The following is a 72,089-nucleotide window of genomic DNA, read 5'->3' as shown; positions in this document are numbered from 1 at the left end:
AATGGAAATATGAAATCTTGTGGTCTATTAAAAGTTATGAAATGATTATTTATGATAAACTAATGAACTCACCAACCTTTTGGTTGACACTTGAAAGCATGTTTATTCTCAGGTATGAAAGAAATCTTCCGCTGTGCATTTGATCATCTTAGAGATATTACTTGGAGTCAGTCATGACATATTTCAAAAGACATTGCATTCAAGTCGTTGAGTTCACCAAGATTATTATTAAGTTAATTATAGATAGATATATTATGAAATGGTATGCATGCCGTCAACTTTTGATGTAATGAAAGATTGTCTTTTCAAAAACGAATGCAATGTTTGTAAAATGTATCATATAGAGGTCAAGTACCTCGCAATGTAATCAACTGTTGTGAATCGTTTATAATCGATATGGACTTCGTCCGGATGGATTAGGATGGGTCTCTACATATAATCTGCGATTCCGAATGTAAACCAAGGTATTTACAGTTCATATTCTTAAAATTTGACTCAATCCAAGGAAGTGGCAAGTTGAACCAACAAAAATGGAGTTGTAATGAAGAAACTACGACTAAAACAAGATTGGGTATCCGAAGCTAGTTTAGCTACGAAAATATTTGGAGAAAAAGTAAATTAATCATATCTTTTCTAATTAATATGATATTTTATATATAATTACTTATGATTTGATTTTATATATTCCAGGACCACCGGTAAACAACACGAGAAGATTAATCATAAGACCTCATGATTGTACGCAACACGTCATTTGACAACACGGTACTTTATGTACGCAACACGTCATTTGACAACATGGTACCATGGGTGGAGATTAATTCTGATCAATACGAATACAATGGGGTCTTTATTTATTTTATTGAGAAACTAATTGTGGACCACTAACATCGGACTGCTAACTACGGACTAAGAAAATATTAAAAGTATTAAAAGTATATATATATATATATATATATATATATATATATATATATATATATATATATATATATATATATATATATATATATATATATATATATATATATATATATATATATATATATGTAACGATTACTTGAAAAGAAAATATGTTGATATATTATATATATGGTTAGGTTCGTGATATCTATCGGAGACCAAGTCGAGTTAAATACCTTCAAGGCAAAAGTAAGTATATAGTCCCACTTTTAAACTCTAAATATTTCGGGATGAGAATACATGCATTTTATGATTTACGTTATGGACACAAGTGATTGAAAATATATATTCTACGTTGAGTTGTACCACTGGCATACTTCCCTGTAACTTGGTAACTACTATTTACATGAGGTATTGTAAACGCGAATCCTGTTGATAGATCTATCGGGCCTGACAACCCCAACCGGACTGGACGACCAGTATTCAACGGTTGCACAGTACTTCGTTTCGGTGACTACACTTGGTACGGTGTAGTAAGATTTCATAATAAAGGGAATATGCGACGTTGATTAAATGTTAAGTATGGTTATCAAGTGCTCAACAACTTAGAATATTTTTATTAAAACATTTATATATGAAATCTTGTGGTCTATATTTATAATGCTGCCGGCATTAAACCTATATCTAACTAACTTTATGTTGACGTTTTAAGCATGTTTATTCTCAGGTGATAACTAAAAGCTTCCGCTGCAACATGTTGAATTTAAGCAAGATCTTGAGTATGCATATTTGTGTCAAAAATAAAACTGCATATCGGAGGATTTGTAATGTAAAATATGTTGGAAGTCGTATTGTTATTATCACATGTAAAGTTTGTAAGTCTAAGATTATTGCTAAACGATAATTATTATTAAGTTGTTTAAACCTTGTATTTGTAATAAAAGCTATGGTTTGTATTGTAAAAACGAATGCAGTTTTTGAAAAATGTCGCATATAGAGGTCAATACCTCGCGATGAAATCATATGTTATTGTATTCGTCCTTATGGTTAAGGTCGGGTTATGAGATGCGTAATTATATATAAAATATCATATTAATTAGAAAAGATATGATTAATTTACTTTATCTCCAAATATTTTCGTAGCTAAACTAGCTTCGGATACCTAATCTTGTTTTAGTCGTAGTTTCTTCATTACAACTCCGTTTTTGTTGGTTCAACTTGCCACTTCCTTGGATCGAGTCAAATTTTAAGAATATGAACTGAAAATACCTTAGTTTGTATTCGAAATCACAAGTTATAGGTCAAACTTTGGTAAAACTTATGAAAGTGATCATTTTCCATCATAAAAACAACATTTAATGATCATTTTTCTAAAAATACTTACACTTTGAGTTAAAAAATGAAATTTTTATGTGTTAACATATTCATAAGAAATATCATTTTTCCAGAACATGAACTTCCAATTCAAAGTTCAAGATGGTTTTTAATTATCCAACCCAAAACAACCCCCGGTTGCACTCCGACGACGTAGATTCAGTTTTTAAGGTGTTCTTTGTAAAACCAAGTTATATCTTGTTAAGTTAGCATATCATTATGATATATTACAGGTCTTGAAGTGTTTTAAAAGTTAAGTTAGAAGGATCTATTTAGTTTTCAAACAAGTTTGAAATCATTCAAACTATGTTCTTGTTGTTAAAATTTTACAACATAAAATAAGATAGTTATATAATTATGAATCGAACAAGATTATGCACAAGATTACTACCTCAAGTGACTTGGACAAAGTTACTGTAAGAGATAAGAAAAAATCTTGGAATCAAAGAGTGGTGGAGTTAGATCAAAAGGTTGGATGTATACTTTTTCAAATGGGTGGTTATTTTGATATGTTCTTGAAAGAGTTTTCTTATGGTGTTTAAGGCTTGTAATTGAAGCTAAATGATGGGAAAAATGCTTGGAGATGATCAAGTATGAAGTTAAGAGTATTTTGAGAGAGAAATGAGGGTGTAGGTATAAGAAAATGGAGTGAAGAAATGGTGTTCATTCGTAAAAACGTTTTTAGTTTATAAAGAAAGAAAAGGATTCCTAATTTTGTTTTCTTACTAATAATTCATGCTACTTGACAAATCCTAGTTACCTCATATCTAGGGCAGTAATAATATTGATTAGGATGTTGATTTGATGTGTATATACCAATAGTAAATACATATAGAAGCTGAGTATGATACGGGTACATATACCCTAGATATACGTATAGAAATCTTGAGGAAACGGAATGAGAATTCAAATATAGCTATCTTTTGTGAATATACTTATATTGTTTTATGTATTTAAGCCCTTAAAAAGTGATTAGATACATTATATATACGATACATGTATAAGCATTATAGGTTATAAGTATATATATAGGATCAAGATGGAAGTAACCAATCGGGGGAAGCGGGGGAAGCAAAAACTTTTTTTTTCGTTTTTTGAAAAAATTTTATTCACGAACATTATAGATTGGATGAAAATATGAACATTTAATAAAGACACTTTGTGATAAATGTTTTTATTTTGACTGAAAAACGCTCGAAGAACTAATATATAACAATTATCGTATTTTTCGAGCGTATGTTGAGGTTTTAGATATTAGGTTTTAGATATTAGGCTTTAGATATTATGGTTTATAGGGTTTAGATATTAGGGTTTAGAAATTTAGGATTTAGGGTTTAGATTTAGGATTTGTATTGAGTTTTTAACACGAACGGTTTAGAATGTAGGGTTTAGGGTTGGTGTTTTGGGTTTATTCCATAAACCCAAAACACCAAACTCTAAACCCTAAACCCTAAACCCTAAACCCTAAACCCTAAACCCTAAATCGTGCTAAATTTTACTTCACAAAACATGAAGAAAAAAAACGTTAACATTCTTCACGAACAATATTATCTTGAATGTTATTTTTGTCGATCGTTTTTCCGCCTAAATAATAACATTCATCACGAAGTGTCTTTTCTAAATGTTCATATTTTCGTGTGACCTTGATGCCTAAAAAAATTCCAAAAAAATGAATTTTTTTTTTTTTTGCTTCCCACCACTTCCCCCCGATTGGTTACTTCTTCATTGATCCTGCTCATATATATATATGTATATATATATATATATATATATATATATATATATATATATATATATATATATATATATATATATATATATATATATATATATATATATATTGTGTAATGTGTTGTGTGATACCGGTAGGGGCACTAGAAATATATTCTATTATACATATATCTATCTATACGTTATATAAAGCTCATGTCAATAATTCTACGTGTTAACTCTTGATTAATTTATGTCACGTGTCAACTACTTCTTTATTCATGCCACGTGTCATTCAATCAATTATTTCAATCTATTAATTGAATTATTTTTCATAGTCTAATTTAATACGGAGTATACAAATTTTATTATCTAAAATATTATATTATATTACTATATAATATTATATTGAAAAATAAATATTTTTTATATTTAACATTATAATATATATATATATATATATATATATATATATATATATATATATATATATATATATATATATATATATATATATATATATATATAAATGATATTTTATACAAAATAAAATTAATTTACAGTTTGCGCACAAATTTATAAATTACGTTAATATAATATTTATAAAATATTATACAAATATTATATAAACGCATGGGTTTATGTTTGTCAATTGAAGTTAAAATGATTATTTGATAATCCTTATAGATATATAGATGTATGTTTGCTTTGCTTCGCAGTGACGAATCTATGATGAAAGTTTAATGGTTCCCAAAAAAATTTTCAAGACTAATTATATTTGAAAGGTACTTTAGTGATTATTTACTTTCAAAAAGGTATAAATTTTAAAAATATATAGGGTCCTATAGTCAAATTTAGCGGTGTCATGTACAATTTGAAATATACATTGTATAAAAAAAATTTCCACTAGTGGAGTCATAGGACCCCCCACTCCCTAAGGTGTAGAGTCGCCCCTGCTGCTTCGTTTGAAATTTTGACATAATATAATTAGTTTGTATTAAAAACATATATAACATCACAAGGGGGTTTGCCGTTTTACTAAATTGTCGTTTAAATACCTTGGTCAAAAAAGCTAGGCAGCAAAATTCTAAATTTGGGCCTTGGCCCAATCTCCACTATACTAGTTGCATACTATTGAATGCGGTTTAAGTATATATGAAGGTTTTAGGTACGACACTATCAAATCAACTCTCGCATTTATTTGAATCTAACGGTTGGTACATTCTCATCCACCTTCACATTGATTAACTAAAGTGATACCTTTTGAAATTGCCATTGTTGTCTTTCTAGGTTGTTTCGTATGAGTTGGATATTATATTGTTTTGAATTTTGTTAAAGTATATGTATATGGTTATGGGAGATGATTAATATAAGTTCACTATAGTGAAGATTTTAAGTTAAGTCGAGTTACTCGTCGAGCTATTCAAGTTTGACTAGTTAAAAAGTTTGAAAAGTGCTCAAGTTCAAAATTGAAAATATCTGGAGTTCGAGCTTCTTACATCGAGCTTTATCAAGCCATTTGAATTTTAAACGAATCAAGCTCAATTATAGACGAGTTTGAGCTTGACTCGGCTCGTTTAAACCACTAAACTCGGTTGAACTAGTTACAAGGTATACATATTTTAGTTTAATGCTGGCTATCATAATTTTTTTTTTTACAATCTTTATATAAATTTAAATATAAATGTTTATTTATGTAATGATATGCGTACTTTCGCATTAAGCGCTCGTGCGTATCACATGTTTGCACACGCTTATTCATTAAGTCGAGCGCTAATTAACATTAGCTATCAATGGAGCGCATAACGCAACTTTGCTTTGCGCATTAGTTATAATCTTATCCCTATTTAGTTTCAATCATTTTCTATTTAAAACTCCGTCTATCATGGAAAGTAGTTAAGAAGAATTGAGATTTATTAGGATATCTAGGTCTAGAGTTTTACTAAAAGTTCAAACTCTAATCCCCTTCATTCGACATCACGTTTTGGATACTCAACTGCCGACTAATCTAAAACCATAATCGTAAATCTACAGTAACATGTATGTTCTTTGAACATAAACCCGACGAAATTCATTGGCCATCGTTACAGTCAATCCAACGATGGTGGAGTTATTTAACAACCATTTCTAAATCATCATCTAGAGTAGGGTTATTCACGATAACCGGAACGGTGAATTAAAACAATTAAGTCCTTAAACATTCATCCATTGCAATCAATGTGTATTCAATCCCTCGGGAAAATGTTCGATCAAATGGCGCCATCCGTAAGACCAAAATAGAACTGCATGTGGGTTTATAAATTATTAGGTTCTAACGACCAAACCTCATTTGCTCGTTTTCTTTGGTTTGGTGTGTAACAGGTTTATGATTAATAACAGCGCAGGAGGTCACAAGTCTGAATGTCTGATGCACAATAAAATAAATAGTAAAAAAAATAAAAAATTATCTGTTTGCATTCAATACAATAACATGCTACTGATTATAAGAATACAACCATAATCTTTATCAAGAAAACACAAAATTTATGACCTAAGAAAGAATTCGTAACAGCAAGTAACAAAATCAGCATAAGCATAACATAACAGTGATTCCCTGTGTTCTTCTTACTATCTCCCCGCCAGGAATAAATACATAAGTAATATATGAATATAACAGCAACAAGAACAAATACATAACTAACATATGAACATAAAAGCAACAAATGCGAACACTGATTTTTCTGATGCTATGATTCCCATTTTAGTCAAGCTTGACATTAGAATACAAAAGAGTGTCCCTTGTGATTGGCATATACAAAAGAAACCATACATGTAAACGGAAAAGAACTATATGAATATATGATTATGTCTAGTTATATATATAGTTACAAGACTTAGGGTGCGTTTGATAAAACTGAATGATTTAGTGATGAATGATTCAGAATCTGAATGGTCCAGAGACTCTGAATAAGCTTTGCTCTGAATGCAAATAAGTTGTTTGATAATCATTTAGAATGAACGATATGAACTGACTAAAACTACATTATTAACATGTGACATGAATAAAAAATTCAGTATACTTGTTAGTTCAGTGATCGGGATATGATTTGAGGAGAATATTATAGATAATTTAGGCTCTTAATGGTTAAGAGAGTGTTTGGTCTTTGAATGGTTCAGTGCTGAATTCTAAACTCATTCAGCACCATATGTCATTCATAGGTGAGAAACAAACGCACTGAATGTTGAATGGTTCAGCATTCAGTGCTGAACCATTCAATTAAGAAGTAAACAAACGCACCCTTAGATTTTGGTCATTAGAGAAAAAATTATTTGAAAATGAGTGAATGAATAAATACTGTAAAAAAATAATAATTTACCCCAATGAGAGTGGAAATTAGAAGAATTATGCCAGTAACCCATGCAAGGGTTCGTCTGGCGAGAAGCACTTCTGCAATCAAAATTACATCACGAGATCCCCCCTTCTCCGGTAACCGGTAACCAGCGACCAGATGGTCTTGTAGTGTACTTTACGTTTAGCATCATATCGGACTCTTTAGCAGGTGAACCATTAAAGACAACAACTCCAGTAATTTGACCTGAAAGATTAAAAAATTACTGCAACAAGATCTTGTGCGCCAGAATGGAAGGAATTCATATTTTTATTTTAATTATTAACATCTAACTTATATATAGAATTATTATAACAAACTTATATACTACAAAATGAGATTGCAAACTAAATTACCTAATTTGATTCAACAAGCTATTATCTAACAATATTACTACAACAAGCTTATATGCTAGAATAGTCTCTACAAACCAACTTAAACTACCTAATTTAATCAAACACAAACTACATAATTTGATTCAACATGCTTATATGCTAGAACAGTCTACTAAAAAATGAGGTATGTACAAACAGGGATGGAGCTTGAAGATTAACACGAGGGTGGCCGACTTAAATCAAGCAAAACATGTAGTGTCATAAATATGTACTAACTGTTGGTGCATGAATCCCAAAACGCTATTCAACGGAACCACGTTGCTCATAAATATGTACTAACTGTTGGTGCATGAATCCCCAGCCGTAGATTAACTTGTCGTTTAATACATTCGGTTATGTAATAACATTTACGTGTGACTATTGATTACGTTTGTGTTTGTGTGTGCTTTATTAATTAAACAATCAATATGTTAAATTGCATACACAGTCGATCGAGTGTATACACACACTCGACCGACTGTGTAGCACAGTCGACCTACTGAGGGACACACTCGACCGAGTGTGTCTGATATGTTATATATATATATGGGTTTCAACCTCCTGTGAGAGGTTACACATCCCAATTACCCTATTCGACAGGTTTTCGTCCCTACCGAACCCTAACACCATCTACCACCGAAATCATTCGTTTAGACGTCGATCTAATCTAGGTTTTGTCCTAGGTTTGACCAAATCGATCTCGACATGACCTGTATCTCCGTTTTACTCGATTCTAGTGTATTCCGCCTCTAGGATTGATAGCAAGCGACCTAAGTTCCGTCAATATTCGTCTACAAAGTGGTATCAGAGCTGGAGTCTCTGGTTTGCTTCATCAAAATCGTTTTTGGGTCAAAAAGTTTAGGTTTTTGGTGTTATTATGTCTTGATCGATTAATCCTCTTTTCTATGTTATAGTTTGTGTTTTCTTTATCAAAAGGTGTTTATGGAGTCATTGCAATTGTGTTCTATGTTTTTGTTTTGTGTTTTCCATTGAAAATCGATCGAAAAATTGATTTTTGTCTAGAAAACCCTAAAAGTCGGCCTGTATCTGTCAAGAACACACTCGGTCGTGTATGTCTTGACTATCGACCGTGTGTGTCTCTCAATCAATCGAGTGAGATAGTTGATCGACCGTGTGTGTTTTGATAAGTTGTGTTAGTTTCTCAAAGTTAATCGGCCGTGTGAGTATTGTCACTCGACCGTGTGAGTAAGACAATCGACGGTGTGAGTAAGATAATCGACCGTGTGAGTAAGACAATCGACCGTAGGAGTGAGACAGTCGGCCGTGTGAGTAGTAATACCAAAGTTTAAGTTTGTAACAAAGTGTTGCCCAATTTTTGTCAGACAATCGACCGTGTGACTTATACAATCGATCGTGTGTCTCAGACAATCGACCAAGTGTCTTTTAAATCAGAAACTTAATTTATCTTTAATTCTAACATAATCAATTAAAATGTCGGACACTAATGAACAAGTGGCTAATGAACTCAGTGCTTTAGTGATTTCACCAGGACTTCATAAATTAATACTTTCCGAGAATGAGTCTGGAACTTCCAATAAGGTTCCCAAGCTTGATAACCTAAAAGACTTTTTGGACTGGAAGGCGCGTTTTATGATATATTTGAATGGTATAGACTCTAGACTATGGGAGTTTATTGAAACTGAATTCGCGTGGCCAAATAGGGCGGACGGTGAACCTAAAGAGACCGCTCAGTTTAATCCTGCTGAGCGTAAACAGTATAATCTGGAATGTAAGTGTTATGCTCAACTTACTCAGGCACTGTCAAAGGAGATTTTCTCACAGTTCAGGAACAGAAATAAGACCTCTCATACCCTTTGGATTGCTCTTCAATCATCCACAGAGGGTACAGCTACTTACCGTGCCACTAAAGGTAAGGTTCTCAAAGAAGAATGGAGAGTGTTTGCTGCTCTTCCTTCCGAGACTCTTGGACAAACTTTGGAGAGATATCGTCTACTGGTTGCTGAAATGACAGATTATGGAATAGATTTATCTGATGATAAAGCTGTCAAAGTTTTGAAAGATGGTCTTCCTTAGAAGTGGGACAATGAAATTGAAAAGATTCAGAACAGGTACATTGCATCAGGTCGCACGTTAACCTTGACGACCTTTACATCCAAGTTGATGGAAAAGGATATTCAAGTTGAAGCAAAGAGGAAGAGACTTGGTACAGTAGCTGGTTCATCCATTATTGGGTCATCTTCGGGAGGTCATGCGCCTTTGCAAACAGCTTACATTTCCACCAATGCATCACAGACCTCGGCTCTAGTATCACATTCTGGTTATTTCAATGCCAAATCTCAAGCACATAAGTTAACTGCTAAACTGTTTGATTTCGACATTCTACAACAGACTCAATCACCTGTGATCAAGACAGAAATATCAAGAAAAGGCCTCTAGAACTGATTCAGGAGGATATAGCCTTAGCAGCTATCGTGGTTAACTCTTACAATGATATGATCAGTGGGCAGATAATTAACGGTCATCTGGAGAATGAAGACTATGATCAGATCGATGAGGATGAGATTGAGAGAAAGGACATCATGTATGCTATGGGCAGTGTGGTGAGACGTGCTAGAAAGTATTTGAAAAGAACAGGTCAGAGTACTTTGAGTTTGAACCGCAATACTAAGTTTGATTTTGATATGTCTAAAGTGAGATGCCATAACTGTGATGAGATGGGTCATTTCAAGAGGACATGTACATGACCACCTAAGCATGGTTTTCATAATCCTTTTCATAATACTTCAATTGAAGTGACTCCTGGACATGCTGGTCCAACAGTGAATAAGGAAGCAACTTCTAGTGGTCAATCCAAAGCTTTGACTACTACTTATGCTGATGAAGTGTGTGATTGGTCGATCTCAGTTGATACTGAGAAAGCTAACGTGGTTTTTGTTGGTAAGAGTGAAGCTAAGATAGAAGAAGAGAGGGTTATCAGAAGAAATGCTGGTTGTATAGGTAAAGATGATCCTGCTTTCACATGCTTCGTATGCAAATGTGACGCATGAATGAAAAGGGTAGAAGCGGTAATGAAGATGTGTCTTAGGAAGAGAACTAGCGATAAGTTGTATGATAAGTTTCGCAAAGCCAAGGACTTGTCTGATCTTGAATTCACTACCGACTCCTCAGATGATGATGAATCCTCAGGAATGAGTTGTCATACAGGTACCTGGTTTAGAAAAGAACTTTCACACTTGATCAAGGGTGATTTTGAAGGTACTGATGAAAAGGTAATCACGGTGACAAGTTCGGATAGTCCTGCAAAAGTTGAGTGCAAAGGAGGCTATGATGCTGATTATTCGGACAGTACAAGTTCAGAGTCAGAGTCAGAATCAGATGCAGATTCACAAGTTGATAGAAAAGATTACGCGTTCATGGCTAACACATCCAGCAATGAGAAGGTATATAACGATTCAGATTCTTTTTGTTTAAAATGCACTGACCTTGAACATAAAATAGCTAGACTTAAATGTGTGATCTCTAAACTTAATGAGATACCTGCTACTTGTGAAACTTGTCCGAAACTTAGACTTGAACTTAAGAATTTGGATATAGAAAATCAGACAAATAGAAAGAACTATGATGATGGTCTCTACTACCTTAATAAGAAGAAAGAGTATGTTGATGTTATTAAGTCCTTAGAGAATCAGGTAGGTCATTTGAAATCAACTATTAAAGATGATGAGAAAGTGATTCACCTGTATTTGAGCCAGATAGAAGCACTTACGGCAGAAAAAGATTCATACAAGTTAAAATATGAGTCAGAAAAGGCTAGGATTGATAATTGGCAAAGAATGTCATACATGACACAAACTTTGAAACATCCAAAAAATCAAGGGATAGGCTATAATCAGGTTGCACCACCGCTTTTGGGAGATTTTGTCAATAAGCCTGTTGAGAAGAGTAAGGATCTAATTGTAGAACCGAAGTACGGTAAGCATGAGAAAAATCCTTTTGAGCATAAAAATGAGACTGGTGAGAGTAAGAAGCCTTTAGATGTAATTTATGAGACGGAGTCCGACACTGATGTCGACACTGAAAAGGATGGGAAACCTTTTGTAGCTGTAACTAAGCCCATTACTATTTTGAAGAATCCAAAGAATGAGGCAAATAGGGGTGAGGGTTAGAAGACTGAGAAAAGGAGTGTTAGAATACTGAAACAATCTAGGAAGAAAAACACTCAGCTCACCCCTGTTAAGTTTGTTAAAGATAGTAGTACTTTGAATTCTCAGGTCGTTGATCCCAAAGCTGAACTTCCACCAAAAGGTGAGAGTTCAAATTCAGGAAGCGTGATGAAATATGTTCTGCCTAATCATCGACAGACTTTTAAACAGCAAGTCACGTCACCCCCTCCAGCTAGGCAACAGAATACACCCCCGAGGAGACAGTTTTCACCTTCTAGGCATCAATTGTTTAATGCTAATAATTTTGATAAGGTTAATTGTTTTAATTGTGGGATGTTGGGATACAGGGCTGTGAATTGTACACCCATTAGATAGACACCACATAAGAAAATTGATCTTAATCCTAATTCTAAACGTGTTTTTAACAGAAGGTCATTTTCACCTGTGTCTAATTCCTCTTCTGTTCCATCAAATGGAACCAAAGTTTTTCAAACAAATGATTATTACCGTAGACCATTATCGAAAAATGCTGTTTGGAAATGTAAAAGTGAAGTTAAAGGTGTCCAAAATTCTGAAGGTCCTTCCGGATCTAAGGGACAATGGGTGGAATTGCCAGTGGTTGGCGTTGATGGGAAACCCACTACCATTCGGGCATGGGTGGCCCTTTCTAACTAATCTCCTTATTTTAATGTGCATGTCGCCTACAATCCTCGCTGCAGTACATGGATTGTTGATAGTGGGGCGTCCAGGCACATGACAGGGAACTTGTCCTTACTTTCTAATGTGAAAATAGTGGATGGAGGACCAGTTTCTTTTGCAGGTATTGAAGGAGGTTTTATTACTGCGCAAGGGGTGATTGCCAATGAGAACATCAGCTTTGATAAAGTCAATTTTGTGGAGCAAATGTCAAACAATTTGCTTTCAGTTTCACAGGGTGCTGCAAAAAGTATACGATTGCTTTTGATGACAAATTGTGTTATATCTTGAGAAAAGAATTTGTAATTCCGGAAGACATGATTTTGATGACTGCTCCAAGGTGTAAGGATCTCTATATCCTTGATATGCGAAGGTCTCATGTTAAAGCAGCTACATGCCATCAGGCTTTTGTTTCCAATGCTACTGAACATGAGTCTATTACTTGGCACAAGCATATGGGTCATCTGAGTCTAAGGAAGATGAATAATCTAGTTCATAATGGACTAGTTGATGGTGTTAATCTTAAGAGTTTTCATATTCCTGAAGGGTGTCTTTCATGTAAGAAAGGGAAACAGACAAAGAAGTCTCATGCTACCAAGAAGCATCATTCTTTAATATTCCTTTAGAGTTGTTGCATATGAATCTCTCTAGTCCAGTTAATTGCAAGACTATCACTGGAGAGTCATATTGCTTGGTGCTTACGGATGAGTATTGTGACGACCCGGGAATTTCCGACTAAATTTAAACTTAATCTTTAAATGATTACGATACGATAAGCAAAATATGTAATGTTGAGTCTAGAAAAGTTTGAAACGATGTTTCATATATTCAATTGACCTTTGACTGCTCTCGACGATTCACGAATAAATAATTGTAAATAGATATGTGTGTATGTATATATAAATAATAATTTGAAATATAATTTGAAGTATTATATATTGTTGTTATTAAAAATTAATAAAATAAAAATAGGATATTATAATAATTATTATTTAAAATATATCTCTATATATAAATAAAATATATTAAAAATAAATATTAAATGATTGTAATACTCGTTTGATGTTTCGATTGATATTAAGCAAGTTAAAATCAAACTTATGTAATTTTAAAATAAAAGGTGATACGAAAATGAGTTATATAAGTTATAGGCTTATTAAAAGTATATTTAGGATCTAATTATTTAATTTTAACACTTTTTATATTTCACCCATAAATGAGAGGGACAGTTGATGTAATTTTTATTTAATAAATTAATGATCGAATTTTATACCATAATGACCAGAATAAATAATTATAGTTAATTTAAAAATTTAGAATTTTTCTGAACACTTTTATCCGTCACTAATTTATCAACGGACCACGATATAATACTCCGCGAATCGATAATAATTCGATTACCCGATGGCTTTACTATTATGACCATACTATTATTGATTGATGAAGTGTAGCGTTTTTCAATTCACACATGTAGTTATTAATTATTATTATAATATTATAATTATATTAGAATTTTATGATATACATATGGATTGCATTTGAGAAAGAATAACAAGACACCCACTTGTATTATTACTACTTTTATATTTGAGAAACAAACATAACACAAATCAAATTACTTCATGTATCACTTACTGCCATTGTGGTGTTTCTACTTATATTTTTTTTTATTCCCACATCATCATCATCAAACAACGAACACATTAAACCACCACCTTTGAACAACACTTTCATTAGACTATCACCTCACACCTCCGGTTCATCACCATCGATGGTTATTGTTGCTATAGACCGATCACCACCGACCACTCTTAACCTCCATCACCACAATCAACAATCACCATTGGTCATCATTTCCACCATCCCCATGAACACACAACACCACCTTTCACCACCCATTCGATTAACAACCGAAACCACCTACGTTCTCGTTCGAACCACCACCATAAAGAAATAATAAAGTGAAACCCATTTGTGTTGCAAGTTTATATTTGCTAAGTCTGTATTATGTCAAAACCGTTAACCTCCATCACAATCTCTCTCTCTCTCACCTCACACACACTCTCTCTCTCTCTCTCTCTCTCTCTCTCTCTCTCTCTCTCTCCTATTTCTGTATTCATTTCAAACCACCACCATCGCTATATGCTGCTGGTTTGCAGCTCACAAACATCCCAGGAAGCTACTAAAAGCTATCGTTTTATGGAAACCCATTGTTGAAGAAGATGAACAGTGACAAACGAAAAGGATGATAAAACGGTGAACCTGTTTCCTTTATTTTTTGTTGTTTTGTTCGAATTCCGATCGAAAGGGGGTTGCTAGGATTGTGTTTTGAGCTACGGTCTCCATTAAAATGATGATAATGAAACAACGATGAGAACAATGGTGTTGATGATACAAAATAAAGATGATGACACGGATGTTAAGAGAATGAAGAGGATGACTGTGGTGTTAATAAAGATGATAATATCCGCTGTAGAATGGTAAATGTTGAATTCATGTAATCACGATTATGTATGGTGATCATCGTGATGTATGATGTTGGGAGACATGGTGATGATAGATCTTATGATGATAAAGATACCGTCGTTTTTTTATTTCCTGTTGTGGGCCGATGCATAACACTCATCCACTTGAGTTTATTTAAGGTATATTTATATTATTATTATTATTATTATTATTATTATTATTATTATTATTATTATTATTATTATTATTATTATTATTATTATTATTATTATCATCATCATTATGAAAATGGTTATAACCTTAAGTGATAGGAACTATAGATATATGTTACAAATTTAACAAGAAGTTTATGCTAAAACTTGTTATTACTAACACTGTTATTATTATTATTCTTATATAATTAAAGTAAAGTATCATTATATTTAAAAATTATCAAAGTTATTAATTTTTATCAAAACTATCATTTGTTTATCAAAAATTAGTAAAGTCATTATCTTAATTATTATTAAAATTTACACTATTATTGTTATTATCATTACTGTCATTAGTATTATCATTCTTATCACGTTAGTATTATTACGAATAGATATTTTTATAAAAAAATACATTACAATAATATTAATATTACATATATCTATTTTTTTATTTAAAATGATATTAACTAAGCTATATATAAAATACATCAATTAATATATAAATATATAAATATATATATATATATATATATATATATATATATATATATATATATATATTGTTATTTATACATAAACCTTGATATAAATTAGAATTATCAATATGTTATAATGAATATTAGTGAAATAAAATATATAAAGTAAATATATTAAATGTATTTATATAACACATAATATAACAAGTATAATTATTAATAATAATATATATATACTTATTTGACTACGGTTATGTGTGTTAATATATAAGTAAATGATATAGGTTCGTGAATCCGAAGCCAACCCTATACTTGTTCAATGTCGTCCTATGTATTTTTACTACAAAATACTGTATGGTGAGTTCATTTGAATCCCTTTTACTCTTTACATTTTTGGGCTGAGAATACATGCAAATGCTTTATTAACTGTTTTACAATATTTATATGCGTGAGTTCATTTGATTCCATTTTACTCTTTACATTTTTGGGACTGAGAATACATGCGCTGTTTTTACAACTGCTTTATTAAATGCTTTTGAAATATATTTTGAACTGCGAATACATGAAATGCTTTTATAAATGTTTGACGAGATAGACACAAGCAAAATATTCCTCGAATGAATTACTTTGCAGACAGAAGTTCTGTGGATTATTATTAAATTATGTGGACTTGATAATGAAATGTCCCGTTCTTATTGATTAAAAACGTTCCATATTAATTGATTTCGTTGCTAGGTTTTTAACCTCTATATGAGACATTTTTCCAAAGACTGCATTCATTTTTAAAACAAACCATAACCTTTATTTCGTCAATAAAGGTTTAAAAGCTTTACGTAGATTATCAAATAATGATAATCTAAAATAATCCGTTTACACACGACCATTACATAATGGTTTACAATACAAATATGTTACATCAAAATATGTTTCTTGAATGGAGTTTTTATACAATATCAAACAAGCATGGACTCCAAATCTTGTCCTTATTTTAGTATGCAACAGCGGAAGCTCTTAGTATTCACCTGAGAATAAACATGCTTTAAACGTCAACAAAAATGTTGGTGAGTTATAGGTTTAACCTATATATATCAAATCGTAACAATAGACCACAAGATTTCATATTTCAATACACATCCCATACATAGAGATAAAAATCATTTATATGGTGAACACCTGGTAACCGACATTAACAAGATGTATATATAAGAATATCCCCATCATTCCGGGACACCCTTCGGATATGATATAAATTTCGAAGTACTAAAGCATCCGGTACTTTGGATGGGGTTTGTTAGGCCCAATAGATCTATCTTTAGGATTCGCGTCAATTAGGGTGTCTGTTCCCTAATTCTTAGATTACCAGACTTAATAAAAAGGGGCATATTCGATTTCGATAATTCAACCATAGAATGTAGTTTCACGTACTTGTGTCTATTTTGTAAATCATTTATAAAACCTGCATGTATTCTCATCCCAAAAATATTAGATTTTAAAAGTGGGACTATAACTCACTTTCACAGATTTTTTACTTCTTCGGGAAGTAAGACTTGGCCACTGGTTGATTCACGAACCTATAACAATATATACATATATATCAAAGTATGTTCAAAATATATTTACAACACTTTTAATATATTTTGATGTTTTAAGTTTATTAAGTCAGATGTCCTCGTTAGTAACCTACAACTAGTTGTCCACAGTTAGATGTACAGAAATAAATCGATAAATATTATCTTGAATCAATCCACGACCCAGTGTATACGTATCTCAGTATTGATCACAACTCAAACTATATATATTTTGGAATCAACCTCAACCCTGTATAGCTAACTCCAACATTCACATATAGAGTGTCTATGGTTGTTCCAAAATATATATAGATGTGTCGACATGATAGGTCGAAACATTGTATATGTGTCTATGGTATCTCAAGATTACATAATATACAATACAAGTTGATTAAGTTATGGTTGGAATAGATTTGTTACCAATTTTCACGTAGCTAAAATGAGAAAAATTATCCAATCTTCTTTTACCCATAACTTCTTCATTTTAAATCTGTTTTGAGTGAATCAAATTGCTATGGTTTCATATTGAACTCTATTTTATGAATCTAAATAGAAACAGTATAGGTTTATAGTCAAAAAATAAGTTACAAGTCATTTTTGTAAAGGTAGTCATTTCAGTCGAAAGAACGACGTCTAGATGACCATTTTAGAAAACATACTTCCACTTTGAGTTTAACCATAATTTTTGGATATAGTTTCATGTTCATAATAAAAATCATTTTCCCAGAATAACAACTTTTAAATCAAATTTTATCATAGTTTTTAATTAACTAACCCAAAACAGCCCGCGGTGTTACTACGACGGCGTAAATCCGGTTTTACGGTGTTTTTCGTGTTTCCAGGTTTTAAATCATTAAGTTAGTATATCATATAGATATAGAAAATGTGTTTAGTTGATTTTAAAAGTCAAGTTAGACGGATTAACTTTTATTTGCGAACAAGTTTAGAATTAACTAAACTATGTTCTAGTGATTACAAGTTTAAACCTTCGAATAATATAGCTTTATATGTATGAATCGAATGATGTTATGAACATCATTACTACCTCAATTTCCTTGGATAAACCTAATGGAAATGAGAAAAATAGATCTAGCTTCAAAGGATCCTTGGATGGCTTGAAAGTTCTTGAAGCAGAATCATGACACGAAAACAATTTCAAGTAAGATTTCCACTCGAAATAAGATTGTTATAGTTATAGAAATTGAATTAAAGTTTGAATATGATTATTACCTTGTATTAGAAAGATAACCTACTGTAAGTAATAAAGTTTTCTTGATCTTGGATGATACTTGGAATGGATTTAGAAAACTTGGAAGTAAACTTGCATTCTTGGAAGTATTCTTGATTTTATGAAACTAGAACTTTTAGAATTTATGAAGAACACTTAGAACTTGAAGATAGAACTTGAGAGAGATCAATTAGATGAAGAAAATTGAAGAATGAAAGTTTTTGTAGGTGTTTTTAGTCGTTGGTGTATGGATTAGATATAAAGGATATGTAATTTTGTTTTCATGTAAATAAGTCATGAATGATTACTCATATTTTTGTAATTTTATGGGATATTTCATGCTAGTTGCCAAATGATGGTTCCCAAATGTGTTAGGTGACTCAATGGGCTGCTAAGAGCTGATCATTGGAGTGTATATACCAATAGTACATACATCTAAAAGCTGTGTATTGTACGAGTACGAATACGGGTGCATACGAGTAGAATTGTTGATGAAACTGAACGAGGATGTAATTGTAAGCATTTTTGTTAAGTAGAAGTATTTTTATAAGTGTCTTGAAGTCTTTCAAAAGTGTATGAATACATATTAAAACACTACATGTTGTTTTGAAACGTTTAGGTTAACGATCTTGTTGAATGTTGTTAACCTATTGTTTATTATAACAAATGAGATGTTAAATTATTATATTATCATGATATTATGATATATAATATATCTTAGTATGATATATATACAGTTAAATATCGTTACAACGATAATCGTTACATATATGTCTCGTTTCGAAATCATTAAGTTAGTAGTCTTATTTTTACATATGTATTTCATTGTTAATACACTTAATAATATATTTACTTATCATTTAACATAATTAACCAAGTGTATCAATATCTTAATATGATTCATATGTACCTAGTAAGACTTTGTTATAACGATAATCGTTATATATATCGTTTTCGAGTTTCTTCAATTAATAGTCTCATTTTTTATGTATATAACTCATTGTTAAAATACCTAATGAGATACATACTTATAATAAAATCATGTTAACTATATATATAACCATATATATGTCATCGTATAGTTTTTACAAGTTTTAACGTTCGTGAATCACCGGTCAACTTGGGTGGTCAATTGTCTATATGAAACCTATTTCAATTAATCAAGTCTTAACAAGTTTGATTGTTTAACATGTTGGAAACACTTAATAATGTAAATAACAATTTCATTTAATATATATATAAACATGGAAAAGTTTGGGTCACTACAGTACCTACCCGTTAAATAAATTTCGTCCCGAAATTTTAAGCAGTTGGAGGTGTTGACGTATCTTCTGGAAATAAATGCGGGTATTTCTTCTTCATCTGATCTTCTCGTTCCCAGGTGAACTCGGGTCCTCTACGAGCATTCCAACGAACCTTAACAATTGGTATCTTGTTTTGCTTAAGTCTTTTAACCTCACGATCCATTATTTCGACGGGTTCTTCGATAAATTGAAGTTTTTCGTTGATTTGGATTTCATCTAACGGAATAGTGAGATCTTCTTTAGCAAAACATTTCTTCAAATTCGAGACGTGGAAAGTGTTATGTACAGCCGCGAGTTGTTGACGTAACTCAAGTCGGTAAGCTACTGGTCCGACATGATCAATAATCTTGAATGACCCAATATACCTTGGATTTAATTTCCCTCGTTTACCAAATCGAACAACGCCTTTCCAAGGTGCAGCTTTAAGCATGACCATCTCTCCAATTTCAAATTCTATATCTTTTCTTTTAATGTCAGCGTAGCTCTTTTGTCGACTTTGGGCGGTTTTCAACCGTTGTTGAATTTGGATGATCTTCTCGGTAGTTTCTTGTATTATCTCCGGACCCGTAATCTGTCTATCCCCCACTTCACTCCAACAAATCGGAGACCTGAACTTTCTACCATAAAGTGCTTCAAACATCTCAATGCTTGAATGGTAGCTGTTGTTGTAGGAAAATTCTTCTAACGGTAGATGTCGATCCCAACTGTTTCCGAAATCAATAACACATGCTCGTAGCATGTCTTCCAGCGTTTGTATCATCCTTTCGCTCTGCCCATCAGTTTGTGAATGATAGGCAGTACTCATGTCTAGACGAGTTCCTAATGCTTGCTGTAATGTCTGCCAGAATCTTGAAATAAATCTGCCATCCCTATTAGAGATAATAGAGATTGGTATTCCATGTCTGGAGACGACTTCCTTCAAATACAGTCGTGCTAACTTCTCCATCTTGTCATCTTCTCTTATTGGCAGGAAGTGTGCTGATTTGGTGAGACGATCAACTATTACCCAAATAGTATCAAAACCACTTGCAGTCCTTGGCAATTTAGTGATGAAATCCATGGTAATGTTTTCCCATTTCCATTCCGGGATTTCGGGTTGTTGCAGTAGACCTGATGGTTTCTGATGCTCCGCTTTGACCTTCGAACACGTCAAACATTCCCCTACGTATTTAGCAACATCGGCTTTCATACCTGGCCACCAAAAATGTTTCTTGAGATCCTTGTACATCTTCCCCGTTCCAGGATGTATTGAGTATCTAGTTTTAAGAGCTTCTCTAAGTACCATTTCTCTCATATCTCCAAATTTTGGTACCCAAATTCTTTCAGCCCTATACTGGGTTCCGTCTTCCCGAATATTAAGATGCTTCTCCGATCCTTTGGGTATTTCATCCTTTAAATTTCCCTTTTTTAAAACTCCTTGTTGCGCCTCCTTTATTTGAGTAGTAAGGTTATTGTGAATCATTATATTCATAGATTTTAGTCGAATGGGTTCTCTGTCCTTTCTGCTCAAGGCGTCGGCTACCACATTTGCCTTCCCCGGGTGGTAACGAATCTCAAAGTCGTAATCATTCAACAATTCAATCCACCTACGCTGCCTAATATTCAGTTGTTTCTGATTAAATATGTGTTGAAGACTTTTGTGGTCGGTATATATAATAATTTTGACCCCATATAAGTAGTGCCTCCAAGTCTTTAATGCAAAAACAACCGCGCCTAATTCTAAATCATGCGTCGTATAATTTTGCTCGTGAATCTTCAATTATCTAGACGCATAAGCAATCACCTTCGTCCGTTGCATTAATACACAACCGAGACCTTGCTTTGATGCGTCGCAATAAATCACAAAATCATCATTCCCTTCAGGCAATGACAATATAGGTGCCGTAATTAGCTTTTTCTTCAATAATTGAAACGCCTTCTCTTGTTCATTCTTCCATTCAAATTTCTTCCCTTTATGCGTTAATGCAGTCAAGGGTTTTGCTATTTTGGAGAAATCTTGGATGAATCTTCTGTAGTAACCAGCCAATCCTAAAAATTGACGTATATGCTTCAGAGTTTTTGGGGTTTTCCACTTTTCAACGGTTTCGATCTTTGTCAGGTCCACCTGGATACCTTCTTTGTTCACTATGTGACCGAGGAATTGAACTTCTTCCAACCAAAATGCACACTTTGAAAACTTAGCGTACAGTTTTTCTTTCCTCAATACTTCTAGCACTTTTCTCAAATGTTCTTCGTGCTCTTGATCATTCTTTGAGTAAATAAGTATGTCATCGGTGAAAATAATGACAAACTTGTCAAGATATGGCCTACACACTCGGTTCATAAGGTCCATGAACACAGCTGGTGCGTTAGTCAATCCAAACGGCATAACCATAAACTCGTAATGACCATAACGCGTCCTAAAAGCAGTTTTTGGAATATCATCCTCCTTTACTCGCATTTGATGATATCCAGAACGTAAATCGATCTTCGAATAAATCGACGAGCCTTATAGTTGATCAAATAAGTCGTCAATTCTCGGCAGTGGATAACGGTTTTTGATGGTAAGTTTGTTCAACGCTCTGTAGTCAATACACAACCTAAATGTACCATCCTTCTTCTTGACAAACAAAACAGGAGCTCCCCATGGTGATGTGCTTGGTCGAATGAAACCACGTTCTAATAGTTCTTGCAGTTGGCTTTGCAGTTCTTTCATCTTGCTGGGTGCGAGTCTATAAGGAGCACGAGCTATTGGTGCAGCTCCTGGTACAAGATCTATTTGAAATTCAACAGATCGATGTGGAGGTAGTCCCGGTAATTCTTTCGGAAATACATCGGGAAATTCTTTTGCGACGGGAACATCATTGATGCTCTTTTCTTCAGTTTGTACTTTCTCGACGTGTGTTAGAACAGCATAGAAACCTTTTCTTATTAGTTTTTGTGCCTTCAAATTACTAATAAGATGTAGCTTCATGTTGCCCTTTTCTCTGTACACCATTAAGGGTTCTCCTTCTTCTCGTACAATGCGAATTGCATTTTTATAACATACGATCTCTGCTTTCACCTTCTTCAGCCAGTCCATGCCAACAATTACATCAAAACTCCCTAACTCTACTGGTATCAAATCAATCTTAAATATTTCGCTACCCAGTTTAATTTCTCGATTCCGGCATATATTATCTGCTGAAATTAATTTACCGTTTGCTAATTCGAGTAAAAATTTACTATCCAATGGCGTCAATGGACAACTTAATTTAGCACAAAAATCTCTACTCATATAGCTTCTATCCGCACCCGAATCAAATAAAACGTAAGCAGATTTATTGTCAATAAGAAATGTACCCGTAACAAGCTCCGGGTCTTCCTGTGCCTCTGCCGCATTAATATTGAAAACTCTTCTGCGGCCTTGTCCATTCGTGTTCTCCTGGTTTGGGAAATTTCTAATAATGTGGCCCGGTTTTCCACATTTATAACAAAATACATTGGCATAACTTGCTCCGACACTACTTGCTCCGCCATTACTCGTTTCGACACCATTTGTTCCTTTCGTTCTGTTAACCCCTGGTCCGTAGACCTCACACTTCGCCGCGCTATGACCATTTCTTTTACACTTGTTGCAAAATTTGGTGCAGAACCCCGAGTGATACTTTTCACACCTTTGGCATAGCTGCTTCTGATTGTTGTTGTTACGGTTATTATTGTTGTTGGGATGATTGTTGTAGTTGCTGTTGTTGTTGTTGTTGTTGTTGTTGTTGGGCCGTTTATTGTAGTTGTGATTGATGTTGCGATTGTTGGGATAATTGTTGCGATTATTGTTGTAATTGCTGTTGTTGTTGTATTGGTGATTCTTATCACCGTTTTCCTCCCACTTTCTTTTGACTTGCTTCACATTGGCCACTTCAGCCATCTGTTCTTTAATTCTTTCCTCAATCTGGTTCACTAGTTTATGAGCCATTCTACATGCCTGTTGTATGGAGGCGGGCTCGTGTGAACTTATATCTTCTTGGATTCTTTCCGGTAATCCTTTCACAAACGCGTCGATCTTCTTTTCCTCATCTTCGAACGCTCCCGGACACAATAGGCATAATTCTGTGAATCGTCTTTCATACGTGGTAATATCAAATCCTTGGGTTCGTAACCCTCTAAGTTCTGTCTTGAGCTTATTGACCTCGGTTCTGGGACGGTACTTCTCGTTCATCAAGTGCTTGAATGCTGACCACGGTAGTGCGTACGCATCATCTTATCGCACTTGCTCTAGATAGGTATTCCACCATGTTAACGCAGAACCTGTGAAGGTATACGTAGCGTACTTTACTTTGTCCTCTTCAGTACACTTACTTATGGCAAACACCGATTCGACCTTCTCGGTCCACCGTTTCAATCCGATCGGTCCTTCGGTTCCATCAAATTCCAAAGGTTTGCAGGCAGTGAATTCTTTGTAGGTACATCCTACACGATTTCCTGTACTGCTAGATCCAAGGTTATTGTTGGTATGTAGCGCAGCCTGTACTGCAGCTATGTTCGAAGCTAGAAAAGTACGGAATTCCTCCTCATTCATATTCACGGTGTGTCGAGTAGTCGGTGCCATTTCCTTCAAAATAGTCATATGGAACAAGTTAATCATACAGAATATTAAGAGTAGTTAATAGTATTTCGTAGCATAATATGAACTCATTTATAAAAGCTTTTTCTTCATATTAGCGTTTTATAGTTTTCATTCGGGTAGTACCTACCCGTTAAGTTCATACTTAGTAGCTATTATACAATTCAACTACTATAATTCTATATGAAAAACTGATTATAATAATATTTCGCGTTCAAACTTTGACACAATATTTTACAAACTTACAATACTGCTTATTTTACATATAGCATAAAATATAGCACACAATAACTTTGATACAAGATAGTTGTGAAGATAATTCTAGCTAGTACGCAAGTCGTTCAGCAAAGGCAATAAAGACACGTAATTCATACGTCCAGAAACAAGTCATGCATTCTGGTTTTACTAGGACTACTTCCCATCCTTGGTCTTGTGGAACATAACCATTATGGCCATTGATAAGACAGCGTGTTGTAACGTCGTCAAAGGGACGAGGGTTACGTAATGACCAACAGTCTCGTAATAACCTAAAAACCTCATTTCTTACCCCAATTACCGACTCCGTCACTTGTGGGAACGTTTTGTTTAATAGTTGTAGCCCGATGTTCTTTTTCTCACTTTGGTGAGAAGCGAACATTACTAACCCGTAAGCATAGCATGCTTCTTTATGTTGCATGTTAGCTGCTTTTTCTAAATCATGAAGTCCTATGTTCGGATACATTGAGTCAAAATAATTTCTTAACCAGTTGCGTAAAATAGCACTTGGGTTCCCCGCAATATATGCGTCAAAGTAAACACATCGTAACTTATGGGTTTCCCAATGTGATATCCCCCATCTTTCAAATGAAAGTCTCTTATAAACCAAGGCATTCTTGGAACGTTCTTCGAATGTCTTACAAACTGATTTTGCCGTAAATAGTTGTGCCGAAGAATTCTGACCGACTCTAGACAAGATTTCATCAATCATGTCTCCGGGTAGGTCTTCTAAAATATTGGGTTGTCTATCCATTTTGTGTTTTTATACTGTAAAATAGATAAGAGTTAGATTCATAAAAGATACATATTAATACAAGCAGTTTTTACATGTATCATAAAGCATAAGCACACTATATTACATATATTACACCGCACGAATACAATTATCTTATTCCGACTCACTCGTTTCTTCTTCTTCGAACTTGGTTCTTTTTGCCAAGTTTCTAGGGATATATGATGTTCCCCTAATACGAGCCATCGTTTTCCACATTGGTTTAGAAAAACCTGGTGGTTTAGAGGTTCCCGGGTCAATGTTACAACTTAAGGACTTCGGGGGTTGACGATACATATAAAGTTCATCGGGGTTGGAATTAGATTTCTCTATTTTTATGCCCTTTCCCTTATTATTTTCTTTTGCCTTTTTAAATTCAGTTGGGGGTAATTTCTATAACATCATCGGAATTCTCGTCGAAATCCGATTCATCGGAGAATTGGTAATCCTCCCAATATTTTGCTTCCTTGGCGGAAACACCATTGACCATAATTAACCTTGGTCGGTTGGTTGAGGATTTTCTTTTACTTAACCGTTTTATTATTTCCCCCACCGGTTCTATTTCCTCCTCCGGTTCCTCCTCTTCCGGTTCTGATTCTTCTTCCGGTTCTGATTCTTCTTCCGGTTCTTCTTCGGGAACTTGTGAATCAGTCCAATATATATTCGACTCTTCATTATTATTAGGTGAGTCAATGGGACTTGTTCTAGAGGTAGACATCTATCACACAATATCAAACATGTTAAGAGATTAATATATCACATAATATATACATGTTAAAAATATATAGTTTCCAACAAAAATGTTAAGCAATCATTTTTAAAGAAAATACGGTCGAAGTCCAGACTCACTAATGCATCCTAACAAACTCGATAAGACACACTAATGCAAATTTTCTGGTTCTCTAAGACCAACGCTCGGATACCAACTGAAATGTCCCGTTCTTATTGATTAAAAATGTTCCATATTAATTGATTTCGTTGCGAGGTTTTTGACCTCTATATGAGACGTTTTTCCAAAGACTGCATTCATTTTTAAAACAAACATAACCTTTATTTCGTCAATAAAGGTTTGAAAGCTTTACGTAGATTATCAAATAATGATAATCTAAAATATCCTGTTTACACACGACCATTACATAATGGTTTACAATACAAATATGTTACATCAAAATACGTTTCTTGAATGCAGTTTTTATACAATATCAAACAAGCATGGACTCCAAATCTTGTCCTTATTTTAGTATGCAATAGCGGAAGCTCTTAGTATTCACTTGAGAATAAACATGCTTTAAACGTCAACAAAAATGTTGGTGAGTTATAGGTTTAACCTATATATATCAAATCGTAACAATAGACCACAAGATTTCATATTTCAATACACATCCCATACATAGAGATAAAAATCATTCATATGGTGAACACCTGGTAACCGACATTAACAAGATGCATATATAAGAATATCCCCATCATTCCGGGACACCCTTCGGATATGATATAAATTTCGAAGTACTAAAGCATCCGGTACTTTGGATGGGGTTTGTTAGGCCCAATAGATCTATCTTTAGGATTCACGTCAATTAGGGTGTCTGTTCCCTAATTCTTAGATTACCAGACTTAATAAAAAGGGGCATATTCGATTTCGATAATTCAACCATAGAATGTAGTTTCACGTACTTGTGTTTATTTTGTAAATCATTTATAAAACCTGCATGTATTCTCATCCCAAAAATATTAGATTTTAAAAGTGGGACTATAACTCACTTTCACAGATTTTTTACTTCTTCGGGAAGTAAGACTTGGCCACTGGTTGATTCACGAACCTATAACAATATATACATATATATCAAAGTATGTTCAAAATATATTTACAACACTTTTAATATATTTTGATGTTTTAAGTTTATTAAGTCAGCTGTCCTCGTTAGTAACCTACAACTAGTTGTCCACAGTTAAATGTACAGAAATAAATCGATAAATATTATCTTGAATCAATCCATGACCCAGTGTATACGGATCTCAGTATTGATCACAACTCAAACTATATATATTTTGGAATCAACCTCAACCCTGTATAGCTAACTCCAACATTCACATATAGAGTGTCTATGGTTGTTCCGAAATATATATAGTTGTGTCGACATGATAGGTCGAAACATTGTATATGTGTCTATGGTATCTCAAGATTACATAATATACAATACAAGTTGATTAAGTTATGGTTGGAATAGATTTGTTACCAATTTTCACGTAGCTAAAATGAGAAAAATTATCCAATCTTGTTTTACCCATACCTTCTTCATTTTAAATCCGTTTTAAGTGAATCAAATTGCTATGGTTTCATATTGAACTCTATTTTATGAATCTAAACAGAAACAGTATAGGTTTATATTCAGAAAAATAAGTTACAAGTCATTTTTGGAAAGGTAGTCATTTCAGTCGAAAGAACGACGTCTAGATGACCATTTTAGAAAACATACTTCCAATTTGAGTTTAACCATAATTTTTGGACATAGTTTCATGTTCATAATAAAAATCATTTTCTCAGAATAACAACTTTTAAATCAAAGTTTATCATAGTTTTTAATTAACTAACCCAAAACAGCCCGCGGTGTTACTACGACGGCGTAAATCCGGTTTTACGGTGTTTTTCGTGTTTCCAGGTTTTAAATCATTAAGTTAGCATATAATATAGATATAGAACATGTGTTTAGTTGATTTTAAAAGTCAAGTTAGAAGGATTAACTTTTATTTGCGAACAAGTTTAGAATTAACTAAACTATGTTCTAGTGATTACAAGTTTAAACCTTCGAATAAGATAGCTTTATATGTATGAATCGAATGATGTTATGAACATCATTACTACCTAAAGTTCCTTGGATAAACCTACTGGAAATGAGAAAAATAGATCTAGCTTCAAAGGATCCTTGGATGGCTTGAAAGTTCTTGAAGCAGAATCATGACACGAAAACAATTTCAAGTAAGATTTCCACTCGAAATAAGATTGTTATAGTTATAGAAATTCAATTAAAGTTTGAATATGATTATTACCTTGTATTAGAAAGATAACCTACTGTAAGTAACAAAGGTTTCTTGATCTTGGATGATTACTTGGAATGGATTTAGAAAACTTGGAAGTAAACTTGCAATCTTGGAAGTATTCTTGATTTTATGAAACTAGAACTTTTGGAATTTATGAAGAACACTTAGAAATTGAAGATAGAACTTGAGAGAGATCAATTAGATGAAGAAAATTGAAGAATGAAAGTGTTTGTAGGTGTTTTTGGTCGTTGGTGTATGGATTAGATATAAAGGATATGTAATTTTGTTTTCATGTAAATAAGTCATGAATGATTACTCATATTTTTGTAATTTTATGAGATATTTCATGCTAGTTTCCAAATGATGGTTCCCACATGTGTTAGGTGACTCAAATGGGATGCTAAGAGCTGATCATTAGAGTGTATATACCAATAGTACATACATCTAAAAGCTGTGTATTGTACGAGTACGAATACGGGTGCATACGAGTAGAATTGTTGATGAAACTGAACGAGGATGTAATTGTAAGCATTTTTGTTAAGTAGAAGTATTTTTATAAGTGTCTTGAAGTCTTTCAAAAGTGTATGAATACATATTAAAACACTACATGTATATACATTTTAACTGAGTCGTTAAGTCATCGTTAGTCGTTACATGTAAATGTTGTTTTGAAACCTTTAGGTTAACGATCTTGTTGAATGTTGTTAACCCGTTGTTTATTATAACAAATGAGATGTTAAATTATTATATTATCATGATATTATGATATATAATATATCTTAGTATGATATATATACAGTTAAATATCGTTACAATGATAATCGTTACATATATGTCTCGTTTCGAAATCATTAAGTTAGTAGTCTTATTTTTACATATGTATTTCATTGTTAATACACTTAATAATATATTTACTTATCATTTAACATAATTAACCAAGTGTATCAATATCTTAATATGATTCATATGTACCTAGTAAGACGTTGTTATAACGATAATCGTTATATATATCGTTTTCGAGTTTCTTCAATTAATAGTCTCATTTTTTATTTATATAACTCATTATTAAAATACCTAATGAGATACATACTTATAATAAAATCATGTAAACTATATATATAACCATATATATGTCATCGTATAGTTTTTACAAGTTTTAACGTTCGTGAATCACCGGTCAACTTGGGTGGTCAATTGTCTATATGAAACCTATTTCAATTAATCAAGTCTTAACAAGTTTGATTGCTTAACATGTTGGAAAAACTTAATCATGTAAATAACAATTTCATTTAATATATATATATAAACATGGAAAAGTTCGGGTCACAACAGATAATTGCCACTAATTGTTGTGAATATTATTCCCCTGATTATTATTGCTTGGTAACCAAAGAATTAGAATCGGGTATGGCCCTAATTCACGCGAATCCTAAAGGTAACTACCGGGTTTAACACCCCCACCCAGAATGTTCACTAGACGAAAGGGCTAGTGGGCGTGGTGTTTAGTACTTCGAAGTTTATATGATTATTATACAGACGAGATGTTCTATTTTGGGGATATTATTTATGCGCATTATATGTTAAGGTAGGTTACCAAGCCAAGCTATGAAAGCAATGAAAAGTGAATGTTATGTATCGAGAGAATAATTTTATACACAGGTTATGTGTATGTTATTTTTGTGCACAAGATATGTGTACGGTTACTAAGATTATGAAAGACGATTTCGTACACGAGAATGGTGTACTGTATTTAAAAGATATCACATGTACATTACAGGTGGGTATAGAATTCGGGCCCATTTGTACCATGTAGGATTTAAACCTTGTGGTGTATCAAAATGATGAATTTTATTGTTTTATGATAAACCTATGAACTCACCAACCTTTTGGTTGACACTTGAAAGCATGTTTATTCTCAGGTATGAAAGAAATCTTTGGCTGTGCATTTGCTCATATTAGAGATATTACTTGGAGTCATTCATGACATATTTCAAAAGACGTTGCATTCGAGTCATCGAGTTCATCAAGATTATTATTAAGTCAATTATAGTTGGAGGTATTATGAAATAGTATGCTTGCCGTCAACTTTTGATGTAAAGAAAGTTTGTCTTTTAAAAACGAATGCAATGTTTGTAAAATGTATCATATAGAGGTCAAGTACCTCGCGATGTAATCAACTATTGTGAATCGTTTATATTGTATATGAACGGGGCATTTCAGTTGGTATCAGAGTGGTGGTCTTAGTGAACCAGGTCTTGCATTAGTGTGTCTAACTGATAGTTGTTAGGATGCATTAGTGAGTCTGGACTTCGACCGTGTCTGCATGTCAAAAGTTTTGCTTATCATTTAGTGTCGAAAATCACTTGCTTATCATTCTTAGTCTAGACACGTCTTACTGCATTTAGTGCATCGATAGTGTATAGACAAAAATTCATATCTTAGCGTATATGATAATTCATATCTTAGCGTATCTGTTACTGTAGACTTTGCCTGACAGCTTCCGTAGATTCCTCCGTAACTTATGGGATTTTAGTATTATATATGCATATGTAAATTATGTATTGCAGGATACTAATCTACATCCTATAATTTAATTCATATAGAAAATCCTCCATCTGATTGTACGAGATGGATCCCTCAACCAGTTCGAATTCCTCGAATTCCGACAGCTATTCCGATATGGAATTTCACCTAAGCTCCGAAAGCAGTGTCACCAGAATGAATCAACCAATCATCCATCCCCAATTCATCTGATGGGTTTGTAGTCGACTTAATCAATGGAGACGCGCAGAAGGCGATCCCTTCCACTAAACGAATTCACCTCTTGATGAAGAACCTGAAGCACTTACCGGCGAACCTGTTCGTAACACCATTTTCACCCTCATTTCCTCAATATCTCGCCATGACTATATCATAACTCAGATTCTAAACCTTATTCGTTCACCTGTTCTTACAGACAATCATCCCGGAGTAATAAGTCAACGAACTATGTGCCCGAGTTGTAGCCTTGAAAAATATGGTGCAAAACGTACCAGCTTCAGCAACATCAACGGCACCAACAGTACCATCAACATCAATACCAGTACCACCAACAACCCAAGTTCAACATCTCACACCTCAACATCTCATTATGTACCTCGAGCATAATCATCAATCTGTGAATCGTTCTACATCATTTATATTCGTTCTTCATGGCGATTATGTAATCTTTAATGTTTTAGAGATTATGTATTCTTGTTCTAATGGTAAAGCAAATGAGATTAATATCATATTAACTCATTAAATCCATGATTACATCTGAAGAAAATATATATGTATATATGTTTTCATAAAGATTGTAATTAAAATTCTTTTGTACAAACCGTTAATGGTGAAAATATTTTAACGGGTAGGTATACCCGAGGAATATTTAGATTTCACATTAATAAGTTATATTGTACATTCTTCGAATCTGATTCAACAGTCGTTTACTATCCTAATTACATTCACCGATGTACGAATCCGTTCACCACAGAACAACCATTTTCATTCAATTTCATATTTGGATTTTGATTTATCAGAATCCAACAAGTGGCATAATAAATAAAACATTGGACAAAATAAAATTTGTTAGAAACAAACAAATTAACTATGAGAAATTTTGTTAAGAATCCACGCTAACTGTTCCTAGCTAACTGTTAATTCCGTATTACCTTTTATTTATAGCAATTTATTTATCGCAATTTATTTATCGCATTTTATTTATCGCAATTTTAATTCTCGCAATTTTATTTATCGTCATTTAATTTTTGTTATTTATTTTACTCACTTTAAATATCGGGACACGTATACAAGGTTTTGACATATCATATCGACGCATCTATATATATTATTTGGAATAACCATAGATACTCTATATGCAGTAATGCTGGAGTTAGCTATACAGGGTTGAGGTTGATTCTACAATAATATATATAGTTTGAGTTGTGATCGAGTATGAGACATGTACACGGGTCACGATACGTATTAATTAATTCGAATATTATATATGAATTATTGAATTGTTAACTGTGGACTATCGACTGTGGACTAATGACATTGGACAATTAAAATGAATTAAAATATAGATTATAACATATGAAACTAAACATCTCTTCAAGTTTGCCACTTGATTTCATCTTAAACCTCACTTGTATCTTGACGATTACAATCTGCGTTCACACCTTTCATAATTCTTGAAAACACCTTAATCGAAAGGATGAACAAACTGTACTTCATCTACGAAAGAAAAGATTGATATATATAGTTATGCACTTGAAAACACTCGGAACCTGAGTAAACGTTTAACACATATATGTGCTAATTCCTTTAGTGTTATTATTACCCAAAATAACTTGGTGATTCCTTTCAAAGTAGCAAATTTTGTCACAGCTCCAGCAAGACAACTTTGACTTTTCGTTCGAAACAACCTTATTATAACCTTGATATATATGTGTGCTCTTTTATAGTTACCAGGAAATCTTTTATATTCCACCATATTACCATCAGCGTTTAATCATCTAAAAACACGATTCTCCTGAAACCACCTCGGATTGATAACCGATGATTCAGATATCGTAGCGTTAAATGCAGAGGAAACAGAAAAATTGTAGATGGTCTAAACGGCCAAAAGTTTGATGATAAAGAAAGGAGTGTTAGGAACGTTCGATAGAAAATTTGGTACTGAAAAACAGATTGAGCAAACCATGAAGGAGACCAAGACCAAATACAAGGGCCATACCATATATTAAAAGAAACCAGGTAATTCTGGATCCGATGAAACCTTCAACGAATATCTTGCTCCGTACTCATGTTAAAATCTTGCGGACAATTTTTCTTCATCAACCATCGAACTTAGAAATTCCAAAATATCATCATAAATATCTTCGATATTTCTGAAGATATTTTCATAAATATTCTCATCCGAAATTATTTATCTCTTCGTGCTATCTATATTACATCATAAAGGAAACTACTTTAGTTTCTAAATTTCTTCAAAATTTGAGTTTGAATTATGAATGTTTTTGAAGTAGTGTTGGGAATTGAAGCATAAGTTAGTATAATATAATGACACTTGATCAACGTGATTATATTACAGTAAGTCATGCTAAGTTTCTAATGGGATATGATGATTCACAGATCATAACGTTATCATGTGCCATGATACATAACTCTTGCATTCTGCTTAACTACTGAACATATCAAGAAAGTATATTCTTGATAGTTCTATTCTCAGTGATTCTGATAATTTGACAAATCAAATCGTGCTAATATGTTCTTTCTTGTTTAGAACATTAAGTTCATTCGAAACTCCATACTTACAAATTCTGGACCATTACTCGCTTTACTAGAGGTCGAGAAGAGAATAAAAAGACAAAAAGCTCCAAAATATAAGAGAAAATATAAAGCCCAAAAACAACACCGAGGTTACAAACCGTGGATATTAATACGGATAGCAATATAAAGACACGGTAGAATTAAGAATAGTATCATCCCAAGGTAATAGTAGAAGTAAACAGATTTTTCTGGTGGAAGATTGAAAAGAAGGATGACAGAAATGATAATTAGGAAAAATATCAAGGATTAGAATGGGATTAAGCATTTTCACAATCTTTTGGATGTATGAAACTAAGAAAAAAGGTATAGGAATGGTGAGAATAATGGAATGGAAGAGTTTAATTTATAATGGAAATCTCAGACAGAGTAATCGAGGCAGATTAGCGTATTTAATTATAGAGATCTTAATTTTCTTAATCGGCGAAGAATCAAATCTTTTAGATTTCGAAGATTTTCTTTAAAACCCTTGAATTCCAGAATTCAACCATGACTACGTCAAAAGTTATGACGAATCTCTATTTAATCATTTCATTCTTTGGTGATAGCTTCATATGTACTCTACACATAATCGAATTGTTTTATTCATATTACTCAACGATGATAAAACCCTATTTATTAACTCATATTCGTCATGAAAACATTCTTAGTGTTAGCCATGATGACCTCACTCAAATTTCGGGACGAAATTTCTTTAACGGGTAGGTACTGTGACGACCCGGGAATTTCCGACTAAATTTAAACTTAATCTTTAAATGATTATGATACGATAAGCAAAATATGTAATGTTAAGTCTAGAAAAGTTTGAAACGATGTTTCATATATTCAATTGACCTTTGACTGCTCTCGACGATTCACGAACAAATAATTGTAAATAGATATGTGTGTATGTATATATAAATAATAATTCGAAATATAATTTGAAGTATTATATATTGTTGTTATTAAAAATTAATAAAATAAAAATAGGATATTATAATAATTATTATTTAAAATATATCTCTATATATAAATAAAATATATTAAAAATAAATATTAAATGATTGTAATACTCGTTTGATGTTTCAATTGATATTAAGCAAGTTAAAATCAAACTTATGTAATTTTAAAATAAAAGGTGATACGAAAATGAGTTATATAAGTTATAGGCTTATTAAAAGTATATTTAGGATCTAATTATTTAATTTTAACACTTTTTATATTTCACCCATAAATGAGAGGGACAGTTGATGTAATTTTTATTTAATAAATTAATGATCGAATTTTATACCATAATGACCAGAATAAATAATTATAGTTAATTTAAAAATTTAGAATTTTTCTGAATACTTTTATCCGTCACTAATTTATCAACGGACCACGATATAATACTCCTCGAATCGATAATAATTCAATTACCCGATGGCTTTACTATTATGACCATACTATTATTGATTGATGAAGTGTAGCGTTTTTCAATTCACATATGTAGTTATTATTTATTATTATAATATTATAATTATATTAGAATTTTATGATATAGATATGGATTGCATTTGAGAAAGAATAACAAGATACCCACTTGTATTATTACTACTTTTATATTTGAGAAACAAACATAACACAAATCAAATTACTTCATGTATCAGTTACTGCCATTGTGGTGTTTCTACTTATATTTTTTTTTATTCCCACATCATCATCATCAAACAACGAACACATTAAACCACCACCTTTGAATAACACTTTCATTAGACTATCACCTCACACCTCCGGTTCATCACCATCGATGGTTATTGTTGCTATAGACCGATCACCACTGACCACTCTTAACCACCATCACCACAATCAACAATCACCATTGGTTATCACTTCCACCGTCCCCATGAACACACAACACCACCTTTCACCACCCATTCGATTAACAACCGAAACCACCTGCGTTCTCGTTCGAACCACCACCATGAAGAAATAATAAAGTGAAACCCATTTGTGTTGCAAGTTTATATTTGCTAAGTCTGTATTCTGTCAAAACCGTTAACCTCCATCACAATCTCTCTCTCTCTCTCACCTCCTCTCTCTCTCTCTCTCTCCCTCTCCTATTTCTGTTATTATTATTATTCTTATATAATTAAAGTAAAGTATCATTATATTTAAAAATTATCAAAGTTATTAATTTTTATCAAAACTATCATTTTTTTTATTTTATCAAAAATTAGTAAAGTCATTATCTTAATTATTATTAAAATTTACACTATTATTGTTATTATCATTACTGTCATTAGTATTATCATTCTTATCACGTTAGTATTATTACGAATAGATATTTTTATAAAAAAAATACATTACAATAATATTAATATTACATATATCTATATTTTTTTTATTTAAAATGATATTAACTAAGCTATATATAAAATACATCAATTAATATATAAATATATATATATATATATAGATTGTTATTTATACATAAACCTTGAGATAAATTAGAATTATCAATATGTTATAATGAATATTAGTGAAATAAAATATATAAAGTAAATATATTAAATGTATTTATATAACAAATAATATAACAAGTATAATTGTTAATAATATATATATATATACTTATTTGACTACGATTATGTGTGTTAATATATAAGTAAATGATATAGGTTAGTGAATCCGAAGCCAACCCTATACTTGTTCAATGTCGTCCTATGTATTTTTACTACAAAATACAGTATGGTGAGTTCATTTGAGTCCCTTTTACTCTTTACATTTTTGGGCTGAGAATACATGCAAATGCTTTATTAACTGTTTTACAATATTTATATGCGTGAGTTCATTTGATTCCCTTTTACTCTTTACATTTTTGGGACTGAGAATACATGCGTTGTTTTTACAACTGCTTTATTAAATGCTTTTGAAATATATTTTGAACTGCGAATACATGAAATGCTTTTATAAATGTTTGACGAGATAGACACAAGCAAAACATTCCTCGAATGAATTACTTTGCAGACAGAAGTTCTGTGGATTATTATTGAATTATGTGGACTTGATAATTGCCACTAATTGTTGTGAATATTTTTCCCCTGATTATTATTGCTTGGTAACCTAAGAATTAGAATCGGGTATGGCCCTAATTCACGCGAATCCTAAAGGTAGCTACCGGGTTTAACACCCCTACCCAGAATGTTCACTAGATGAAAGGGCTAGTGGGCGTGGTGTTTAGTACTTCGAAGTTTATATGATTATTATACAGACGAGATGTTCTATTTTGGGGATATTATTTATGTGCATTATATGTTAAGGTCGGTTACCAAGCCAAGCTATGAAAGCAATGAAAAGTGAATGTTATGTATTGAGAGAATGATTTTATACACAGGTTATGTGTATGTTATTTTTGTGCACAAGATATGTGTACGGTTACTAAGATTATGAAAGACGATTTTGTACACGAGAAAGGTGTACTGTATTTAAAAGATATCTAATGTACATTACAGGTGGGTATAGAATTCGGGCCCATTTGTACCATGCAGGATTTAAACCTTGTGGTCTATCAAAATGATGAATTTTATTGTTTTATGATAAACCTATGAACTCACCAACCTTTTGGTTGACACTTGAAAGCATGTTTATTCTCAGGTATGAAAGAAATCTTCCGCTGTGCATTTGCTCATATTAGAGATATTACTTGGAGTCATTCATGACATATTTCAAAAGACGTTGCATTCGAGTCGTTGAGTTTATCAAGATTATTATTAAGTTAATTATAGTTGGAGGTATTATGAAATAGTATGCTTGCCGTCAACTTTCGATGTAAAGAAAGTTTGTCTTTTAAAAACGAATGCAATGTTTGTAAAATGTATCATATAGAGGTCAAGTACATCGCGATGTAATCAACTATTGTGAATCGTTTATATTGTATATGAACGGGGCATTTCAAGTATTCACGTTTCTCTTGGGTCGTGTTGCTGAAGCATAAATCAGATACTTTCGAGCACATTAAAGTTTTGATTCTGAAGCTTGAAAGTTTATATAAGTTGAAGGTTAGAAAGATTTGTACCGACAATGTTACGAAGTTCAAGAATAATAAGATGCTGCTGTTTTGTAATGAAAAGGGGATACAGCAACAGTTCAGTCCTGCTTATATGAAAGGACCCGTTCATATATATTATAAACGATTCACAATAGTTGATTACATCGCGAGGTATTTAACCTCTATATGATACATTTTTCAAACATTGCATTCATTTTTAAAAGATAAACTTTCTTTACATCGAAAATTGACAGGCATGCATACCATTTCATAATGTCTAACTATAAATGATCTAATCTATCATTTACTTAATAATAATCTCTATTGAACTCAATGACTTGAATGCAACGTCTTTTGAAATATGCCATGATTGACTCCAAGTAATATCTTTAAAATGAGAAAATGTACAGCGGAAGATTTCTTTAATACCTGAGAATAAACATGCTTTAAAGTGTCAACCAAAAGGTTGGTGAGTTCATTAGTTTATCATAATCATTCATTTCCATCATTTTAATAGACCACAAGAATTTCATTTCCAGTTCTCATAAATATACGTCCCATGCGTAGAGACAAAAATCATTCATATGTATTGAACACCTGGTAACCGACATTAACAAGATGCATATAAGAATATCCCCTATCATTCCAGAAAATCCTTCGGACATGATAAAACCAATTCGAAGTATTAAAGCATCCGGTACTTTAGATGGGGTTCGTTAGGCCCAATAGATCTATCTTTAGGATTCGCGTCAATTAGTAGATCGGTTTACTAATTCTTAGGCTACCAAGCAAAAGGGGCATATTCGGCTTCGATCATTCAACCATATAATGTGGTTTCGATTACTTGTGTCTATTTCATAAAACATTTATAAAAGCACATGTATTTTCAGTCCCAAAAATATATATTACAAAAGCATTTAAAAAGGGAGTAATGAAACTCACCATACTGTATTTCGTAGTAAAAATACATATAACGTCATTGAACAAGTGCAAGGTTGGCCTCGGATTCACGAACATATATTAATTATATATATTTATATGTTGGTCAATATTTGTCTAACAATTTAGGTTAAACCGTAGTGTATCACAATCCTAATGCTCGAGACTAATATGCAGAAGTTAACAAAAGTCAACTTAATCTTAAATGATTTCAAAAAAATCTATGCATGATTATTATATAACTTAAATATAGTCGTTTAATATATTTAAATATTTTTTAATAGATTTTAATAGAGTAAATAATATAATTCATTCATTAATAAATAAAATTTTATATTAAAATTTATGTAATAAAAATATACTTTTATACATCTTAAATAATAAAATTTATAAAATTCAATTAATATCATAAAAATAATATGATAGGTATTATTAATGTAGTTATATTACACGTAGTAAAATATCTTTGTATCACATATTTATTTGATAAAATATTATCGATAATAACAATAGTAAGTAAACGTTGTATTATTTTGTAATAATAATTATTATTATTCTATTAACAAAAATTTCAATATTTATATTTACTAAAAGTGATATTATGATAAAATGATAATTCTAATTATGAGAACTTTAATATTTACGATACTTTTTATTATTAACTTTAAAATAATAATTTTATTTAAAATGATAATAAAAATGATATTTTATATTAATAATGACATTCCTATTAATAATAATTTTTGTAAAAATGATAGTTTTAATATTAATAACACTTTTGATAATAGTAATGATAAAAATTATGAAAACGATATTTTTATCTAAATCAATACCTTTCAATATTTTAATTTCATCATGATACTTATACTCATTATTTTCTAATCAATTTGTTAATAGCTTTTAATCGTCTTTTATATTGCATTCATATTAATGATAATAATAGTAATCATAATAATTAGGTGTTACTAGTATTAGTTTTAATTATAATAATACTAATGATAATAAATATTATGATAATATTAATGATAATACTAATTATAACTTTAACGATAATAACGATAGTAATAATAATAAAAATAACAATTTTTAATGATAATACCTTTTATTGATAATGATAATAATAATAATAACAATAATAATAATAATAATAATAATAATAATAATAATAATAATAATAATAATAATAATAATAATAATTAGATAAAAACTATAACGACGATAATAATAATCATTTTTAATAATAATACAAAAATTCGGTTGACTATAACTTATAATCCGTTCATCTAAACCATTCGATATCTAAATGAAAAGTTCTTAATTTTTCGCTAGCTTTCCAACGACATGCATATCTTATACCTTATCTCAACCGCATATATAACTAATTCAGGATTCGACATAACCTATCTAAGGGCAATATCAAAAGTACAAGCATGCATAATCCTATATACTCGAGCACTAGTCAGGGATAAACTATTAATATATAAAAGTTAAATTATATGTACTCACGTATCAATATTAAGATTCAATATTGCAGGAAAGGTACGTAAACACAACGGAGATGATAAACACTAGATTGACCTCACGAGCATACCCAAGAATCATACCCATCACTTCTATAGCCATAACCCATAATTTCCTTAGTTCTATCCCGCTCATAAAACCCGCTTTGAAATAATTCGCTCCTAACTTGTCGTAATATTTTATGTATAATACTACTAATAATAATCCTAATACTAAAAATAATAATAATAATAATAATAATAATAATATGATTAATAATAATAATAATATAAATATATATATATATATATATATATATATATATATATATATATATATATATATATATATATATATATATATATATATATATATATATATATATATATACGAGAGATTGAGAGATAGGATATATGAAATGAATCAAACACATTCGAGGTTTTATACATCCGTTCCTGACCCCATTAACTCTGCGGTCGTGATGATTTCAAGGTATATGGATCTGCGATCGCGACCACACTAGTATCAGCTCATTCCCATTTATCTCGTGGGCTGCCGACAATTTTTATTATATTTTATATCTAAAATATTTAATTTATATAATTAATTATATATTATATTATATTTACATGCATAGTTAATTTATAATTTTAGTTCTAATGACTCGTACGTTGTCACTCGAATTATGTCCTAGTTCCGGTTTTTCGAACGCATATTCGTATGCTTAGAAAACTAACACTTTACGTTACGCGACGTGTACCTATTATAAATAATTAGACTTAATCATCTATAATTTATATTACCCAAAGTATAACTTCTTTATTTGAGTGTTGTGGTCATTTGCTTCTATAAATCAATGTCTCGTTGTTTATTAAAATACGTTTAATAATACCGAAACGTTTTATGTTTAAATTAAAGCATTTGTAAAAAATATATATATATACATATATATATATATATATATTCTTATTTAAAAATATAATTTTGTATATCTTATATATAATTGAAATATCTATTTAATAATATAATGTTTAGTTTTTCAAAACTAATTATTTTTCAAAGTTCATTTCAAAATCGTTTAAGTAATAGAAAGTATTATGCCGTAACACGTTTATGTTATCAAAATATATATATATATATATATATATATATATATATATATATATATATATATATATATATATATATATATATATATATATATATATATATATATATAAAATTTATAATACAAAGCCTTAATTAAGTTCTTTAAAACTTATGAACAAATTATCTTATAAAACGTTTTAATGATAAAGTTCTTTCTAAACCAAACTGTTTTTGTACGTTGAAACAATATTAAATAAATATGAAAACTTTGTTTTTCCAAAATTAAAAATATTTAAGAATCATTTTACTAAAGAGGTTATAATTGTTATATCGTAAAACGTTTTAGAAAAGTAAGATTAAATATACTCTTAATAGGTTTCAAGCTTTTGAATTAACGTTTGCTGGTGACACGTGCTATAAAGTCCAAAGGTTAGATGAACGTATGAAATCATCTTATTGTAAAATGTCGATATCTAATTGTCTAAGTTATTTATATTCCATGTTCCAACTTTAAGATGAAAGTTAAAATAGTTATCCTATTAAAAATCACGAGGAAAATGTTGTTAAGTAGAAATTGAAATTCAAATAGGAATCTCCACTAATTCTTGTCTAATTCCCGTTAATTGACACTTTTGTTCTTACCTGTAAATGACTTTACCATTTATTCTGAATACCGTTCAAATGGGAAGATTTCTCAAATCGATGTGGACCTCTCAACAGAGACTCGTAATCACAATTCAATGTATCTGACAATTCAATCATTCGATATTATCTTCTAATTCCGATGATAACTATTTTTGAAATAATTACGTTCGTTTAAAGTATTATATGTTTAAATACTTTGTTGACATTTTCAAGTTATAATATATATACACATATACATATAATATCATATACGTTCATTTAATGGTTCATGAATCATTGGAATTTGGTCGAGGTTTAAATGAATGTACAAACATAGTTTAAAACTCTTGAGATTCAACTTAACAACCTTTGCTTATCGCGTCGGAATAATATAAAGATAAAGTTTAAATTTGTTCGGAAATTTCCTGGTCATCACAGTACCTACCCGTTAAAGAAATTTCGTCCTGAAATTTGATTGGGCTGGTCATGGCTGACAATAAGTATGTTTTCATGACGCATATAAGCTAAAGATTAGGGTTTTATCATCATTGAGTAATAAGGATAAAACCATTTGAATTTGTGAAGAGTACGAGTGAAGCTATCACCAAAAGAGTGAAATGAGTAGTTATAGATTCGTCATATCTTTTGACATGGATATGATTGATTTCCAAGTTCAAGAGATTTGGAGAAAATCTTCGTAATAAGATTTGATTCTTCGGTAATCAAGGGAATTAGGATCCGCTTTAAATGCGATCATCTGCTTTGATTTCTATATCGGATATTTTACTATAAATTTACCTCCTTTGTTTCCTTACAACTCACACCTTCTATTCCTTTTCCCTCAACTCATACTTTAAAAAATTCATTAATATGCTTCATCCAGTTCTGATTCTTGATATACTCCTAACCTTCATATATGTCATTCTCCTTTTTCATCTACCACCGGAGGATTTTGTTTACTTTTACTATTACCTTGGGGTTATAGTAATTTTAATTCTCTCGTGCCTTTACGTTGCAATACGTATTGATATGCACGGTTTGTAATTTACGTGTTGTTGTCGAGATTTATATTTTCTTTTATATTCAAGAGTTCCATACTTTTGTCTCCTCTTCCCGACTTCAAGTCCAGTGAATAGCGGTCCAGAATTCGTAGGTATGGATTTCGAAATGAATATAGTTAATGTTCTAGGAAGTAAATTGTAATGGCACGATCTTGACTTGTCAAATTACCAGAATACCTCGGAAAAGGCCGAATCATCAAGAAATATTTTCTTGATATTTTAGAGGTTAAATAGAATACAAGAGTCGTATAACATGGCACATGATGATGTTATGATCTGTGAATCATCACGTTCCATTTAGAAACTCAGCATGACTTACTGTAATATAATTACGTTGATCAAGTGTCATTATATTATACTAACTCATGCTTCAGCTCTCAACACTACTTCAAAAATATTCCTATTTTAAACTCGAATGTTTCCGAATTTAGAAACTAAAATAGTTTCTTTTATAATGTAATACAGATAGCACGAAGAGGTAAATGATTTCAGATAAGAATAATTATGAAAATATCTTCAGGAATATGGAGGATATTTATAATGAAAGATATGATGATATCTTAGGATTCCTAATATCAGAGGATGATGATGAATATTGTCCGCATGGGTTTATGATCAGGAGCAAGATATTTGTAATGACTTCAGCAGATACTGAATCATTTGGGTTCTTTGAATGTGAGTTTCGTCCTTGTGATTTGTCTACAGCCTCTTTCATACTTTGTTCAATCCGTTTTCCAGTTTCAAAACTTCTCTTTTTCTGAGCTTTGCCAATAGACTATTCTTTATCATCAAACTTTTTACTGTTAAGATCGTTTACAGTTGTTGCTGCTTCGTTCGCATTTCAAGAACTAGTTCGCAGTTCAAGGTGTTTTTTAGAAACTTCACATTCAAAGTATGTAAGTCCAGGAGATAGTCGTTGTACAAACACATATAACTGTTAGCGTAAACATGCTGCGAGATTTCAAAATAATGATTGCTAATTCCCGATGATTTGTATGGCAATTCTCGTTACAAGATGCGAATGAGTAAATGATGGGGTTTCGATAAAAATAATTATTCTTCGGAAGGTCAAAGATCAGTGAAGTTGTGAATAATTTTATTGCTAATGTGGTGGAACATGAAAGGTTCTCCGGTAACAAAAGGGTAATCATATATGTCAAGATTATGATAAGGCTACTCCGAATGAAAAATCAAAGTTGTCTTGCTGGAGCTGTGATAGAATTTGCAAATTTGAAAAGGAATTGCAAAGTTATTTTTGCTAATAAATGCCAAAGGATCTGACACGGATATGTGTTGAATTATGAATTTGGTTTCAAGAGCTTTTCAGGTACATAACTGTGGGTAACATGTGGTTGGATCATCATCTCGATTGTTCATTATTTGAAGTGTCTTCAGAAATTTTAGAGGGTTTGAACACAGGTTGTAATCGTTGATATACATATGATGTTCTAACACAGTTTTGAAGTCAAAGTATATTTTTGAAAGATATAAGAATCTAAGAGTGATGATACTGGTTATATTTTGAATTAAATTCTGCGATTTCAAAATCAGAATAAGTTATTGGATTTGAATAAGTATGGTTATTTTGATTTCTATGACAGAATGTATATTGATATGAAAATAGTGAATATAGGGGATGATTACTGAATCAGATTCGAAGAATTGTAACATATTAATTGTGAATTTATATCTCTCTCGGGTATTACCTACCCATTAAAAAAAATTCACAGTTAATATTTTATACAAAAGAATTTTTATTACTGTCTTTATATATATATATATATATATATATATATATATATATATATATATATATATATATATATATATATATATATTTTCTTCAGATGTAACATAGATTTAATGAGTTAATATTAAATTAAACTCATTTGATTTTCGGTTGAAACTAGAATTGAATAATCCCTAAAACTTTAGAAATTACATAACTTTTAAGCAGTATTTCTTCAATGAAATTGAAATTATGAATCAATATTTAGTTATTTATTGATGAATGCTGTTGGTGTTCTTGGAATTCTTGTGAACTTCGTAAGGCACGAATGATGTTATTTGGAAAGTTTCGAGTACCTCGATGATGAAAGTGTAAAATCAAGTATATATTTGCATAATACTCTTGATTTATTATGAAATGGAATTCATTGAATTGAAACAGAGATTGTAGTTAATGATGATTAAGTTGCTGACGAAAGATGTACACCATAGCATATTAGTAATATGAATTAACCGAGTAGTTAAGATTCACACCTAGTAGTTTAGTACGGAAAGATTTATGATGGTTTCAAAATTTATATATATAAGATATACATATAATTTCTTCAGAGGAATTGAGTTAATACTTCATAATTTGTTGATTCTATATAATCGTTGTTGATTCGTAATGATGTCCACGGTGATTCTTGAACTGACGGAGTTTGTGATGTTACAGGTGTTGCTGATTCTGACGATGATGACGGCACTGACTGTGATGGTGATGCTAACGGTATTGTTGATGCTGTTGGTAAAACAAATCTAGTTTATAAATCGTGCACCATTCTGGTCAGGGTTTCTTTTATCATTTCGGTCCACTCATCTGATTTATGGTTAGGTCTAGAATAAGTAATCTCTAAAATTTTAGAGATTACATAATCACCATAGAATATTTCTTCGATGAAGTTATGAATTAAAACTTCATTATTTGTTGTTGTTGGTCTTCCTTGTTATCTATAGGGCGTATGACGTTGATGTTCGTGAGACAGATTGTGAAGTTGAGGTTTACGATGTGGTTGTGGTTGGAGGTGGTAATGGTACTGTTGGCGTTGATGATGGTGGTACTGGTTATGCTGCTGGTGCTGCTGCTGGTGTTTGTAACCTTTGCACCATATCCTCTAAATCCACTACCTGAATGCGAAGCTCGTTGACTTCTTCTATTACACCGGGGTGATTGTGGGTTCGGATGAGCAGATAAATAAAATCTAAAATTTGATGTAGTATGTAATCGTGACGAGATACTCTGGAAATAAGAGAGAAAATGGTGTCTCGAACAGGTTCGCCGGTAAGTGCTTCAAGTTCTTCATCAAGAGGGCAATGTGGTGAATGAAAGGGATTACCTTCTTCTTGTCTCCAATGATTGAGGAGGCTACGAACCCATCCCCAATTCATCCAGAATAGATGATGACTGATTGGTTGATCCATTCCAGTCACACTGCTTTCGGAGCTTGAGTGGGATTCCATTTCAGAATTCGAGGGACTTGAACTGATGACGAATTCCATTTCGTACGATTGGATAGAGGATTTTTCAATATAAAATAATTTTCCGGCTATCGGGTGGTATTCTATTTACATAGGATATCTATATATATAGATCAAAAAATTTCGTAGATTACGGAGAAATTTACGGGATACGTTAGGCAAAATTTACAGTAACGCATCCTAAGCAGGTACGTTAAGATATGAGTTTTGTCTATACACTATTCATGTAATTAATGCAGTAATACGTGTCTAGAATGATAAGCAGGTAATTTTCCGACAAGAAATGATAAGTAAAAGCTTTTGACATGCAGACACGGTCGAAGTCCAGACTCACTAATGCATCCTAACGACTTATCAGTTAGACACACTAATGCTGAAATGTCCCGTTCATATTGATTATAAACGTTCCATATTAATTGATTTCGTCGCGAGGTTTTGACCTCTATATAAGACGTTTTTCAAAGACTGCATTCATTTTTAAAACAACCATAACCTTTATTTTATCGATAAAGGTTTAAAAAGCATTACGTAGATTATCAAATAATGATAATCTAAAATATACCGTTTACACACGACCATTACATAATGGTTTACAATAAGAACATATTACATCAAAAATAAGTTTCTTGAATGCAGTTTTTACATAATATCATAAAAGCATGGACTCGAAATCTTGTCCTTATTTTAGTATGCAACAGCGGAAGATCTTAATAATCACCTGAGAATAAACATGCTTAAAACGTCAACAAAAATGTTGGTGAGTTATAGGTTTATCCTATATATTATCAAATCATAATAATAGACCACAAGATTTCATATTTCAATATACATCCTATACATAGAGATAAAATTCATTCATATGGTGAACACCTGGTAACCGACATTAACAAGATGCATATAAGAATATCCCCTATCATTCCAGGAAATCCTTCGGACATGATAAAAACGAATTCGAAGTACTAAAGCATCCGGTACTTTGGATGGGGTTCGTTAGGCCCAATAGATCTATCTTTAGGATTCGCGTCAATTAGTAGATCGGTTTACTAATTCTTAGGCTACCAAGCAAAAGGAGCATATTCGGCTTCGATCATTCACCTATATAATGTAGTTTCATTTACTTGTATCTATTTCGTAAAACATTTAAAAAAACTGCATGTATTCTCATCCCAAAATATTAGATTTTAAAAGTGGAACTATAACTCACTTTCACAGATTTTTACTTCGTCGGGAAGTAAGACTTGGCCGCTGGTCGATTCACGAACCTATAACAAATATGTACATGTATATCAAAGTATGTTCAAAAAATATATTTACAATACTTTTAATACATTTTGATGTTTTAAGTTTATTAAGTCAGCTGTCCTCGTTAGTAACCTACAACTAGTTGTCCACAGTTAGATGTACAGAAATAAATCGATATATATTATCTTAAATCAATCCACGACCCAGTGTATACACATCTCAGGCTAGTTCACAACTCAAAGTATATATATTTTTAGAATCAACCTCAACCCTGTATAGCTAACTCCAACATTACTGCATATAGAGTGTCTATGGTTGTTCCAAATAATATATATACATGGGTCGATATGATATGTCAAAACATTTGCATACGTGTATATGGTATCCCAAGATTACATAATATATTAGAATACATGTATAATACAATATAAGTTAGCTAGGATATGATTTGTATAGAATTGTTAATATTTCCAGTAGCTACAAAAAATCAAAAAATATCCAATCTTATTTTACCCATAACTTCTTCATTTTAAATCCGTTTTGAGTGAATCAAATTGCTATGGTTTCAAATTGAACTCTATTTTATGAATCTAAATAGAAAAGTATAGGTTTATAGTCGGAAATATAAGTTACAAGTCGTTTTTGTAAGAGGTAATCATTTAGTCGAAAGAACGACGTCTTGATGACCATTTTGAAAAACATACTTCCACTTTGAGTTTAACCATGATTTTTGGATATAGTTTCATGTTCATTAGAAAAATCATTTTTCCAGAAGAACAACTTTTAAATCAAAGTTTATCGTAGTTTTTAATTATCAAACCCAAAACAGCCCGCGGTGTTACTACGACGGCGTATGTCCGGTTTTACGGTGTTTTTCGTGTTTCCAGGTTTTAAATCATTAAGTTAGCATATCATATAGATATAGAAAATGTGTTTAGTTGATTTTAAAAGTCAAGTTAGAAGGATTAACTTTTATTTGCGAACAAGTTTAGAATTAACTAAACTATGTTCTAGTGATTTCAAGTTTAAACCTTCGAATAAGATAGCTTTATATGTATGAATCGAATGATGTTATGAACATCATTACTACTTCAAGTTTTGTGGATAAACCTACTGGAAAAGAGACAAATGGATCTAGCTTCAAAGAATCTTGGATGGCTTGAAAGTTCTTGAAGTAGAATCATGACACGAAAACAAGTTCAAGTAAGATTTCCACTCGAAATAAGATTGTTATAGTTATAGAAATTGAATCAAAGTTTGAATATGAGTATTACCTTGTATTAGAAAGATATCTTAATGTAAATAAGAAATATTTCTTGAGGTTAGATGATCACTCTATAAGATTGGAAGTAAGCTAGCAAACTTGGAAGTATTCTTGATTTTATGAAACTAGAACTTGTAGAATTTATGAAGAACACTTAGAACTTGAAGATAGAACTTGAGAGAGATCAATTAGATGAAGAAAATTGAAGAATGAAAGTGTTTGTAGGTGTTTTTGGTCGTTGGTATATGGATTAGATATAAAGGATGTGTAATTTTGTTTACATGTAAATAAGTCATGAATGATTACTCATATTTTTGTAATTTTATGAGATATTTCATGCTAGTTGCCAAATGATGGTTCCCACATGTGTTAGGTGACTCACATGGGATGCTAAGAGCTGATTATTAGAGTGTATATATCAATAGTACATACATCTAAAAGCTGTGTATTGTACGAGTACGAATACGGGTGCATACGAGTAGAATTGTTGATGAAACTGAATGAGGATGTAATTGTAAGCATTTTTATTAAGTAGAAGTATTTTGATAAGTGTATTGAAGTCTTTCAAAAGTGTATGAATACATATTAAAACACTACATGTATATACATTTTAACTGAGTCGTTAAGTCATCGTTACTCGTTACATGTAAGTGTTGATTTGAAACCTTTAAGTTAACGATCTTGTTAAATGTTGTTAATCCAATGTTGATTATATCTAATGAGATGTTAAATTATTATATTATCATGATATTATGATATATTAATATATCTTAATATGATACATATACATTTAAATGTCGATACAACAATAATCGTTACATATATGTCTCGTTTCGAAATCATTAAGTTAGTAGTCTTGTTTTTACATATGTAGTTCATTGTTAATACACTTAATGACATGTTTACTTATCATTTATCATGATTAAACATAGTGTATCAATATCTTAATATGATTCATATGTATTTAGTAAGAAGTTGTTATAACGATAATCGTTATATATATCGTTTCGAGTTTCTTAATTCAATAAACTCAATTTTATGTATATAACTCATTGTTAAAATACCTAATGAGATACTTAATTATCATAATATCATGTTAACTATATATATAATCATATATATGTCATCATATAGTTTTTACAAGTTTTAACGTTCGTGAATCACCGGTCAACTTGGGTGGTCAAATGTCTATATGAAACCTATTTCAATTAATCAAGTGTTAACAAGTTTGATTGCTTAACATGTTGGAAACACTTAATCATGTAAATAACAATTTCATTTAATATATATATAAACATGGAAAAGTTCGGGTCACTACAAATGCAGACCTGGTTCGCTAAGACCACCGCTCTGATACCAACTGAAAGGACCCATTCATATACATTATAAACGATTCACAATAGTTGATTACATCGCGAGGTATTTGACCTCTATATGATATATTTTCAAACATTGCATTCATTTTTAAAAGATAAACTTTCTTTACATCGAAAATTGACAGGCATGCATACCATTTCATAATGTCCAACTATAAATGATCTAATCTGTCTACTTAATAATAATCTCTATTGAACTCAATGATTTGAATGTAACGTCTTTTGAAATATGCCATGATTGACTCCAAGTAATATCTTTAAAATGAGCAAATGTACAGCGGAAGACTTCTTTAATACCTGAGAATAAACATGCTTTAAAGTGTCAACCAAAAGGTTGGTGAGTTCATTAGTTTATCATAATCATTCATTTCCATCATTTTAATAGACCACAAGAATTTCATTTCCAGTTCTCATAAATATACGTCCCATGCGTAGAGACAAAAATCATTCATATGGATTGAACACCTGGTAACCTACCAAGATGCATATAAGAATATCCCCTATCATTCCAGAAAATCCTTCGGACATGATAAAACCAATTCGAAGTATTAAAGCATCCGGTACTTTAGATGGGGTTCGTTAGGCCCAATAGATCTATCTTTAGGATTCGCGTCAATTAGTAGATCGGTTTACTAATTCTTAGGCTACCAAGCAAAAGGGGCATATTCGGCTTCGATCATTCAACCATATAATGTGGTTTCGATTTCTTGTGTCTATTTCATAAAACATTTATAAAAGCACATGTATTTTCAGTCCCAAAAATATATATTACAAAAGCATTTAAAAGGGGAGTAATGAAACTCACCATACTGTATTTCGTAGTAAAAATACATATAACGTCATTGAACAAGTGCAAGGTTGGCCTCGGATTCACGAACCTATATTAATTATATATATTTATATGTTGGTCAATATTTGTCTAACAATTTAGCTTAAACCGTAGTGTATCACAATCCTAATGCTCGAGACTAATATGCAGAAGTTAACAAAAGTCAACTTAATCTTAAATGATTTCAAAAAAATCTATGCATGATTATTATATAACTTAAATATAGTCGTTTATATATTTAAATATTTTTAACAGATTTTAATAGAGTAAATAATATAATTCATTCATTAATAAATAAAATTTTATATTAAAATTTATGTAATAAAAATATACTTTTATACATCTTAAATAATAAAATTTATAAAATTCAATTAATATCATAAAAATAATATGATAGGTATTATTAATGTAGTTATATTACACGTAGTAAAATATCTTTGTATCACATATTTATTTGATAAAATATTATCGATAATAACAATAGTAAGTAAAAGTTGTATTATTTTGTAATAATAATTATTATTATTGTATTAATAAAAATTTCAATATTTATATTTACTAAAAGTGATATTATGATAAAATGATAATTCTAATTATGATAACTTTAATATTTACGATACTTTTTATTATTAACTTTAAAATAATAATTTTATTTAAAATGATAAAAAATGATATTTTATATTAACAATGATATTCCTATTAATAATAATTTTTGTGAAAATGATAGTTTTAATATTAATAACACTTTTGATAATAGTAATGATAAAAATTATGAAAACGATATTTTTATCTAAATCAATACCTTTCAATATTTTAAATTCATCATGATACTTATACTCATTATTTCCTAATCAATTTGTTAATAGATTTTAATCGTCTTTTATATCGCGTTCATATTAATGATAATAATAGTAATCATAATAATTAGGTGTTACTAGTATTAGTTTTAATTATAATAATACTAATGATAATAAATATTATGATAATATTAATGATAATACTAATTATAACTTTAACGATAATAACGATAGTAATAATAATAAAAATAACAATTTTTAATGATAATACCTTTTATTGATAATGATAATAATAACAATAATAATAACAATAATAATAATAATAATAATAATAATAATAATAATAATAATAATAATAATAATAATAATAATAATTAGATAAAAACTATAACAACGATAATAATAATCATTTTTAATAATAATACAAAAATTTGGTTGACTATAACTTCTAATCCGTTCATCGAAACCATTCGATATCTAAATGAAAAGTTCTTAATATTTCGCTAGCTTTCCAACGACATGCATATCTTATACCTTATATCAACCGCATATGTAACTAATTCAGGATTTGACATAACCTATCTAAGGGCAATATCAAAAGTACAAGCATGCATAATCCTATATACTCGAGCACTAGTCAGGGATAAACTATTAATATATAAAAGTTAAATTATGAGTACTCACGTATCAATATTGAGATTCAATATTGCAGGAAAGGTACGTAAACACAACGGAGATGATAAACACTAGATTGACCTCATGAGCATACCCATGAACCATACCCATCACTTCCATAGCCATAACCCATAATTTCCTTAGTTCTATCACACTCATAAAACCCGCTTTGAAATAATTCGCTCCTGACTTGTCGTAATATTTTATGTATAATACTACTAATAATAATCCTAATACTACTACTACTAATAATAATATGATTAATAATATATATATATATATATATATATATATATATATATATATATATATATATATATATATATATACACGAAAGATTGAGAGATAGGATATATGAAATGAATCAAACACATTCGAGGTTTTATACATCCGTTCCTGACCCCATTAACTCCGTGACCGCGATGATTTCAAGGTATATGGATCCGGGATCGCGGCCACACTGGTATTAGCTCATTCCCATTTATCTCGTGGGCTGCCGACTATTTTTATTATATTTTATATATAATATATTTAATTTATATAATTAATTATATATTATATTATATTTACATGCATAGTTAATTTATAATTTTAGTTCTAATGAATCGTACGTTGTCACTCGACTTTTGTCCTAGTTCCGGTTTTTCGAACGCATATTCGTATGCTTAGAAAACTAACACTTTACGTTACGCGACGTGTACCTATTATAAATAATTAGACTTAATCATCTATAATTTATATTACCCAAAGTATAACTTCTTTATTTGAGTGTTGTGGCCATTTGCTTCTATAAATCAATGTCTCGTTGTTTATTAAAATACGTTTAATAATACCGATACGTTTTATGTTTAAATTAAAGCATTTGTAAAAAAAATATATATAAATAAAGATGAGGAATATTCATTTGAGTCCATAAATTAAGTTGAGATTCAAGGGACCAATGAGAGCGCGACATGTATCGCGAAAATCACATGTGATTGAAAAAAAATTCAAAAAATTTTTTCCGAAAAAAAAAATTTTAAATTTTTTTTTCGAAATTTAAAAAAAAAAAAATTTTTAAATTTTTTTTTTTTTTACAATCACATGTGATTTACCTGCACAATCACATGTGATTGAATTGTACAATCACATGTGATTGAATTGTACAATCACATGTGATTGGATTTGCCATGCATAATCACATGTGATTGGGTTTACAATCACATGTGATTAACATGCATAATCACATATGATTTTAAAAAAAAAATCGAAAAAACAAAATTTCTGAAAAAATTCGATAAAAAAATTTCAAAAAAAATTTCAAAAAAAAAAAAAAAATTTCGAATTTTTTTTTTCAATCACATGTGATTTTCGCGCCACATGTCGCGTTCTCATTGGTCCCTTTGTTTTCAAGCAAATTTATGGATGCAAGTGATTACAACTCATATAAAGATATATTCTTATTTAAAAATATAATTTTGTATATCTTATGTATAATTGAAATATCTATTTAATAATATAACGTTTAGTTTTTCAAAACTAATTATTTTTCAAAGTTCATTTCAAAATCGTTTAAGTAATAGAAAGTATTATGCCGTAACACGTTTACGTTATCAAAAAAAAAAAAAGAAAAAAAAAAAAATATATATATATATATATATATATATATATATATATATATATATATATATATATATATATATATATATATATATATATATATATATATATATATATATAATTTATAATACAAAGCCTTAATTAAGTTCTTTAAAACTTATGAACAAATTATCTTATAAAATGTTTTAATGATAAAGTTCTTTTTAAACCAAACTGTTTTTGTACGTTGAAACAATATTAAATAAATATGAAAACTTTGTTTTTCCAAAATTAAATATATTTAAGAATCATTTTACTAAAGAGGTTATAATTGTTATATCGTAAAACGTTTTAGAAAAGTAAGATTAAATATACTCTTAATAGGTTTCAAGCTTTTGAATTAACGTTTGCTGGTGACACGTGCTATAAAGTCCAAAGGTTAGATGAACGTATGAAATCATCTTAATGTAAAATGTCGATATCAATTTGTCTAAGTTATTTATATTCCACGTTCCAACTTTAAGATGAAAGTTAAAATAGTTATCCTATTAAAAATCACGAGGAAAATGTTGTAAAGTAGAAATTGAAATTCAAATAGGAATCTCCACTAAATCTTGTCTAATTCTCGTTAATTGACACTTTTGTTCTTACCAGTAAATGACTTTACCATTTATTCCAAATACCGTTAAAATGGGAAGATTTCTCAAATCGATGTGGACCTCTCAACAGAGACTCGTAATCACAATTCAATGTATCTGACAATTCAATCATTCGATATTATCTTCTAATTCCGATGATAACTATTTTTGAAATAATTACGTTTGTTTAAAGTATTATATGTTTAAATACTTTGTTGACATTTTCAAGTTATAATATATATATACACATATACATATAATATCATATACGTTCATTTAATGGTTCGTGAATCATTGGAATTTGGTCGAGGTTTAAATGAATGTACAAACATAGTTTAAAACTCTTGAGATTCAACTTAACAACCTTTGCTTATCGTGTCCGAATAATATAAAGATAAAGTTTAAATTTGTTCGGGAATTTTCGGGTCATCACATTATACACCTCAGTCCAATGGTGTAGCTGAAAGAAAGAATAGGATTTTAATTGAGACCGCAAGTACTATACTAGCTGATGCTTGTTTACATATTGTTTTCTGGGGAGAAGCCGTGAGCACAGCGTGTTATGTGATGAACAGAGTTCTAGTGGTGAAGAGACACGGTAAGACGTGTTATGAATTGCTGCACAAGAGAAAGCCTAACATTAAACATCTTAAACCCTTTGGTGCTCCTTGTACTATTCTGGTATGAGACACGGGAGGAAAATTCAATTCAAAGGTTGTCTCTGGTATCTTCTTGGGTTATGGGAATCCAAACAAGTGAGTATACAATATTGAATCTAAGTGTGTTGAAAAAGGGTTCGAGGTTGATATTCAGCGTAATGCTCCAGCTCGTGTTAGTAAAGGATTCGCATGGCAGTTTGAATATGATAAACTTTTTGACTCCTTTAACTTTCCACCGGATGCTACAGACGATGAGGTACTTACTCAGATGTTGTATGATGCTCAGAATTCCACAGAGAATGTCATCTCTATTCCTAGCCAGACTCAGGTCCAGATTCAAAGTACTCATCAGAGTCCGATTCAGAGTCCGAGGCAATGTACCCAGAGTGACCATTCTAATGACGATCCTAATGTGGAGATATTGTATGAGACAGGTGAAGATAGTGATTCAGAAGAAGATGATTCTAATGTAGATGTTAATAGAGCACGGTTAACCGAAGAACATTTAAATCCTCTTTACAATCAACCTCCAACTATAACAGGGACTGAACAACCAACTAAAGTAGGAGGAGTACGTAGGTCAAACCATGTGATTATGCCTCCAAAACGTTTAGATGATTATTACGTAGATACGAGGGGCATTCCTCATATTGGCATTCCTCATGCCACATCTAATGAAGCATCTACGTCTGAAGTTCCTACTATATCTGATGTTCCTGTGTTAACGGAGAGTCAATCGGCAGCAGAAGATGTTGACTCAGAAAGTGCAAATGTGGTAACAGCTTTCTATTCCTCGTTGAACAAGATAGGGAGAGTATTTGTGCATACTTACTCATGCTATGTGTGTCAAATTGAACCTAAAGATGCCTATGAGGCACTGCAGTTTGATGAGTGGGTAAGTGCAATGCAGGAAGAACTGTTACAGTTTAAGCATTTAAATGTTTGGAGACTAGTCAATCCACCACATGGTTGTGAACCCTATGGTCTTCGATGGGTTTTGAAGAATAAGAAGGATGAACAGGGTATTGTTATCAGAGATTGACTATGATGAGGTTTTTGCTCCGGTAGCTAGACTGGAAGCTATTAGAATTTTCCTGGCTTTTGCGTCCTTCATGGGTTTTAAGGTCTATCAGATGGATGTTAAAAATAAATTTTTGTATGGAGAAATTAATGAAAAGGTTTATGTTGAACAACCACCTGGTTTCGAAGATCCGCATTTCTCAGAAAAGGTTTATCGACTTGAAAAGGCACTTTATGGTCTTCACCAAGCTCCTAGAGCATGGTATGCCACGTTGTCCAACTATATGCTTAAAACGGTTTTAGGAGAGGTGTCATTAATCAGACACTTTTCATCAAGAAAAAGGGACAACATCTTATGTTAGTGCAGGTTTATGTTGATGATATTATCTTCGGGTTAACGGATCAGTGAATGTGAAAGGACCTGTTCATATACGTTATAAATGATTCACAATAGTTGATTACATCGCGAGGTATTTGACCTCTATATGATACGTTTTACAAACATTGCATTCGTTTTTAAAAGACAAAGTTTCTTTACATCTAAAATTGACGGCATGCATACCATTTCATATTACATCCAACTATAATTGACTTAATATTAATCTTGATGAACTCAACGACTCGAATGCAACGTCTTTCAAAGTATGTCATGAATGACTCCAAGTAATATCCTTAAAATGAGCTAATGCACAGCGGAAGATTTCTTTAATACCTGAGAATAAACATGCTTTAAAGTGTCAACCAAAAGGTTGGTGAGTTCATTAGTTTATCATAATCAACCATTTCCGTAATAGTAATAGACCACAAGATTTCATATACATAAACGTTTTAATAAAAATATTCTAAGTGGTTGAGTACTTGGTAACCATACTTAACATTTAATCAACGTCGCATATTCCCTTTATTATGAAATCTCACTACACTGTACCAAGTGTAGTCACTGAAACGAAGTACTGTGCAACCGTTGAATACTGGTCGTCCAGTCCGGTTGGGGTTGTCAGGCCCGATAGATCTATCAACAGGATTCACGTTTACAATACCGCATGTAAATGGTAGTTACCAAGCTATTAGGGAAAAATATGCAAAGTGGTACAACTCAACATAGAATATGTTTTTAGTACTTGTGTCCATTTCGTAAAATAGTTATAAAACAGTGCATGTATTCTCAGCGCAAAAATATATATAAAAAGGGAGTAATGAAACTCACAATACTGTATTTCGTAGCAATTATGTATATGACAGCACTGAACAAGTGCAGGGTTTGTCTCGGATTCACGAACCTATATTAAGTATATATATTTATATGTTGGTCAATATCTGTCTAACAATTTAGGTCAAGTCGTAGTGTATCACAATCCTAATGCTCGAGACCGACCTGCAAAAGTCAACAAAAGTCAACTTGACCCAAAATGACTTCTAAAATCTATGCATGTTTATTATATAACTTATATATAGTCGTTTTATATATTTAAATATATTTATCAGATCTTATTATACTAAATAATACAAGTCATTTATTAATAAATAAAAATTTATATTTAAATTCATATATGATAAAAATATACTTTTATATATATCTCAAGTAATAAAATTTATAAAATTCACTTAATATCATAAAAATATAGTGGTATGTATTATTAATGTAATTATATTACGTGGGGTAAAAATATCTTTGTACGCATATTTATTTGATAAAATAATATTGATAATAATAATAATGATAAAAATAATAAAATGACAGTTTCAATAAAAATATTAGTTTTTAGTAATAAAGATAATTTTAGTAATAACATCAACTGATAACAATTATAATAATCGTTTTAATAATAATATTAAAATTAATAATAATTCAGTTGACCATATCTTTTAATCCGTTCATCGAACCCACACGATTTCTAAATGAAAAGTTATTAATTTTTCTTTAGCTTTTCAACAACATGCATATCATATACCTTATCTCAGTAGCATATGTATCAAATTCGTGATTTATCATAAACTATTTAACGACGAAACTAAGCATACAAATATGCATAATCATATATACTCGAGCACTAGTTAGGGATACACTATTAATATATAAAAGATAAGATATGAATGCTCATGTATCAATATTGTGATTCAATATTGCAGGAAAGTACGTAGAGGCAACGAAAATGATAAACGTTAGGTTGACCTCACGAGCAATACCCTCGAACAATACCCATAACCTCCATAGCTATAACCCATAATTTCCTTAGCTCTATCCCGTTTGAAAACTTATTTTGAAATTGTCTGAATATAACTCCGTCGTAGTATTTTATGTATACTAATAATATCTTGAAATAATACTAAGTAAATATATATATGTAATTCGATTGAGAGAGTTTAGAGAAATATATATTTTCAAGTTTCTATGAAATAATAAAATCTATTGAATTCTATTTATAATAGATTTTTGAATTATTAAAGTGAATTATTAAAGTATGAATTATTAAAGTGAATTATTAAAGTATGAATTATTAAAGTGAATTATTAAAGTATGAATTATTAAAGTGAATTATTAAAGTGAATTATTAAAGTTAAAGTAAAGTAAAAGTAAAATAAAAGTAAAGTAAAGGTAAAGTTAAAGTTAAATTATAGTAAAATTATAAAACTATGTACGTATAATACGAGTATAAATATATTTAATATTAATTTAAATCGTTATATCATAAAACATTTTAGAAAAGTAGAATTATATATATTCATAATAGGTTTCAAGTTTTTAAATTACAGTTTGTTGGTGAAGCATGGGATAAAGTCCAAAGGTTTAATAAACGTATGAAATCATCTTAATGAAAAATGTCGAGTTACTTAACTTGTCGATATCCAACATCTAAGTTATTTACACTCCACGTTCTTACTTATAGATCACGTTACCATTTTCTGAATATTGTCAAAAAGAATAGATTTCTTAAATCACAGTGGACCTCATAACATTGGCCCGTAATCATATCATAATGTATCTGATAATTTAATCATTTGATATTATCTCTTAATTCCGTCGATAAATATATCGAAACAAATACGTTCACGTAAAGTATCATATATCTAATACTTTGTTAATGTTTTTAGTTAATATTATATATTATATATACATATCTATATACACATAATTGTTCGTGAATCGTCGAACACGCTCAAAGGGTAATTGATTACATGAATGTAGTTCCAAACTTTTTGAGATTCAACATTACAAATTCTGCTTATCGTGTCAGAAACATATAAAGGTTAGGTTTAAATTTGGTCGGAAATTTCCGGGTCGTCACAGAATGGTTGATGAATTTGAAAAGGTCATGCAGCAGAAGTTTAAAATGAGTTCCATGGGAACTATAAAGTTTTTCTTAGGTTTGCAGGTAGCTCAGACGAATAAAGGCATATTCTTGCATCAGACTAAGTATGTTGCTGATATCCTGAAGCAATTTCAAGTGGAAGCAGAAAGACCAGCTAAGACTCCGTTGTCAGTGAATCATGGGATCTCACCTGACTGTGAGGATGCACCAGTGGATCCTACGTTATACATGGCGATCATAGGTTCTCTAATGTATCTAACAGCTTCTCGACCATATATTATGTTTGCGGTTTGCTTGTGTGCTCGTTATCAGGCAAATCCTAATGTTCATCATGTGTTTGTGGTTAAGAAGATTTTGAGGTATTTGAAAGATACACCAAGTTTAGGGTTATGGTATCCGTGTGAGGATGGTTTTGATCTCACAGCGTATAGTGATTCGGACTATGGCGGTTGCAAAAAGGATTTCATGTCAACATAAGGAGGTTGTCAGTTCCTTGGTAGCAAGCTAGTTACTTGGCAGTGTAAGAAGCAGACAGCAGTGGCTCAGTCCACTTGTGAAGCAGAATATATTACCGCGGCCAGCTGTACATCACAGGTCATCTGGATTCAACAGCAGCTACGTGACTACAGTTTGCATATTTCTAACACTCCTATTTATGTTGATAATACTGCTGCTATAGCTGTCACTAAAAATCCTGTAAATCATTCTAAAATGAAACATATAGGGATTAAATACCATTTCATTAGAGATTGCTATGAGAAAAAGTTGATAGATGTAGTGCAGATAGACACTACAACCCAAAAGGCTGATCTTTTCACTAAAGCTTTTGATATACCACGCTTTGAGTTCTTGTTAAAAGAAATTGGTATTAAGTTGTTGACTTACGTGGTTCCTGAAACTGAGGCTCCTGACACAGAGGATCCTCCCAAAGAGACAGAGTTGTGAATGCCTTAAAATTGCCTGTATAGTATGTGTATTTTTTGCATATTAGTTAGTAGGTCATTTGCATGTTTAATTTTCATTTGCATGATAGATATTTGTTTTCTGACAGTACTGCATGCTAGTTTGTGTTTTTATTTTGTTTTTGTATTTTTGTACAGATAAAATCAAAAAGCTATAAAAATTATAAAACCAGAAAATCAAATAAAAAGTTGATTACTTGAAAAACCCATAAAAATTAAAATTTCAGAAAATGAGTTGCTTGTTCTATTTGTGGGGAAGTGATTGCAATACTGAACTGACATGTATAGAGGATGATTGATAGTATATTGGTAAACTTTATTGATATAATTCTGGATAGAGATGATCACAACAACAACGCGTAAATATCATGATGAGGAAATCATGGAAAGGTTTACAGCGGTTGAGGGTAGTCACCTACTTATCACTGAATATGTACAGAGAAATGGTTGTTCAGAAACTCAATAGACGGTTGAGGTCTCCCCTACTACGACTTATACTTGGTAGAAAAGGATAATTTTGTGAGTCCCCAAGGTGAACATACTTTGCCTAGGATGCATACTTGTTTCTATTTACCTTTACTGCTTGGACCGAAAGTCAACATCATACATGTCGAGTATCCAAAGGGAGGCGTTCTCTCTAGCTGGGTTGAGAAGTGCAATTCTGTATCACAGACATAGAATGATTTGAACAACGCAACGTAATCGGGTTATAGACTTTAACATCAGAAGATTGATTTTCTGTGCAGAGACTACAAACGTCAAAAGACAATGGTGCATCATCATGAATGTCTGTATTTATTTTTATTTGTTTTGTTTATGTTTTGTAATCTATCATGGAGAAAATTGCAACATTAAAAAAAATGGCTTATGTTTTGTTACTCAAGTTGTAAATCAATCGATGCACCATATTATTATTGCAAGAGAATCATGGATCAAGAATTGAACAAGTTTGAAGGATTCAAATAGATATTTCAATGCGAGAACGGTTTGGATGATTTACTTATCTACATCCGAGGGGGAGATATATATCAGATCTTCAGATATAGAGAACTTAAATCATTATGTGATATGGGATTGTACCTATTAACCTAGATAGGAGGGAATATCTTCTGAAAGGTATCTTAGCGTTACATCACTCAAATATATATATCACTACCATCCAACCAACATCATACATCATACGATTTCCATTCAAGTATGGGGTTTATAGCGACCGGTATGCGTCTTTTCAAAGTATGCAATAAATTTGAGATAAACAATGTTCTCTGAAATGAAAAGTGTAAGTTTAAGGTAGAAGCTCATGGCTGACAGTGTTGCTAGAAACATTGTGAGATGGTTCTGTTCAATCAAATTAAAAGTACATTGATGTGATAAGAGGACAACGTCAATATATTTGTTCTCAATTGTTCTACCTGAAACATCGGGCGATCTCAAATGAGGACTGAATTTGTGATCAAAATCTAACATTGAAAGATGTTAAAGTAATTAATCTAACGTGATCATTAAAGTCTAGGGTGAAAGTTGGTAAATGTTTATTGATATACTTAAAAGTTATTCTGTTTATGCTATAAAATGAATGAATCATGTCAACATAGTTCAGGTCTGATCCCCGAAATCAAAAGATTAAATCAATTTGGTATGTCAACTCACAAAAATATGTATTAGGCTCTTCTTAGTGTTGTTCATGAAAAACGATATATCATTTATTGATCGATGAAACTGATGTTAACAGCTGAATGATCACAGACATGTAAGGTTTCATATTTTCTTAATATGCTTGATATAATATTGTTTAATATGACACACTGGATTGTGTACAAGTTTTCTTGCTTTGTAACTTTGCTTGCATGTGCTTATATATCTGAAAAACCTAAAAATATTTGAATCTTTAGTTAGTTGCATGTGCATTTAAGTGATTATGTATTAAGCTTGATAACTCATTTCTTTAAAGGGTTCACGGTGAAAGGAATCCTGAGTTTCTCTTTAAACTTGAAAATAATATGTTTTGAGGTTAATGGAACAAAGTGTGTTTAATTTTTGTACTGTTGAGATCAGTCCTAGGGGGAGTGGACTAGGAAGGGTTTGTGGAATTGAGATCAAAATTTTCTAAGTTTTAAACTCTAAAGACAGTCGGTCGAGTGAGGGTACACACACGACCGAGTGAGTGTGCACACACGATCGCGTGAGTCACTGACACGACCGACTAACGTTGAGAAATAATGAGATGTGTTTAGAACACACTCGGCCGAGTGAGTCACACTCACGGTCGAGTGAGTGACTCACTTGACCGAGTGTGTCTAAGAGTATAAAAAGGCTTGACCGACGAATGGCTCAAAACACTTGGTGATTTTTTAGAGCGAATTTTACCTAGATTTTTCGAAGTTAAAGAAGGTGATTTTGAGTCGGTGTTTTAGATACAACTTTTTATTGTGATTACAGCACCACCATCGAGGTATTCTAAATCACTTTCATTTGTATTTAATCAATGATTTTAGGTTCGAAGTGCAAAACTTAAATCGAATGCTTTTAGGACTTGATTTGTTAAAGTTGATGTTATGCATATGTTAATCGGCCTAGTTAGAGGCTTGTGTGACCAAGACTTGAACCAAAACAACAGATTTGATTGATTTGTGAGATTAGGAGAAAATAGATCTGGATGAACACGCTCGACCGAGTGTGTGACACACTCGACCGAGTGAGTTCACACACTCGACTGGTTGACTACACACACGACCGTATGAGTATACACTCGATCGAGTGTGATGAAACCCTAATTTTTGATTTTTGCTGTTTTTGGTTGTTCTGTTGAATTTATGCCATATTGTACTGAATGTTTTGTATAGTCTTGCATTAAGTATGTCAGGTGGTAGTTTGGTTGGAAACTGGAGATTTGATCTTGATCGTAGGAGATTTTTGGCCAAACACATGCCTATCCAAGTGGAATCCAAAGTTGTTGCCACCCAGACCACTCACGAACAATGGAAGGGTCTAGATTGCTTAACATTCCTTGAGATAGGAGACTATTACTGTGCCAAGCTTATTCAAGAATTCTATACTTGTGTGGCTTTAGAAGAGGGTAAAAATAAGTATGTTCATGCTAATTTCTTTGGGAAAACTTATAGGTGGACCCTAGATGAGTTTGCTGATCACTTACTATTACCATACTGGGGAGCTAAGATTTATTGTCCTAGCAAAGATCTTAGGAAGATTTCTAGCAAGTTTGATGCTGGGGGAGTGGCTTCTCACATTACTAAGCCAGGTTATGTAATGGGTGACAATAGAATCGAGGTTAGAGACAGTGATGTTAGGAATGAATTGATACCTAACATGAAGATTATCAAAAGAAACGTTGTGTTTAGAGATCCAAATGATGATTTGCTTTTTGGTACTGAAGCTGTTCTATTGTATTGACTTACGGAACGAATTAAAGTGAATTTAGGTCAGATTTTCATTAATATCATGAAGGATATCATGGATAATGAGGAAAAACCATTTCCCTATGCACTTCTCTTGAATCATTTGTTTGATGAGCTAGACCTGTTTGAGAACAAGAATTACAATATGAAGCCAGTCCCAGAGAATGTTATTGTGGGACAATCCTAATGTTTGTGCTTTAGTGTGTTTGTGTTTAGTTTTGTTTAATGTGTAATTTGATAAGGCTAGTCTGTTAGCCTTGAATCTATGGCTTGTAATAAACAGTAACCTCTGAACGATGTAATTTTGTGTTTATCAGTTAATATGCTTATCATGTTTGCTTATTAACTGATTCACATAATTAACTTGATACCCCATGTCTCATGGTGGTAAATGCTTAACAGTTGTGGTGTTTTGAGTTTTATACAGATTTTACGAGATGTCTCAAGAACAACCACATACATCAGAGGAGACAGTCAATGAGGAGCAACACATTTCGTTATCTTCAGAACTACCCGGTCTAATTGGACGCGAAGATACTAATGTGTTAGCTTGTGTTGATGAAACTGGAACTGAAGCTCAAAGAGGAGGTTTTGGTCTGATTATCAAATTTCTGAAGAGCTCTAGAATATTCAAGGTGATTACAATTGAGGGTAATCTATATTTTTCTCATCAAAGAAAGTTCTGGGAGGTTTCTAGCATTGTTATTGAAGATAACAAGAAGGTGATACTAAGTTCGGTCAACAATACTATTGTTCGAATCTCTGCTCAGACTATAAGGGAAGACTTGGGGTTCCCTGATGATGATACAATGCCAACTTCTTTACCAGTTCTGAAGGTAAGAAGGTGTTTGAAGAGATGTGGTTATGCTGGAGATATAACTAAGGCTGTAAAGCGTACAAAATTCAGCAGACAGTACATATACCTTATGTATGTTCTTTTAAGGTGCTTGAGCCCGATGCAGGGTGGTTTCGATGAAATGACTTAGAAATATAGTTCGATGTTTGTTGCATTAGTGTTGAATGCTGACTTCAATTTTTCTCAACTTATTTTTGATGGGATGTTGTTGAATGTGAAAAGGAAAATTCATCTGGTGTTTTCGAGATTTCTTTAGATAATGCTAGAGAAGCAAGTTCAAGAGTTAGTGAAAATTCCCCAGGATATGCTGAAACAGAATCATTTGAATGATCAGTCCTTCAATCGGTTTTTGCAGAACAGGGTTGGTTCTATTGAGATTCCGGAGAAGAGGTTGATTGGTCATCTGGCCAATGAAAAGTACATGTTTCCAGAAGGTTTGAGCTGTAGACATGAAAACAACACTTCAGGTGATGAGACATATATAACTATTGCTGGTGATGAAGAAGTAAATCAGCCTCCACCGAAGCAAACGGGTCCTCGGTTGGTAGATGAGGATGATGTAACTGTACTTGATGACAATAAAGTTAATTTGATCAAAAGGAAGTTAGCTGAAGCTCCAAGTGTGTCTACAAGACCGAGACCGAGACAGAAGCGTTTAAAGATTCTGGTTAAGGACAACAGCTCATCTTCCACAATAAAATCTCAACCAAAGGTTGCTCCGACTGCTCAAGCTACTAGTGATGCTGGTGGTTCTACTCAACTTCCACCCACTCAACAACAGCAAACTCCATCTACTCAACTAGTCCAAACTTCTCTGTATCCTGAAGGTGTTATAGGTGATTTGATTGGAATAGTTAATCAACGATTGATTCAGTTGACTGCTGATTTTGCTAAGTTCTAAAAGGCAGCTGAGGAGGAAAAGCAAAAGAGAGAAACAGAAATGTCTGCAATGTGGGAGTTAGTTGATAGATAGCAGTTGAGGATTGATGAACTTGAGAAAGAATGTAGGAAGTCAGGCTGGTGAAATCCTGGCTCTTCAGACTCAAAATCAAGATTTGACTGAGAGGTTAAATGAATGGGAGAAGAAGATTGTGAATGAAGAGGAGGACGGAGAACCGGATCCTTTTGGTACTATAGGTGATGAGGAGGAGGACAGGGCTCTGGAAGTTGCTAAGGGATATACGGAGGATAACCCACTGTATGTAACTCCACTTCAAGTTATAATTGTATCTGACTTTTTAGCTATGCAGGATCAACTTAATCACTCTACTGTTTACAATGATTTAGAAGAAGGGGAGATCCCTCCGGATCTAACCGAGACTGAACATGAATTGATTGAGCATCTAGAGCGAGAAGCTAACGAATCTGCTGACGCGACATCAAAAGCCTTGACTTCAGGGGCTCATAAGTTTGATGAGGATTTGAGTGATTCTGATGCTATTGATGAGAGTGATAATAGTTTTGATGAGGTAATAATTGTGGATGAGCCGACAGAGCCATATCCACGTTATGAAGGATTTGCTGATAATGATCTTCCAACTTTTGCTGATTATTTTAAGATGAATGATGAGCTTTTGAATAAAAATGCCAGGAGAAAGAGCAGAAAGAGGAAGAGAGTGTTTTGCCAGAAAGGTTTTTGCCGGTAAAGATTAATAAAGAAAAGGTAGAGGTTTTGGAAGAAGATTGGAAGATATCGATGAGAATTCGTAAATATGTGATGAAACCTGAGGTGGAGCCTCAATTTTTGAAGTTTATCGAGCACTGCGAGAGTTTCCGTGCTAAAGGGAAGATTATCGCTTGGGCCTACATCAAAGAGTTTGATATTTACGCGATCAAGAAAGAATACGGAGTGGATTATATCAGATATTCATACGAGTTCACTTCGTTACCATATTTTGAATTTATGCAGATTGCAAGGCTCAAGATGTTATATCAGGATTATGTTGGTATTCCTGATCTTTTGGTTCGTAAGATAAGAAGATCTTTTAAGTCACCTAATTTTTTAGGTTTTCGACCTCAATTTCCGAAGATCTCTTACAGGACGAACAAGAAAACAGGCATCAGAAAGAAGATAGTTAAATATCAACCTATGAAGTATATGCAAAAGGTTCCATTGAGGAAAATGCCGCAACACTTCAGCCCTCGTTTTCATTGGTGGTATTATGATGAACAATTAGAGGAAGCGGTTATAGTGTTAGACAAGGATGGAGGAGATGAAAATGATAGTACAAGGGTTCTAGATTCAGTTTGGTTAAGGAACTGCTGTGAGGAAGATATGTTCACCCTATACTACAACAGGATGCTGTATCGTCCAGAAAATTATGTGCAGGCTGAACAATATTGTAGAGTTGTGATACTTTGCTATTTAAAGAACTGGGTGACAGATCCATTTACTGATTAATAACTGAATTTGTTTGTTCTACGGCTAGGTCTTAGGGGGAGTTTGTTAGTGCATGAATCCTCAGCCGAAGATTATCTTGTCGTTTAATACATTTGGTTATGTAATAACATTTACGTGTGACTATTGATTACGTTTGTGTTTATGTGTGCTTTATTAATTAAACAATCAATATGTTAAACTGCATACACAGTCGACCGAGTGTATACACACACTCTACCGACTGTGTAGCACAGTCGACCGACTGAGGGACACACTCGATCGAGTGTGTCTGATATGTTATATATATACGGGTTTCAACCTCCTGTGAGAGGTTACACATCCCAATTACCCTAGTCGACAGGTTTCCGTCTCTACCGAACCCTAACACCATCTACCACCGAAATCATTCGTTTAGATGTCGATCTAATCTAGGTTTTGTCCTAGGTTTGACCAAATCGATTTCGACATGACCCGTATCTCGGTTTTACTCGATTCTAGTGTATTCTGTGGCAACCCGGAAAATTCCGACCAAATTTAAACTTTATTTTTATATTATTCCGACACGATAAGCAAAGTTTGTTAAGATAAATCTCAAGAATTTTAAACTGTGTTCATACATTCATTTAACCTCGACCAAATTCCGACGATTCACGAACCATTTTATAAAATGATATGATTATATATATGTATATATATTATAACTTGAGAATATTAACAAAGTATTAAACGTAAAATACTTTACATGAACGTATTTGTTTCAATATGTTTATCGATGGAATTAGAAGATAATATCAAATGATTGATTTATCAGATACATTTTATGATTACGAGTCTCTGTTGAGAGGTCCACTTTGATTTAGGAAACCTTTCCTTTTTAACGGTATTCGGAATAATTGGTAAAGTGATTTACATGTAAGAACAAAAGTGTCAATTAACAGGAACTAGACAAGGGTTAGTGGAAATTCCTGTTTGATTTCCAATTCTTGCTTTACAATATTTTTCCTCGTGACTTTGATAAGATAACTTAGATGTTGGGTACCGACAAGTTAAGTAAATAGACATTTTACATTAAGATGATTTCATACGTTTATTTAACCTTTGGACCTTATCCCACGCTTCACCAACAAACTATAAATTCAAACACTTGAAACCTATTATGAATATACATAACTTTACTTTTCTAAAACATTTTATGATATAACGATTTCCATTATGATTCTTAAATTTATTTAGTTTTGAAAAACAAAATTTTCATATTTATTTGATTGAATTTCAAACGTACAAAAACATTTTCAGTTTAAAAAGAACTTTATTATTAAAACGTTTTATAAGATAATTTGTATATGAATTTTGAAGGATTTAATTAAAGTCTATATTATAAATTACAAGTATTTCAAAAACGTGAACGTGATACGACATAATATTTTTCTATTATTTAAATGATTATAAATGAACGTTGAAATATAATTACTTTTGAAAAACTAAAAGAATATTCAGAATTTATATTTCGAAATGAATATATATTTTACAAAGTAATAAGATTTAGAAATAACATAAGTTATAAAACGTTTTGTCTTAAAATAATATACTTTGGTAAACAACGAAACATTGATTTATAGAAGCAAATGACCACAACACTTAAATGAAGAGATTATACTTTGGGTAATATAGTCTATCGATGATTAAGTCGAATTATTGTTAAAGGTACACGTCGCGTAACGTAAAGGGCAAGTTTTCTTAGCGTACGAGAATGCGTTCGAGAAACCGGAACCATGACATAAGCCGAGCGTAAACGTACAAGTCATCGGAACTAAGTTTACAAGTTAACTATGCTCGTGAATATAATATAATATATATATATATATATATATATATATATATATATATATATATATATATAATTATATAAATTAAATAAATATATTAATTAATAATAAAACTGTCGACAGCCCCAAATAATTGAAGAAGTGAGCTGGAACAAGGGGCAATACGATCGCATGGTTTCCCCTCACATTTCCATGTGATCGCATGGTGAGGTGGGAGTGGCCAAGTGCTATAAAGCTCGACGTTTTTCCGGCCAAATTCATCCTTCTGTTTTCTCTCAATCTCTGTACACTATATATATATATATATATATATATATATATATATATATATATATATATATATATATATATATATATAATATTATTATTAATATTATTATTATTAATCGTATTAGTATTATTATTATTATTATTTTGTATTATACATAAAATACTACGAAGAGGTTTTGCTCGCATGATTTCAAAACTGCTTTTCGAGTGGGATAGAACTAAGGAAATTATGGGTTATAGCTATGGAGGTTATGGGTATTATTCGGGGGTATTCTCGTGAGTCAAATCTTGTGTTTATCATCTCCGTTGCGTCTATTTACTTTCCTCCAATATTGAATCTCAATATTGATACGTGAGCACTTAAATCTTATCTTTTATATATTAATAGTGTATCCCTTACTAGTGTTCGAGTATATTTGATTATGCATGCTTGTATATTAAATTTTGTCGTTATATAGTGTATGTTGAATCACGAATTTAATACATATATTACTGATATAAGGTATATGATATGCATGTTATTGGAAAGCTGTCGAAAAATTAATAACTTTTCATTTAGAAGTCGTGTGATTTCGATGGACGGATTAAAAGATATAGCCAACTGAATTATTATTAATTCTATTATTATTATTATTATTATTATTATTATTATTATTATTATTATTATTATTATTATTATTATTATTATTATTATCGTCGTTATTATTATCATCGTTATTATTATTATATAATAGTTATTATTGTTATTATCATTATCGTTATCAATATAAGTATTATCATTAAAATTGTTATTGTTATTATTAATACTATCGTTATTATCACTAAAGGTTATTATTAAAGTTAATTATTAACATTGATTTTATGACTGAAATTATCGTTATTATTAAAAATTAACATTTTATAAAAACTATTATTTTATTATTTTTATCATTATTGTTATTATTAAAAGTATCATTAATATTAAAATTATCACTTTTATTAAAATTAGCATTTATAATAGAAATATTATTTTTTATTATAAAATATTATCATTATTATCATATTAGAATTATTATTATTAAGGATTATCATTTTTGATAGAATTATTTTTATAAAATATTGATATTACTATTCTTATTATGATAGTTATTATATATGGTAAATATTATAATTAAGATAAATTATATTTTTTCACTAATATTAAAGTATCGATACTATCAATTATCATTTAAAATTTATCATTGTTATTAAAACTATCATTCTATTAAAATTATTATTATTATTTAAAATTATCGTTACTACCAATTTTATTAGTATTATTAATGTCATAATTATTATTACCATTATTATTTATATTAAAATACTTTTAATAACATTATCGTTATTATTATTATCATTATTATTATTACAAAATAATACAACTTTTACTCATTATTATTGATAGTGCTCTAAATGAACATATATTTAGTATTAATATCCTTCCAATATGTAAAGCTTTTAGTTCCAATTGTTCTATTTTTATGTAATATTCGTTTAAATAAATAAGTGCAAAGACAAAAGAAGAAAACGACGATTTAAAGACGCAAATGACCAAAAAGCTCAAAAGTACAAAGTACAATCCAAGTGGTTCAATTTATTGATAAGAAACGTCCAAAAATGATAAGAGTACAAGCCGCAAAACGCAAAGTACAAGATATTAAATAGTACGCAAGGACGTTCGAAAATCCGGAACCGGGACCTGAGCCAACTATCAACGCACGACGCATCGGACTAAAAATTACAAGTCTACTATGCACAAGAATATAATATAATATTTAAATAATTATATAAATTATTTATATATTATATATATTTAAATAAAACGTCGACAAGCTAGAAACAAAAGAGATTGACCTGGATCCAGCTGGCCATGCGATCGCATGGCCTGGAAGAAGCATTTCCATGCGATCGCATGGATTCAATTATGAGGCCACATCTATAAAAGCCAACAAATTCGATGTATTATATATATCTTGTCCTCTTCTCTTCATCTGTAACATAAATATATATATATATATATATATATATATATATATATATATATATATATATATATATATATATATATATATATATATATATATATATATATATATATATATATATATATATTTATAATTTTAATTGTAATTTAAGTTTAATAATAATTGGGTTATTGTAAGAAATGTTTTGCGGGTTTTAAGTCGGAACTCTGTCCGGATAACACTACGCGATAAATAATCATTGTAAGCTATGTTCTTCCTTTTTAAATTAATGTCTTGTAACTAAGTTATTATTATGCTTATTTAAGCCGAAGTAATCGTGATGTTGGACTAAAAATTAAGACGGGGTTATTAGATTTTGTACCATAATTAAGGTTTGGACAAAAGACCGACGCTTGTGGACATTGGACTATTGACTATTAATAGATAGGGGGTATTGTCTAATCGAATGACAACTCATTAGAATCTGTCGAACCTATCTTCAAATTAGTTAATCTCATAATTATTAAAATGATTATGTATGTTCTATTTAGTGACATTTATACGACATCTTTTACGATCATTTAATTAATTATTCGGGTTGGGTAATTGATTATTCATTCTGATCAAGTGGGTAAATTAATATTCATATCTCATTAAAACAGGGATGGATTACATACAAGGATAATTGGTGTAATTGTTAACAAAGTAATAAAACCTTGGATTACACGCAGTCG

This window comes from Rutidosis leptorrhynchoides, chromosome 3 (assembly GCF_046630445.1).
Source record: "Rutidosis leptorrhynchoides isolate AG116_Rl617_1_P2 chromosome 3, CSIRO_AGI_Rlap_v1, whole genome shotgun sequence".
In the NCBI taxonomy this organism is placed as follows: Eukaryota; Viridiplantae; Streptophyta; class Magnoliopsida; order Asterales; family Asteraceae; genus Rutidosis; species Rutidosis leptorrhynchoides.
Note: the sequence above shows the minus strand (reverse complement) of the source record.